The 57,559-nt window shown below is 49.6% G+C and overlaps 8 protein-coding genes and 3 non-coding genes across 20 annotated transcripts; 9 read left to right on the top strand and 2 right to left on the bottom strand.

Moving 5' to 3' along the window:
* Positions 1-1,780: 1,780 nt before the first annotated feature.
* TNFSF12 (TNF superfamily member 12) lies at positions 1,781-9,542 on the top strand. 2 transcript variants are annotated; one of them, XM_019745085.2, is made up of 7 exons: positions 1,781-2,115; positions 2,273-2,323; positions 2,844-2,919; positions 3,466-3,519; positions 3,605-3,640; positions 8,447-8,571; positions 8,773-9,542. In XM_019745085.2, exons 1-7 carry the CDS (start codon positions 1,957-1,959, stop codon positions 9,022-9,024), a joined length of 753 nt encoding a protein of 250 aa, XP_019600644.1. In that variant the 5' UTR covers positions 1,781-1,956; the 3' UTR covers positions 9,025-9,542. The 2 variants fall into 2 exon arrangements, with proteins under 2 accessions (XP_019600644.1, XP_019600645.1); XM_019745086.2 differs by having other exon boundaries at positions 1,800-2,115; positions 2,276-2,323.
* A 1,023-nt stretch (positions 9,543-10,565) lies between these two features.
* Positions 10,566-12,795, top strand: TNFSF13 (TNF superfamily member 13). 2 transcript variants are annotated; one of them, XM_019745083.2, is made up of 6 exons: positions 10,566-10,962; positions 11,304-11,382; positions 11,535-11,582; positions 11,728-11,846; positions 12,062-12,200; positions 12,455-12,795. In XM_019745083.2, exons 1-6 carry the CDS (start codon positions 10,705-10,707, stop codon positions 12,562-12,564), a joined length of 753 nt encoding a protein of 250 aa, XP_019600642.2. In that variant the 5' UTR covers positions 10,566-10,704; the 3' UTR covers positions 12,565-12,795. The 2 variants fall into 2 exon arrangements, with proteins under 2 accessions (XP_019600642.2, XP_019600641.2); XM_019745082.2 differs by lacking the exon at positions 11,535-11,582.
* Positions 12,796-13,728: 933 nt separating this feature from the next.
* On the top strand, positions 13,729-21,496 carry SENP3 (SUMO specific peptidase 3). Of its 4 annotated transcripts, XM_074320220.1 has the most exons (12): positions 13,729-14,024; positions 14,334-14,424; positions 14,869-15,585; positions 16,720-16,959; positions 17,052-17,163; positions 17,537-17,684; positions 17,814-17,861; positions 18,212-18,289; positions 19,946-20,083; positions 20,246-20,329; positions 20,449-20,499; positions 20,960-21,496. In XM_074320220.1, exons 3-12 carry the CDS (start codon positions 14,880-14,882, stop codon positions 21,068-21,070), a joined length of 1,716 nt encoding a protein of 571 aa, XP_074176321.1. In that variant the 5' UTR covers positions 13,729-14,024; positions 14,334-14,424; positions 14,869-14,879; the 3' UTR covers positions 21,071-21,496. The 4 variants fall into 4 exon arrangements, with proteins under 4 accessions (XP_074176321.1, XP_019600634.1, XP_074176319.1 ...); XM_019745075.2 differs by lacking the exon at positions 14,334-14,424 and having other exon boundaries at positions 13,781-14,024; XM_074320219.1 differs by having other exon boundaries at positions 13,888-14,024; positions 17,537-17,861; positions 20,960-21,213.
* An 807-nt stretch (positions 21,497-22,303) lies between these two features.
* On the top strand, positions 22,304-28,282 carry EIF4A1 (eukaryotic translation initiation factor 4A1). Of its 4 annotated transcripts, none has more exons than XM_074320221.1 (12): positions 22,304-22,425; positions 22,940-23,080; positions 23,754-23,802; positions 24,234-24,366; positions 24,747-24,886; positions 25,777-25,945; positions 26,289-26,398; positions 26,609-26,752; positions 26,853-26,990; positions 27,101-27,190; positions 27,437-27,516; positions 27,631-28,282. In XM_074320221.1, exons 1-12 carry the CDS (start codon positions 22,403-22,405, stop codon positions 27,773-27,775), a joined length of 1,362 nt encoding a protein of 453 aa, XP_074176322.1. In that variant the 5' UTR covers positions 22,304-22,402; the 3' UTR covers positions 27,776-28,282. The 4 variants fall into 4 exon arrangements, with proteins under 4 accessions (XP_074176322.1, XP_074176325.1, XP_074176326.1 ...); XM_074320225.1 differs by having other exon boundaries at positions 22,387-22,740; XM_074320223.1 differs by having other exon boundaries at positions 22,389-22,425; positions 22,940-23,617.
* On the top strand, positions 24,401-24,536 carry LOC141569055 (small nucleolar RNA SNORA48). Its single transcript, XR_012492449.1, has one exon. It is a non-coding gene; the product is annotated as a small nucleolar RNA SNORA48 (small nucleolar RNA).
* LOC141569067 (small nucleolar RNA SNORD10) lies at positions 26,062-26,200 on the top strand. Its single transcript, XR_012492461.1, has one exon. It is a non-coding gene; the product is annotated as a small nucleolar RNA SNORD10 (small nucleolar RNA).
* Positions 27,231-27,370, top strand: LOC141569043 (small nucleolar RNA SNORA67). The gene has a single exon (XR_012492437.1). It is a non-coding gene; the product is annotated as a small nucleolar RNA SNORA67 (small nucleolar RNA).
* Positions 28,283-28,776: 494 nt separating the features above from the next.
* Positions 28,777-30,859, top strand: CD68 (CD68 molecule). Its single transcript, XM_019745076.2, has 6 exons — positions 28,777-28,948; positions 29,023-29,450; positions 29,619-29,738; positions 29,872-29,944; positions 30,053-30,223; positions 30,518-30,859. Exons 1-6 carry the CDS (start codon positions 28,900-28,902, stop codon positions 30,649-30,651), a joined length of 975 nt encoding a protein of 324 aa, XP_019600635.2. The 5' UTR covers positions 28,777-28,899; the 3' UTR covers positions 30,652-30,859.
* Positions 30,860-32,667: 1,808 nt separating this feature from the next.
* Positions 32,668-36,709, top strand: MPDU1 (mannose-P-dolichol utilization defect 1). Of its 2 annotated transcripts, none has more exons than XM_019745081.2 (7): positions 32,668-32,875; positions 34,571-34,636; positions 34,806-34,938; positions 35,277-35,362; positions 35,493-35,596; positions 35,762-35,872; positions 36,007-36,709. In XM_019745081.2, exons 1-7 carry the CDS (start codon positions 32,773-32,775, stop codon positions 36,130-36,132), a joined length of 729 nt encoding a protein of 242 aa, XP_019600640.1. In that variant the 5' UTR covers positions 32,668-32,772; the 3' UTR covers positions 36,133-36,709. The 2 variants fall into 2 exon arrangements, with proteins under 2 accessions (XP_019600640.1, XP_019600639.1); XM_019745080.2 differs by having other exon boundaries at positions 32,672-32,875; positions 35,478-35,596.
* A 40-nt stretch (positions 36,710-36,749) lies between these two features.
* On the bottom strand, positions 36,750-38,744 carry SOX15 (SRY-box transcription factor 15). The gene is made up of 2 exons (XM_019745084.2): positions 37,724-38,744; positions 36,750-37,050 (listed from the first exon to the last, which is right to left on the bottom strand). Exons 1-2 carry the CDS (start codon positions 38,242-38,244, stop codon positions 36,882-36,884), a joined length of 690 nt encoding a protein of 229 aa, XP_019600643.2. The 5' UTR covers positions 38,245-38,744; the 3' UTR covers positions 36,750-36,881.
* Positions 38,745-39,777: 1,033 nt separating this feature from the next.
* On the bottom strand, positions 39,778-54,362 carry FXR2 (FMR1 autosomal homolog 2). The gene is made up of 17 exons (XM_019745074.2): positions 53,909-54,362; positions 47,705-47,757; positions 47,250-47,343; positions 46,764-46,835; positions 46,502-46,650; positions 46,137-46,230; positions 45,542-45,658; positions 43,508-43,678; positions 43,232-43,310; positions 42,790-42,899; positions 42,474-42,560; positions 41,941-42,163; positions 41,539-41,736; positions 41,249-41,449; positions 41,061-41,156; positions 40,808-40,908; positions 39,778-40,476 (listed from the first exon to the last, which is right to left on the bottom strand). The coding sequence occupies exons 1-17, from the start codon at positions 53,987-53,989 to the stop codon at positions 40,381-40,383; spliced, it is 2,022 nt and encodes a 673-aa protein (XP_019600633.1). The 5' UTR covers positions 53,990-54,362; the 3' UTR covers positions 39,778-40,380.
* Between the last annotated feature and the right edge of the window lie 3,197 nt (positions 54,363-57,559).

Below are 57,559 nucleotides of genomic sequence, written 5' to 3'. Positions count from 1 at the left end.
AGACTAAGTAGTTCCTGTTCCCTTGGAGCTTTCAGTTCAATCAACCAATAAATTTTTATTAAGCATCTATTATGTCCAAAGCACTGTAGTAGGTTGAGAACCAAAACCATTGTACCCTCACACAACTTACATCTATAGTAACATGACTATTCCACTGTCTTCACTGGTAGAACTATCATCCAAGAGACTTACATTTAAGATGAATGTTCAAAATTAACTCTATTGCTTATTCCAGGAACTTCCTGAAAGACCCATCAGATCTTCAATAGATCTGACAGCTTGTACCCTAAGACTGTTTGAACCCTGCACATCAAAATCTTCATTTTTCTGTGTTCATTCTAACTGATTACACTATGACCCTTAACCAATCCTGATCAACCCCTGCTCCTACCCCAGCATGGAAAAGACCTGCTTTAAACCAGACTTCAAAGTCTCCATAAATGTGGCCTTGCTCACCCTATGAGGCATTGGCAGACTGTGAAGAGGTAAGTAATAATCTTTGTCTTATCAACAGGTTGTTTTAGTGCTATTTGGGAAGCCAACATTTGACAAGGTGCTGGTAATATAGTAATGAACAATGTTGTCATAGAGTTTACATTTTAGGGACAGATAATAAGCACATAAACAAGGAACTATGTAATTTTATATTTTACAATGTAGTTGGGGAGACAGTAGCCAAACATATCATTACAAATTGTGATAACTAAGAAAGAAATAAAGGGTACCAGAATACAGAATGAGGGTGGCTAAGATCCTAATTAGAAAAGATGATCTGAAAAACTCTCAAAAGTGACTTAAGCTGGAGGTGGGGGTGGCCTCAGTGTTCCAAGTAAGGGGAATAAAGGGTTCTTGAGACTCTGAAGCACTAAAGCGGTTCAGCAGGTTCCAGAACAGAAAGGGAACCAGCAAGACAGGAGCATAGAGGGGAGAGGGCAGGGCTGAGTACAGTCATCGGGCAGGAGGCTTCCATATGCTTATTCAGAACCCCTGCTTTACCCTGTCGTTCAAGTTTTGCTCTTGCAACAGAATTGTTTTCTAATACTTCTCACTGCAAATGTGCAGAAGTGAACAGTGCAGGTTAAATGAACTTGTGAGGGCCTTAATGTTTACAACAGTATTTCCATGGCAAAAAGGATCCAGCTTTTACCAAATTCATTTATAGAGCTCTTGTAGCTCCACCTTGAGCTCACATAAGTCCTATTATTAGCTGAAATGGCCCTATGTTTCCAGAGAAGTGCCTTTGGGGATCTGGCATTTCTAGATGCTTGCTCTTCCTACCGTAACTGCAGGACGCTGAAGTTGAAATCAACCACCAACTGATTTGCTGAAAGAAGTGAAAACATAACCCATGTTAATGAAGTCCTCAGGCTCTTTTCCAATTACTTGAAGGAAAGTATTGTCTTTAGGTGCTGCTGATAAAAATCCGAATGTGCCTTGGCCTGCACCATGTTGATTGAGGGAATAATAAGACCAGCCACACACTGCCTAGTTACCTTGGTCTGGGGCCCTAAATTAATCCCCCTCGGGCAGGACTAGATCTCAGAAGTTCCAGGGATCTTGCAGCCTGACCAACCGCACGCAGGCCTGGGTGGAGTTTCTGCTCATTTCTGCTTTCGCTCCCTCTCTCCGGCCGTCCGCCTGGAGAGCCCTCGGCTACACACCCCACTCACACAAACATCGCCCCTGCTTTTATACGCCCAGGCGGTGTGAGCCTCTTCGCAGGAAATCGCTCTGCTGAAATCCGGCAGGCGCGCACCCGCTCGGTGCACAACGCTCGGCTGGGCTCCGAGTTTAATCACACAAACAGTGTCCGGCTTCCTGTCCTCATCGCCCCCTCCCGCCCCGTTTCCCTTGCCCCTCCCTCTCCCCAGCCCGAACCGCCCGCCGGCTTCCCCTCCCCCATCCCACGGGTCCCGGGATGGGGGGGCGGTGAGGCAGGCACAGCCCCCCGCCCCCATGGCCGCCCGTCGAAGCCAGAGGCGGAGGGGGCGCAGGGGGGAGCCGGGCACCGCCCTGCTGGCCCCGCTCGTGCTGGGCCTGGGCCTGGCGCTGGCCTGCCTTGGCCTCCTGCTGGCCGTAGTCAGTCTGGGGAGCCGGGCATCGTCGTCTGCCCAGGTGAGGCCCGGCTGCACACCCCTCCCTGGGCAGGTTAGGAGCAGAGTCTGCGAAGCAGCTGATGGGACCGGGTGGGCTGAGGGCAAGGGGCCAGGAAGGTGGGTGGAGGGTGAGCTGTCAGGTGGAAAAGGTCGGGGTGACGCTGCCTCCTTCCCAGCAGGAGCCTTCCCAGGGGGAACTAGTGGCAGAGGAGGACCAGGACCCTCAGGTGAGTGGGTGTGGATGCTGATTGCAGGCTGATGGGCATGGGAAGTGTGTGTGAGCTGAGGATACAGGATGTGCCCTGGCTGTGTCAGCCGTGTGTGGGTATGAGAGAGAGAGAGAGGGTAACAACTGAGTGTAATGGGTTTGTGTCACCTGAGTACAAAGTGTTTATTGGCTGTGGGTGAAGTGGGTGTGTGAGATATGGGAGCCTGCCTTGGAAGAAGGATGCTGGTTGTGTGTGCAGGGTGTGTACCCACTCTGTACTCTGACTGGGTGTTGGCATGTGTGCAGTGTGCCAATTGGTGCAAGGTCTGTGCTGGTTATGGGGTGGGGAAGTGTGGCTGGTCTCCGGAAGGGGCTGAGTGCTAAGACCCCCCCACACACACACTCCTGGCTGAGGGGCTGGGTCCCTCCCTAAGACTTCTGCGCCTGCCTGTCCTCCTGACAACCTTCTGTAGGTCTAAATTTCTGTCTTGGGAATCCCTGGCAAGAATCTGGTTTAGACCTGCCCTTAATTCCCCCAGGAACTGAATCCCCAGTCAGAAGAGATCCAGGATTCTGTGCCTTTCCTGAAACAACTTGTTCGGCCTCGCAGAAATGGTGAGTATCCCTTTATCCCAAAGTCAGGAATAATTACTGTGGCTGGTCTATGGTGGCTTCTGGGCTCATTGTTGCTTTTGTTCATCATAATAGCCCTATGAAGTGGGCAGAGCAAAAACCGTTATCCTCACTGATGGTGGAGAAACTTAGGCATAGAGAATAAAGTGGGTGTTGGTTCAGAGTCATGGTGGAGACAAGGTGGGAAAGTCAGAGGTCTGGGTCCCAGTAAGCAAAGAGACTTATGAATAGGATGACCATGTGACCATATATACAGGTTTGTAAGGGACTGTCTTGGGTTACACCTGTTATCTCAGTGTAATTATTAATAGCACTCCTTTTGCTCTCAGAAGCATCCTAGTTTGGATGATAAATTATATAGTCACTCTACTTGTGAAGGAAGATAAAGCCTGAGGTTTTTAGGCCAGAAATCTGGGCAAGAATAAGGATGCCAGAATTCTGAGAGGGGAATGGGGCTGGGGGAGTGACTTCTGACCCCCCAGACAAGTGGGGGGCTGCTTTGCCTATCTGTTTTTCCTTGATTCTTAGCACCTAGAGGCCGGAGAACACGAGCTCGCAGAGCGATTGCAGCCCACTATGAAGGTAGGTGATGGGTGAGCCATGCCCAGGGAGGAGGGGTGGCAGAGGGGCAGCACAGATCTCATCAACTTTTTCCTGTCTCTTCCAGTTCACCCACGGCCTGGACAGGATGGAGCACAGGCGGGTGAGACCCCATCCCCATCTCTGAGCTTCTCCCTGATCCCCACAGCACTGGCCTCCTGGAAAAGAGTCCCCTTAAAACCTTGACCACCCTCATCCCTGCCTTCAGCCTTGGAACCCCAGAAGCCAGTTCAGGAAAGTCCTCAGTGTTCAGTTTTCTCAGGTCCCAAACTTGGACTTTTTCTGTGACCCAGGCATGGGACCCCAGAAAGACTCCTTCCCCTCACAGAACCTAGGCAGATTCCCCCACCAAACTGCCTGCTCAGCTTCTCCTTCAGCCCTCACTCTTCTCCAAAAAGCTCCTTTGATTTTTTCCCCTCTTCTTTCCCCTCCATATTCCATGAGTCTTCATGCTCTGATCATTTTTCTGAAAATGTTTCTAGTTTTTGCTCTTTTCCTTCTCTACCCCACCCCCCACCTCAGCACCATGGCATCAGAACTTCAAACCCAGTCTTTAACCTTTTTCCCGTTCCAGACTCTCCCATCCCCTACCCTGTCCCACCTGAACCTCACTTTTATTATTCCATTGCTTCTCTGCTTGGCTTCCAGCCTCCCTGTAGTCTCAGCTTCTTTTCCCTGCATACCCTTGTGCATTCTCCACACTTGTTGGGCTGACTCCCCTTCCCAACCAATGTGCCTCTTCTGGACTTTGCACATACTCTTCTCTGGCCTGGAATGCCCTTCCATGTGACAGGCCAGGAGGCAAGGCATAAGGGTGACTTGATCTAGGGGGCTGGCAGCTCAGATGGAGAAAAGTACGTGGCTTGTAGACAGGGCTTGCCTGTGGAGTGGATGTACAGGATAAGAAAAAGGGAAGAATCAGAAATGACTTCTAGATTTTTAAGTTGGGCATCTTTGGGAATAATGGTGCCATTTGCTAAGATGGGATTACAGGGAAGAACTAGGTTGGGAGGTGTGTAAATTAATAATTAAATTTGATATCAAACAATAAACAAGTGGATAAATAATAAAAAATGAGTTTCACAAACAGATGGCTGGACACAGTAGACTAGCTCAGGCTAGGTCAGGATGAATAAAGTCAGGAGTCATTGGCATACGGATGGTATTTAAAGCTATAGGACTGGATGAGACACCAGCGGAAAAAAGGGCCCCCCAAGCAAAGCCCTGAGGCTCTTGGACATCTAGAAGTGGACATCTAGAAGAGAAGGAAAACCCAGCAGAGACTGAGAAGTAGCCAAATAGAGGGAAAGAAACCCAAGGAGGGTAGTGTCATAGAACCTAAGAGCAGACACAATTTCAAGAAGGAGGATGTGGCTGTCTGTGTTGAATGCAGCTGAGAAGTCGCATGAGAAGAGAACAGAGAAATGACTGCCGGGTTTGGCAATGTTCAAAGTCAACTGGTGACCTTGACAGGGGTGGTTTCAGTGGTATAATTAGGTTGGAAACCAGCATGAATTGGGTTAAGAGAAAACATGAAATAGGAATTGGAGATAGTGACAACCCTTTCCAGATGTTTCTCTGTGACAGGAGTAGAGAAATTGGCCAGTAGGTGGAGGTGGATGTGGATCAAGGAAAAATTCAGTCCTTTTAGTGATAAGAAATACTACGTGAATCTTTGCTAACATTTACTGATCTCATCTAATCCTCACAACAGTCCTAAAAGGAAGATATTCTGATCATTTTCCAGTTGGAAGTTACTTAACTTGTCTGAGGTCATGAGGATACTAAGTGGTAGAGCCACTGGGATTTGAGCCCAGCTAGAGTGTGCTTGTGTACTGGACAAGGTCCCTGGGAGAGGCGATTGCTGATGCAGGGATGGGGAGAGCCTGTAGGGCAATGTATGAGAGGGTGGGGGGGATGGATTCCAGAATGAAGAGAGGGACACGTCATCCCATCATCACAAGAGGGGCATTGGAGAAAGTGAGAGCAGGTCGGTTTGTAGTTTTGGTGCAGAAAGGTGAGGGAGCTGTCGCCTGCTGACTTTTAGGTGCTTTGGAGAACGAGGGAGACAGGAGGCAGTAAGTTTGAGGAGAGATGGTGCAAAATCCTTATCTTGGTGAGTGGCTTAGTGAGGGAAAGTAGGAGGATCGCCAGAAAGTAAGGAATGTCCATTTGAGGTTTGTGGTTGTGAAACAGAGTGACACCACGGTCCCAGGCATAACATGCCCTTTGGCCACAACCAGCCTTTGTTCAAGCTGGTTCCATATCTAGGAACACCCTCTCTCACTCTCTCCCCCTACTCTTCATGACCCAAACCAGACTTCCTCCTCTTTTTGTGGACCACTTATTTCAGCAGTTACCCAGACATTCATTCATTCTTTGACTCAACACACATGCACTGAAAACCTACTGTTTGGAAGGACCCAGGTAGGTGCCCACAGTGAATAACACCCAGACCTACTCTCAAGGAATTACTGTCTAGAAGGGACAAGCATATAAATTACAGTATGACAAGAACAACATTGAGAGTAGCCAGAGGTACATGGTGGCATAGAGGAAGGTAAGAAATTTTACATGGAGTCGGGGATTCCCTCCCCAAGAAGACGTGGCTTCCCTGGGCCTTGAAGCATGAATGTAAGATGGACAAGGGGTCAAGGACTTTCCAGGTAGAGGTACCACTTGTGCAAAATCCCTGAGTTTGCCAAGAGTATGATGAGGCTGGGGGACCATGAGAAGCTCCATGTAGCAGAAGGAGAAAATGCTAGAGGAGTAGGACGGGGCATGAGGTTAGAGAAGAATGTGGGAGCCAGATCACAACTGACTGAAATCTGGGAGTTATTCTGAAGTCACAGTGAGGAGAGACAGGCTCACATCTGCATTTTAGAAATATCATTCTGGAACCTCTCGTGCATGTAAGGTCTCTGACACTCTCATGTATGCGGGGTTCCATATATCTGCATATACTAAATTTGGTTATTTTTCTCTTTAAAAAAAAGAAAAGAAGAAGCATCATTCTGTGGCTCTGCTTAGGGAATAAATTGGAGCAGGCAAGACTGGAAAAAGGGAGTCCAATAAGAAAGGAGGCTGAGAAGTGAGAAGTGGCAGGGGCCAGCCTGGGAGGGAGATGGGCCAGAGCCATTTAGATGGCAGAATTCCTAGGAACAGTTAATGGGTGAAAAAAGTTGGTGAAGGGGAGGGAGGCTTAGGTACACTGTGGGAGGTAGAACTGTAAGCCGAATGTGGAATACAGACAGTAAGGGAAGTTTGGGGTGGGGCACCAAGCAAGGTTTTGGTCAAGATGAGTTTGAGGTTCCCAGGGCTATTCAGATGGCAGCAGTTGATAGGGTGAGGTGTGGTAGGGCTGAGTCTGCAGGGAAAGGCCGAGATAACCCACAGGTAGGGATGAAAATGCCCAGAGAGCTGTACATTTTCCTTGAGAAAGTAACAAGGATGGGGCCCTGGGGCTGGCCGAGGATGAAGGATGGGGAAGGCGGCTGTTGAGGCTGCTGAGACACAGCCAGTGAGGTCCAGGAGAGTGGCCTGGGGACCCAGACAGAGAGCTGTTGGCCACGTTCGCTGACTTCCCTCTAGTTTTCCACCAGTGTTTGCTGGGTGCCCCCTCAGAGCAGGCCCAGCTCCAGGTGCCAGGATACAGTGGTGAATAGGACCATTGTCCCTGTCCTATTAGGGGAGTCAGACCCCAAACCATCACGTACACAAATAAACCAGAAGATTTCCCATGTTGGTGACTACTATGAAAGAAACAGGGTGACATGGTGAGGAGTTATGAAGGCAGGGCTGGGACTGGCTATTTTAAACTGGGTGGCCAGGGATGGCCTCAGATGAGTTGAGACCTGACTGACAGAATGCGCCAGGCAGAGCAGCACATTCTGGGAAGGGGGAAGAACAGTACAAAGCCCTGCAGGGACAAGGAGCTTGGTTGATGGCAGAAATAGAAAGAAGGCCAGAGTGGGTGGAGTGTTGTGTTAGAGGGGTGTGTGAGATTAGGTTGGAGAGGTAGACAGGGTGGCTGTGGAGAAACTGGGAAGCCACTTGAGGTCCTGTTCTGTCATTTTATTATTTATCTTCTTTGCAATTTGCTATTACCCTAGCTCTAGATTTTTTTTTTTTGTAACGGGCTCACATACCGTACAATTCACCCATTGAAGGTATATAGTTAAATGGTTTTCAGTATATTCATAGTTGTGCAACCATCACTACAGTAATTTTTGAACATTTTCATCCCCTTAGAAAGAAGCCCCATACCCTTTAGCCATCATCCCCTATTTCTCTGATTTCCATCCCCCCACACCAGCTCTAAGCAACCACTAATTTATTTTCTGTCTCTCTGTATTTGTTTATTTGGACATTTCATAGAAATCAGATACTCTGTGGTCCTTTGTGACTGGCTCCTTTCACTTTGCATAATGTTTTCAAGGTTCATAGCATTTCTTTTTAAGGCTGAATAATATCCCATTATATGGATATATGACAATTTTCCGTATCATCAGTTGATGGACATGTGGGTACCATTTTATTGTTTTTAATTTTAATAATCCAAGTAATGTATGATTCAAGTAATGTATGTATACGTTCTCAAATTAAAAGAGGCAAATACTAGCAACACAAAATATAAAAACCCCCACGCTTCTCCTTCAGTCCTACTTTTCTCCCCAGAAGTGTCTAGTCACAGCTTACTCTGTGTGATTCTCGTCGTATATGTTGGATTTTTTCACATAACTTCTCATTACCCTATGGGCTCCACAGGCTGTGGCTCCTCCCTTGTCCTGGGTTATCTATATATCTTCTGGGTAAGGTGGGCCCTAAAGGTTTATAAACTCAGTTGGTGGCAGGGAGTGTGTGAGTCCTGTGAAGGGACTTTCCCCTATCTCTGAACATCCACATTCAGGTGTGGACGGGACGGTGAGTGGCTGGGAAGAGGCCAAAATCAACAGCTCCAACCCACTGCGCTATGACCGCCAGAGCGGGGGATTTATAGTCACTCGGGCTGGGCTCTACTACCTGTACTGTCAGGTAAGCCCCGCCTGGCTGCATGGGTACAGCAAGAACTGAAGGAGAAGGGTTTGGTTTAGAGGGTGGGGGCAAGCTAAAGGTGGGGGGGGGAGCTTGGGGATTTAGCTGGAGAGGATACCTGGCTCTAAGGAAATTTGCAACTGGGGGCAAGCAGAGGCCTGGACTGTGCCACCTTCCTCCCGCCCCCCCCGCCCCCCCCAGGTGCACTTTGATGAGGGGAAGGCTGTCTACCTGAAGCTGGACTTGCTGGTTGATGACACGCTGGCCCTGCGCTGCCTAGAAGAATTCTCTGCCACCGCAGCAAGTTCCCTCGGGCCCCAGCTCCGTCTCTGCCAGGTGTCTGGCCTGTTGCCTCTGCGGCCAGGGTCCTCCCTACGGATCCGCACCCTCCCCTGGACCCATCTCAAGGCTGCCCCCTTTCTCACCTACTTTGGACTCTTCCAAGTTCACTGAGGGGCCCTGATCTCACGGTGGTTTACCCAGGCTGCTGGCTCCCCACAACAACTCTCTGAGCACCCCAGTCCCCTCTGCCCCACCCTAAGCTGCTGCTCCCCTCAGACCTGCCTCTCCCTGGGTAGACTGCCAGGGCTTGTTCACGTGTTTTCCTTGCCACATAAATATTCCCATTCGTCTCTGACAACTCCCCCCACCTCTGGTTCTCCACCTCACTAGCTTCTGAACCCCTGATCTTTGATGCCCCTATGTATCTCCTGACTCCCCACTCTGGCCACAGCCCCGAGACACTGTTTACTGTACTCTGGGTGAGGATGGGTCCCCAATGCCCCTCTTCAGGCACTAAGAGGGCTGGATGCCAAAGAGACTGGGACTAGGCCAGCTGTTCCCTAATGTGAGGGCTAAGAGACCAAGACAAGTTCCTCCCTGATAATATCCTGTGGATTTTTAAAAGATATTATTTTTATTATTATTGTGACAAAATGTTGATAAGTGGATATTAAAGAGAATAAGTCATGGTTGCTCTCTTTATTGGGACTTAGGGGACCTCCTCAGGGTAGCTGAGGGCCCTGGGAAGGGGGTCTTGGGCCTTGGGGAGTGGGGTGTAAAACACCTGGAATTCCAGGGCAGTGTGCAGGTTTGGGAGTGGGGACCCACATGCCTCCAACCCCTGAGAGTGGAAAGGCAAACTGCCAGGAAAAAATTAATCCTCTGCCCAAGGTCCAGCAGAAGCAGCCTCATTTACCTAGGAGGCGGGCTTCCTCCTGCGGGGAATCCCTAGCTGGGAGATACAGGGGCCCTTCCTCTTGGCAGTCTTGGGACATTCAGCAGGTGCTGGCACTAGCCCTGGCTGGGATGTGGGGTGGGAGCAGGCCTAGAGGGGGCTTCAGGGTTAGTAAGCAGGACACTGGGACCTAGGAACATGGAAACCTGTGCCCCAGGATCCAGGGGAGGAATCCTACAGTGGTAGGGTGCTTGGGGCTGTCTCTTTCTCTCTTTGTCCAGAGCCTTATGTAAGAGCTTTTCTCTGGAAACAGGAAGTCCTGCTTGCCAAGTTCAGCACAGGGAGTAGTGCAGGCCTTATTCCAACACACCCGGCCTGGCCTTAACCCCAGAACTCAGCCAGTTTCTTTCTTCCGCGACCCTGGTTCTCCCCACTGGCCCCCTTCCGTCCTTTCCCACCTTCAGTCACTCCTAGTAAACTTCCCCAGAGATCTCTCCCTGGCTTGAGCCCAGAGGATCTTCCACCCTCACCCCTTGACCCTCGATGGTGCCCAGCTTGTCCCTCCATCCCTGCTCCTGGCACCATGCCCCATAACCAGCCAACCTTCCCTCCCCCACTTCTGGGGCCGCCCCAGGGTTCCTGTGCTCTGGCCGCTCCTCCTGGGTGTCACTGGCAGCCCCGTGCTTCCTAGAGAGACTCACACCAAATTCTCCTGAGGCTGGAAGAGGGTTCAGGGGGTCTCAAGACAACATTGGCCCCACAGCGGGTGCCAGCAGCACCAACAGTGCCCCTAGCTTGCTTTCTTCCTCCCTCCTTTTTATTCTCAAGTTCCTTTTTATTTCTCCCTTGCGTAACGCCCTTCCTCCCTTCTGCACCACTGCCTGCACTCCCACCCTCCCTGCCACCTCCTTGCCATCCACTCCTGAGACCATAGCTGTTGGCAGGGTCCCCAGCTCATGCCAGCCTCATCTCCTTCCTTGCTAGCCCCCAAAGGGCCCCCGGGAGACATGAGGGGCCAGGTCCGAGAACCGGCACTCTCAGTTGCCCTCTGGTTGAGTTGCGGGGCAGCTCTGGGGGCTGTGGCTTGTGCCATGGCTCTGCTGACCCAACAAACAGAGCTGCAAACCCTAAGGAGAGAGGTGACCCGGCTGCAGAGGACTGGAGGGCCCTCTGAGAAGGGGGAAGGGTATCCATGGCTGAGCTTCCGGGAGCAGGTGAGTGAGGGGAGAAGGGTGTCTGGGATAGAAGGATGGGTGGCAGGGTTGTCTCTGGGCCTCTTGGTTCCAGACTCCTAGTCTGCAAAGTTTCAAGTGGGTGCAAGAGAGGTCCCAGGTTTGGAGGTCAAGGGATTAGCCATTCCAGGAAAGAAATTGTTAAAGATTAATGCTTCTTGTACTTACCAGATCCTGGAATACAGCCAGCACCAAGACTCAGGTTGCTGGGGAAAGGTGCATGAGAGATGTGGGGCGTTCCTGGGATGGTGGAAGGGCTGAAAAGAAAGGCTGTCTGGGACTTTTGCATCTTACCCTAACCCTGACCTTCTTTCCATGAGCAGAGCCCTGACAGCCTGGAAGGCCAGGAGAATGGGGAGAGATCCCGGAGAAGGAGAGCCGCGCTCACCCGTAAACAGAAGAGTGAGGCCTTCAGGGTGCAGCAGGGGTGGGAGGTGATCAAGCAGCATGGGAATTTGGAGATTGTTACCCCAAGACAGGGTAAGGGTGGAGGGCTGACAACAAGGCAACTGGGGTAGGTGGGCACTGCTGAGATTTCCTCCTTCTCTCCTCAGAGAAGCACTCAGTTCTGCACCTTGTTCCCATTAACATTACCTCCAAGGGTGAGCACAATTTTAAATAATGGCTTTTGGGGAGGGACAAGATCTGGGAACTTCTGGGGCTGGCACCTGGGCCCAAGAGAATCTTAAAGGTGAGAGATACCTGAGAATGCATAGAAATCCTGATTGCCACACTCCTCACCTCCAGAGGACTCTGATGTGACAGAGGTGATGTGGGAACCAGCTCTTAAGCGTGGGAGAGGCCTGGAGGCCCAAGGATATGTTGTTCGAGTCTGGGATACTGGAGTTTATCTACTGTACAGCCAGGTAACCCCAAACAAACATTGAACCTCATGTGGGGGCCTGGAGGCCTTTTCTCCCAGAGTCTTATGCCCCAATACTGAGGTTTCCCAACCCTCGGTTCATACCAAACTTAGAAGACCCTTCTTCATTCTTTGGCTCCTTTGTCAGGGCTCCTGAGGCCTCCCAGCACTGAGCAACACTACCCTGTTTTCTTCAACATCTCCTCCCTTCCCTGCCAGGTTCTGTTTCATGATGTGACTTTCACCATGGGTCAAGTGGTGTCTCGGGAGGGCCAGGGAAGGCAGGAGACTCTATTCCGATGTATACGAAGTATGCCCTCCAACCCAGACTGGGCTTACAATAGCTGCTACAGTGCAGGTAAGAACCTGTGGGTGGTAGGGGGTGGATGCGAGAAAAACAGGACATCTCTGACCTAGGAGTAGTAGTGACAAGGGGAGAGCTATAACAGGGGGTTGGAGGCCTAGGTGTAGAGGTGGATCTGAGGAACGAAAGACAGAATACCTAGGTCCTTACAGGAAGCAGAAAAAAGGTTGAGCTGGAAAAGGGAGGGTGAAACATCAGAGTATGTCTGGCTGTGCTTCACTGAGCATCCATTTTCTCCCTTTTCTCAGGTGTCTTCCATTTACACCAAGGGGATATTCTTAGTGTCATAATCCCCCGAGCAAGGGCGAAACTTAGCCTCTCTCCACATGGAACCTTCCTGGGTTTTGTGAAACTGTGATTTTGTTGTAAAAGGTGGTTTTGGGCTTGGAAGCCCAGGGTGGGTACATACTGGAGACAGCCAAGAGCTGACTAGACAAAGCACGGCATGAGCAGGAACACAGGCCTCTTCTGGGTTTGACTGGAACCTTGGGTTTGACAGCTCATGACTCTCTCTTTTCCTCCCTATTCCCTTTCCACCACCACGACTTTGATTTCATAGATATTAAAGAGGTAGAATATCTTGCTTTTACCTTCCATCCAGCCCCAAATTCTTGGGGCTTTGGAGGGCTGGGGAGAGAATGCCAGGCATTGTCTAGACCTGCTTTGGGTCCCACTGGAATGCTTCCAGAACAGCACCACCATCTAGCGGCAGTTTGAGAGAATCATCCTGTCTGTTGGCAGAAGTCCACAAAGCCTCCTTTCACTCATGAAAACTTGCTTCCTATGCCACCTATGCTCCCTATGCTCCCTATACCTCCCTCCAGGTAACCTCTGCCTCTTCACCCCACAAGAACCCTTATCCTCATTTTTCTCTATCCATTGGGCTTCAGTTTCCACCAGTATCTCCAGAGGTGTATTTATTATAGGCCCGTCTGAAGAGGGTGCCCGACGACGACGGTCCTCTTGCATTACTCTTCGGGTCCCAAGTTTTGCCTTTCATGCTGTGCATTCCCCTGGCGAGGCAAGCCACTCCAAGCCCCTCTGGGCTGAGGCGGCTCGCCAGGGAATCTTGGCTGAATCATACGACCTTATGCTGGTTCTGCCTCACTCCTCCGAGCTCTTCTTTCTGCTCAAACCCTGCTTAAAAGTTAAATAAAAGAGAATAAATGATACCTCGGATCCATTTCCCCTACTGCCTTGCCACAGCCCCGTCCCTCTACTTGATCTCCTGCCCTCCTGGCTCTCCCCTGGGGCGCCACACCACAGCAGCTGTACGCCTGCCCCGGTGCCTAAGCCCTAGAGAGTGGCAGAGAAATACGCAGCGGAGCCTGAAGGAACACAGGACGCGCAGGCGCAAAGGGCATGTAGTGGCGGTCGCGGCGCCCAGCCCAGGTCAGCGGGTGTACGCAGGCGCAGCCCGGCGTGGAGCTAAGGGGCGGGGCGGTCCCGTGGCGTCTACGTTCACGGGTAGGCGGGACTAGGGCGCGTGGTGGCCGCGCCGGCGCTGTTCGCCGGGTGTGACGTAGTAATCGTGCGCCGCCACCGCCGGTGGGCTTGGGGCTCGCGGGAGGGGAAGGAGGAGGGGAAAGAGGGGGAGGTGGTGGAGGTGGAAGCTGAAGCAGAGCAAGAGGCGGCCGCGGCGGGGCGGCTCAGCGGCACGGCGCGCGGCCCAGAAGCGTTGGAATCCTGAATTGAGAGAGCTACGGCTGAAGACAGCAGGAGTGGCGGGGCCGCCGCCGTCGCCAGAGAGATGAGCCGGGAAGCCTGAGGCCGGAGACGCCCGCCCTCGGGCCCGTCCGTCCGGCTTCCCTTCTCCCGGTGAGGACGCCCCTTCCCCTCCCCCCAGCCCTGCCCCGGCCTTTCCCATTCCTGGACCTAATTCCCACGTAACCGGAGCCCAGGAGGCCTTCGAAGGGGCTTCTTAAGGCCCTTGGGCTCCGAGCCGTCCGAGCCTGTAGGACCATACCGTTGCTGGGACGCATTCTGGTCCCAGGGGACAGAGCAGGGGAGGGGGCTGGGCCAGCCTGGCTCGCGCTGCTCAGTTCTGTCCCACTGTCTTCATTAGGCTGCTAAAGCACCGATTCGGTACTCTTTCAGTTTCCTTTAAAATCCTTCCCTTTTCAATAGGTTCTACTTTCTGAACCATAGGCCTGGCATCCCCATTGCTCCCTGAGACGACTTGAGCATGCCCCTTTCCCTGTTCGCTCCAGGGTGATAGGTAACTCTCTTCTTACTCTAGACCACGGTTTCCCGGTGGAAGTTGTGTTCTTTGTACCACGTCAGGATTTCCGGGCCATGTCCTTTATTAGGCTGTCAATTAGGACACCCCGGTAGTATTAAAATAGAGAAGTAGAGTCTGAAAATACTGGGTTTGACCTGGGGATCTGAAAGATAAGGTCCCCAAGGCCTGCTGCTTAGCTATTCTCCCTTGCCTCTATCTGGGTAAGAGAGAGAGGATGATGGCACAGATGCTAAAAGTCCCATGGCGCACCGTGTTAACCAGGAAAATCTGAAGTTAGCAGTTTTGGTTTTTTCCCCCTTTTGCGTGTCTCTGAATCTTAGTTTATTTGCATCTGATTCCAGAAGAGGCATGCTGAGGAAGAGAGGCAGGACCTGGGGTACAGGACGTTTGGATTCTGACACTCTAACCTTTGTTTTACAGGCTACTGGAAGATGAAAGAAACTATACAAGGCACCGGGTCTTGGGGGCCTGAGCCTCCTGGACCTGGCATAGCCCCAGCTTACTCAAGCCCTAGGCGAGAGCGTCTTCGTTGGCCCCCACCCCCCAAACCCCGACTCAAATCAGGTGGAGGGTTTGGGCCAGATCCTGGGTCAGGGACCACAGTGCCAGCCAGACGCCTCCCTGCCCCTCGGCCTTCTTTTGATGCCTCAGCTAGTGAAGAGGAGGAAGAAGAAGAGGAAGATGAGGATGAAGATGAAGAAGAGGAAGTGGCAGCTTGGAGGTTGCCTCCCAGATGGGGTCAGCTGGGAGCCACCCAGCGACCTCGCCCTCCCCGTCCTACTCATCGAAAAACCTGCTCACAGCGCCGCCGCAGAGCTTTGAGAGCCTTCCAGATGCTGCTCTACTCAAAAAGCACCTCGCTGACATTCCACTGGAAGCTTTGGGGACGCCACCGGGGCCGGCGGCGGAGCCTCACACACCCCAAGAACCATCTTTCACCCCAGGAAGGGGGTGCTACACCGCAGGTGCCATCCCCCTGCTGTCGTTTTGACTCCCCCCGAGGACCACCCCCACCTCGGCTGGGTCTGCTAGGTGCTCTCATGGCTGAGGATGGGATGAGAGTGTCTCCACCAGTGCCGCCCATGGAGGAAGATGGATTAAGGTGGACTCCGAAGTCTCCTCTGGACCCTGACTCAGGTAAGGTGGGAATGGGGTAGAGGAGGGGCTGGGAAGGACCCTGATCCTGGAAGAATACGAGCCTCTTGTTATGAAAATGGGGCCTAAGGAAAGTAGGATGGCAGAGTGAGGGGGTCCAGAATAGCTGTGAAATGTCTTATGCCCCACTTTGAGCAGGAACTAAGTCAAGGAAGGTAGTCAAGGCTGGGATACAGAATACTTAAGCAGGTGTCCTATGCATGGATGAGAAAGGGAGACGTGGTTTGGGAAAGTCAGACTTGAAGTCCCTCTTCATTCGGCCTTTCAGGAGAAGGACCCTTTCATGTGCATTTCCAGAAAGTGCCATTCTCAGTGGTGGGATGAGATCTCTCTGAATAGTGGGGTACATCACCTGTCTGGTTGTGTGTGGCATTCTCACTCAGAATACTTCTCTTTTGGAGAACCCCAACAAAACAATTTTAGGCTCTCTGTGCTTTATTAATTATTCGAGTGTTTATTGAGCCTTTGCTATATGTCAGATAATATGTTAGGAGCTAGGCATATAGTGGTGACTAATATCTCTGAAATTTGCATCTGTCTGAATCCTAGCCTTTCCTTGCTTTCCTCCTGTCTATAAGTACAGTTGACCCTTAACACGAGTTTGAACTGCACGAGTCCACTTTATACATGGAGTCAGCCCTCTGAATCTGTGAGTTTCCGCGTCTGCAGATTGAACCAACCTTGAATCGAAGATAGTATTTTCAGTCTGCAGTTGGGAATCCACAAATGCGGAGGGCTGACTATATGCATTGTTCTCCGCCATTTATATGAGGGATTTGAACATACGTGGATTTTGGTATCCATGGGGTTCCTGGAACCAGTCCCCTACAGATACTGAGGGACCACTGAATTTTGGGGGGGAGTTAAAAGTTACACGTGATTTTCAAGTATGTTATTCAAGGATCAACTGGAGTAACTCTTTCTCTGTTCTTTTATAACCTCTTGGACATCCTTATCTCATGCTTTAGGGTCTCTTTATTCCTTAGACTTAACTATTGGTAGATTCAGTTTCAATTCATCCTTGTGGTCTTATAATTTGTGTACATCATTTAATTTTCCCCTTGTCCTTTCATTTAAGCCAATTTCTCATCCCCATCTTGTTTCCCTGCCCTATAGGCCTCCTCTCCTGTACTCTGCCCAATGGCTTTGGGGGACCACCTGGGCCAGAAGGGGAGCGAAGTCTGGCACCCCCTGATGCCAGCATCCTCATCAGCAATGTGTGCAGCATCGGAGACCATGTGGCCCAGGAGCTTTTTCAGGGCTCAGATTTGGGCACTGCAGAAGAGGCAGAGCGGCCTGGGGAGAAGGCTGGCCAGCATAGCCCCCTGCGAGAGGAGCATGTGACCTGTGTGCAGAGTAAGGAACCCTAAGAGGACCTAGTCTCCTTCAGCAAATGCTTAGATCAGAGTCTGGAGGTCTCACCCCACTCCTCTCCCTCTTCCACTCAGGCATCTTAGATGAATTCCTTCAAACTTATGGCAGCCTCATCCCCCTCAGCACTGATGAGGTAGTAGAGAAATTGGAGGACATTTTCCAGCAGGAGTTTTCTACACCTTCCAGGTGAGGCATGAAAGAGATGCCCTTCAGAAGAGGACTAGGACCTGGGGGATGGGGAGAGAATGCTGCTGCTTTTTCTGCCATTGGGATGTACTTGAGAAGAAGGAAGCTAGAACTGAAGTGGGGAATCTACAGGCAAGATGCTAAGTCCCTGTAAGCCAGCTGGGAGGGTCTTTATCTGAGATCCTGAAATATTATGTATACCTGAGTATTCATGTGCTTCTTTCTGGGGAGTAGGCCTTTATCAGGTCCAACAAAGGATCAATGACCCAAAAGGGGAAGGAGTAGTTTAGACTCTTATCCTAGGCAGTAGAAGGTACTTCTTTGTGTCCTAGCCCCCTTGTCTTTTGTGTGACTCCACCCTTGGCCTACTCAGGAAGGGCCTGGTGCTGCAGCTGATCCAGTCATACCAGCGGATGCCAGGCAATGCCATGGTGAGGGGCTTCCGAGTGGCCTATAAGCGGCATGTGCTGACCATGGACGACCTTGGGACCTTGTATGGACAGAACTGGCTCAATGACCAGGTGAGGAGGAGTAGAAAAATAGGCCCAAGAGGGGATTCAGGGAACAGGGTGTCTGGGGCCCTCTTCTTGGGGGAGCCCTATACCCATGCTGCACCCTCCATGGCAAGTTGCTTCCCATCTTCTCGTCAGGTGATGAACATGTATGGAGACCTGGTCATGGACACAGTCCCTGAAAAGGTAGGCCTAACCAGGTTTTTCGGTCCCTTTCATTTCTTCCATTTTACGTAAAGAGGGCCTTTGTTTACGGGGAGAGAAGGTAATCTACTAAATTCAAATCTATAATTTTTGTCCTGGTCTTAATAATTCTATTCCTTTCCCCCAGTCTTCACTGTTTTTCCCCTATAGCTAACCCCACAAATTGGGATGGGAAGCTGTCAGATGAGGTTAAAAACAATTTGTTTTTTTATCCTCGTAGAATTGGAGTGCAGGTCGTTGAAAGTAGTCCTTAGAGCCATAATGAAATGGAGAGGGCAGTTAGCAGGAAGTCTTTTAATTCTATCCAACTCTTTTTTTTATCATTGGCACAGGTGCATTTCTTCAACAGTTTCTTCTACGATAAACTCCGTACCAAGGGTTATGATGGGGTGAAAAGGTGGACCAAAAACGTGAGTTATGAATTCACATCTACTTGTGTAGCACCTTGCCTTTAAAGAATTAGAGTTCTATTTTTATAAGTTGTTTCCCCAACTCTGTTCATTCAGTCTTCCAAATATTTATTCAACATCTCGTCTGTGTGCTAGATACCATTCTAGGCACTAAGGATACAGTGTTAAATAAGGAAAATTTCTTGCCTTTATGGGGTGAGAATAAATAAGCAAGTTAAGTTCCAGCTAGTGATAAGTGCTGTGAACAAATTAAAACAGAATAATGTAATAGCATGGGAAGTGGGTACTTTAGATCAGGTGATCTGGGATGGCCTCTCTTAGCGGAGACTTGAATGTTGAAGAGTCAGCCATGTGCAATTTTGTGGGAAGAGTGTTCTAGGCAAAGGGAACGGCAAGTTACATGGGACTCAAAGTGAGAAACAACATTTGAGGAACAGAGGGCCCCTGTGGTTGGAACAGAGGGAGCAAAGAGAAAGTGATGGGAAATTTAGTTAGAGAGTAGATTATGAAAGGCATGGAGGGTTGGGTAGGTTTTACTCCATGTGTATTGAGAAGCCACATGAAAGTTTTAAGCAGGCTGGGAAGTGCCTCATGTTTTAAACTCTTATTTCAATGATAGGTTGAAAGTGGGGCAAGAGTAGAAGTAGGCAGAGTAACTTAGGAGAGTAGCACAGAAGACCACATGAGAAATTTGGACCAGAATGGTAAAGGCATAAATAGAAGTAGTTTTATCTAGGATAAGTTTTGTGGGTCGAACTAGTAGGACTTTCTGACAGATTGGATGTGGGAAATGAAGAAAAGATAGGAATCAAGGATGATGCCTCGGTTTTTGGCCTAAGTTATTGGGGAAAATAATTAGGAGCAGAGTAGGTTTAGTGAGGAAGCAAAGTTCTTTTCTCCTCTCCAAATCAAAGGCCAGGAAATTTCTACAGTAAGGTAGGACATTGGCTCCAGCATGACCTAATTGCTGTCCCCAAGTTCAGGAGCTTACACTCCCAGGGATTTGGCAGGCCTGCTTCTCCCTGTAGAGGTGGGGTGACATACACTGAAAAGAACGTGGCCTTCTGTGTATCTGTGTTTGAATTCCACCTCTGCCATGTCTTTCTTCTATGACCTTGGGCAAGTTACTTTCCTTTTTCAAGCCACAGTTACCGCATTGTTATGTTGAACATGAGAACATCCTTGAAGGATCTTTGTGAATGTTAACTGGTTGAGGTATTTACTAGGTGCTATGCATTGTTTTTAGTGGCTCACGGATATTAACTAGTTTTATCCTCATAATGAAAAGGTGACGTGTGAGTACTGTTATTTTCATTCTCTTGCAGATAAAGGAACAGGTATAGAGTTAAGTAGCTTGTCCGTGGTTATAAGCTAGTAAATGGAGGAGGTGGATTTGAACCCTAGCAGTCTGGCTTCAGAATCCTGAGCCTGGGTGCTTAGCTAGTAAGCATTTGTACCTTTAATATGTGAAAAGTACTTGGCTCATCCTTGGCTGTTGAGTGTTCTGCCACCACTTCCTCTGTCTTGCCTTCCTCCCTTACCCCAAGAATCAAGACATCCAGGGCCTCCTTGCCTGCTCCGCCATTCTTTAGATCCTCATGGCAGTAGACAGGACTCTTGTGCTGTCATACCTGACTTCTGGCACTGCCTCCTTAGGTGGACATCTTCAATAAGGAGCTACTGCTAATCCCCATCCATCTGGAGGTACATTGGTCCCTCATCTCCGTTGATGTGAGGCGACGCACCATCACCTATTTTGACTCGCAGCGCACCCTAAACCGCCGCTGCCCTAAGGTTTGACGGAAGGGGAAATGTGGGTAGAACGTAGGGAGGATGTCCAATGGAGTGGCATTCCGAGCAGAAGGGTGCACTTGGGGTCTCTGAGAAGCATCCTAGGCTTCGTGGCTGTGACCACTATGCCCTGGGTTCACTACCTCCTTTTCTCCGTCTACACAGCATATTGCCAAGTATCTACAGGCAGAGGCAGTGAAGAAAGACCGGCTGGATTTCCACCAGGGCTGGAAAGGTTATTTCAAAATGGTAAGTTTCCAGAGGGAGGGGTACGGGGTTGGTGGTGGGGATAGCAGTAGGAGGCAGAAGTTGAAGCCACACCCCTAGGCATCTCCAGGTGAAGGGCCTACCTTCTTTCTTTTCTCTAGAATGTGGCCAGGCAGAATAATGACAGTGACTGTGGTGCCTTTGTGTTACAGGTAAGCAGATGGCATTTGGGTTAAAGGGTTGGGAGGGAGATGGGAGGCTGTTCTACATCCCTCATTTGGCTCACAGTAACCTGGATGCGAGGAGTAACCTTATGTGGTAGGACACAGAAACCCTGACTTCTTGGTCCTCTCCTGGCTTCCCCATCCCACATTGGGACTGGGTCTCTGGTCCTTGGTCTCTGGCTGGGATGCACCTGCCTCCTGACCCCCAATGCAAAGTGTTTTCTCTGTTTAACAGTAGGTATTTCATGTAGCAAGTAAGAACACCGGCTTTAGAGTCAGACTTTTTTTTGAGGCCCCGGCTGTGGGACCTTGGCTTCTTTTGTTTGTGAAATGGGCATGTTCTCTGAAAGATCGAGTGAGATGTATCTCATATGAAATGTGTAGCACAGGTCCTGACTTGGGGGATACTCAGTAGGTGGTTCTCATGGCCTGCTTTGTTAACACCCAGTACTGCAAGCACCTGGCCCTGTCTCAGCCATTCAGCTTCACCCAGCAGGACATGCCCAAACTTCGTCGGCAGATCTACAAGGAGCTGTGTCACTGCAAACTCACTGTGTGAGCCTCGTATCCCAGGCCTCAAGCCCATTCATTAATGGGCAGGGGGACATGGGCGACCCTTCCCAAGAAACTCCAATTTCTTTCCTCTCCTGCCTCTTCCCACCCAATTCCCTTTGGTTTTTCATATTTAAATGTTTTAATTGATTTCTGTATTTTTTTCTTTGAGAGAAGAGTTGTTGATTTCTGATGTTCCAGGGGTGGCTATGGAAAAGCCCGTTTTTCTCTGTCTGCAGAAAAGTCAGGCCTTGCAGCCTGGAGGGGGCAGTCATTCCCCTTCCATGTGTATGGGAGGGGGCCAGGAAAAAATCTGTGCTGGGGTGGTGGGCGGGCAAAGGGATTACTGCCTGCCAGATCTTCAAACTTTTTTTTATATATATATATAAATGCCACGGTCCTGCTCTGGTCAATAAAGGATCCTTTGGAGATACATAGTGGTGGTCTTCCTTAAGGGGCCTCAAACTAATGGATATGCTCTATCTCAGGCTTTTCTCCAACAAGTGCTGTTAGCTACCTTTTTATGGGTCTTGAGACTTAAAGGGCCACCTCTCCATCCTGGCTCTGACAGTGCATCATGTCTTAGTCACCTAAAAGAACCCCCCACCCAGGGGAGCAAAGGATGGAAGGAGCGACAGTAGGTTATCCTCAAAAATAAACGAGCTTGAGGGGTACTAAAGTTGGGGAACAGGACACTTAAGGGAGCGGTCCAGGATTCATGACAGGAACCCCAAATGTTCTTAAGCCCAGAAGTTGGTTATTCCTTCCCTCCTCCCTTACTAACCTCCCACCCGCTAGGGTATATGACTCCTGATTCCATCATCCCTGGTATACTTGGAACACATCGGGGCGGTGTCAGATCTGTCTATGCTGGAGAACAAAATAAAATATGGGTCCAGTGGAGACCTGGAGCGGACGTGAAGGGAAGTGGAAGTCCCGGGAGCCCGGAAGTCCCTGGAGGCTGAAACCTCGCCCCCCTTGCATGATAGGGCCTACTAGGCCACATGACTGAGATACTATCGCCTCCGCACGTGTAGGGGTGCAGGGCCCCAAGATGGCTGCCAGACCTCGAGGCCTGACTCTTGTATGTCACTTCCGTACCGGCGAGAAGAGCGGGCACTGCAGCCAATGAGGCCGCGGGGCGGGCCTTCACCTTGATAGGCGTTCAAGTTATCCAATGGTGGCTGAGTGCCAGAGCGCCTACGAACTAACGTCACGCCGAGTTGCCGAGAGCCGGCAGGCGGGGCCGAGGCGGCCAAACCAATGCAATGGCTGGGGCGGGGTCGGGCGCTCTATAAGTTGTCGATGGGCGGGCACTCCGCCCTAGTTTCTAAGGATCATGTCTGCGAGTCAGGATTCCCGGTAAGGAAGGCATTTGCAAGAGATTGGGGCTACTTACCCTGCCGCTCCCTTTCCAGGGCCCCGCGCGGGGGGAAGCTAAGACCCATCGCCCTAGGTTCACCAGTGTTGCGGGGAAACCAAGCCGGGAGGACCGGTCCTAGGGGAAGGAAGGAGGGGGCGGATCCACCGCCGATGCTGCCACCAGGGCCTAGAGGGCGAGGACAGCCCGACTTTTGGGGCCTAGAGTGCGAAGTGCGTTAGGACGCCAGTACGCGGTGCGCGAAGCCCCGGCCCTGAGTGGCGAGACGAGGTCGCGACCTAGCGTGGGAAAGAAAGGTAGAGGTGGCTGGTCCGGTTGCCTCACTGCCGTAGGGCTCGCGCGCGCTCGGAATTCCGGAGGATTCTGGGGCGGTACCACTCGCCAAGGTGGGGGGGGGGAGCTTGGGTCCTCATGTCCAGCCATTTCGTCGCGTCGAGATACGGGTCGGGGAAGAAGAAACCGGCCGTTCAGTGTGCTGGTTTTCTTGGCGGCCAGGACTGAGCGTAACCCGGAGGAGCAGCCGCGTGAGGCGCCAGAAGCCCACCCGGCGCCCGGGTCCATTTTGCCGCACAAGCCGGTCAATTGGCAAACTGCAGATGGGCAGGTCCACTTTTCTTCGGGGGTGAGCGCCCTGAGGTATGGGAGGGCGATGCCATTTCGCGACGGGGGCGGGCTGGATGTGGATTGTTCCGTGGTGGGGGGAGACCCCGCCGGGTGGTCGAGGGAGCGAGCACATGGCGGTCTGAGATGCTCCCCTCCCCCAGTCGGCTTCGCCTCTTTAAGTGTTGTGCAATCTTCCCCCGTGCTAGCTCGGCTGGGGCTCATTGTGCGCGAGGCCGCCACCGCCCGCGGCCTCCCACATCCGGGCACCGCGAGGGGGGTAGATGGGTTGGAGGGAGTGGGGGAGGGCGCGGGCGGAATGACGTGGGGGGAAGGGGATGTCCTACCTTCGATCTGGGAGGTGAAGGGCGGGACTTCCGGCGCGCTGGGGCCACGATGGGAGGTCAGGCCCGGGACACGTGGGCCCAAAGGCAAGCACCACCTCCCGCCCTCGTTAAGTGGGGCGCTGTTCCTCCCAGCTTTTGAGTCTTGTAGGAGGGTTACCCCATCATGTCGGAGCGGCCTGACTTGAGCAGCTCCCTGGATGGGGCAAAGGCCTGACTCAAATGTAAAGTAAGGATTGTCTTCTAGGAACTGGTGGGGGGGGATGGGTCAGGGAGTGAAAACTGATGGCTGGTTGCTGGTAGGAAGAGCTTGGCTGTCAGGATTTCTAATGTGCCTCAGTCAACATTATACTTTAAACCAACAGATCCAGAGACAATGGCCCCGATGGAATGGAACCCGAAGGCGTCATCGAGGTGAGATTGGACCCCTACCATCATTGTCCTTCAACTTTGGGAAGGGCAGTGCTAGGAAAGCAGTGCCCCTGGTTTCTTGGAGTGGTGATTCAGTGACTTGAGATTAAATTAGAACCCAGGCTCCCCAATAGTGAAGCCTTCCTCATAGGAAGGCTTAAACTGTTTTATAGTGATTTGTTTAAAAGGTTTATATTCTTGTGAGGATGTATAAAATGTGTCATTCAAATTGAGTCCTGTCCTAGTACAATCTCCAGTCTCAAAGTTTACAAGTGGAATGGTCCTTACAGTGAATTTCCCAGGCCATGGAGAACCAGCTGGCTTCCTGGAGAGAGGAGAGGTTGTGGGCTCTGAAGCTTTGGTGAAGGCTTACAAGCTCCTGTTTGCTCCAGTGTAGAGGCTCACTTCTACTTTAATTTCTTTGCATTCTACAGAGTAACTGGAATGAGATTGTTGATAGCTTTGATGACATGAACCTCTCGGAGTCCCTGCTCCGTGGCATCTACGCCTATGGTTTTGAGAAGCCCTCTGCCATCCAGCAGCGAGCCATTCTTCCTTGTATCAAGGGTAAGACCCCTCTGTTTTAGAACAAGTTTGGGACTGTCCCTGGCCTGGGTAGAGTGGCACCTGGTTTGGTGGTGCTTATCTCATATCAGCCAGGGACAAAGCAACTCCTTGTTTATCCCAGCTTGGCTTTTGGTCTGTGCCCATGCCTGGTTCATGCCCTGGACACATGAATTGCTAGTTTGATTACAGTAAGGTTGAGTTAACCTCATCTGGCCTCCAGATCTGTTCTCATGGGGGTACTATGTTGTGATGGAGTGAAGGCTGAATCACTTCATGCTTGTCATGTAGCGTTATTGCTCTCATTAAGCAAGGCCTTGAATGTTCCATGATCTCAAAGTGTATTCCCTCTACCACATCAAGTTTTTTCCTGATTTGTTTAGGTTATGATGTGATCGCTCAAGCCCAATCTGGGACTGGAAAAACGGCCACTTTTGCCATATCGATTTTGCAACAGATTGAATTGGATCTAAAAGCCACACAGGCCTTGGTCCTGGCGCCTACTAGAGAGTTGGCGCAGCAGGTGAGAGAGTAGCTTCTTTCCCTTCTTGAAGGACTGATTTAGAAATAATTAGTATAATCCAAAATCAGTGCTCCCCAACCACCACCACCACATTGGAAGAACTGAGGTGTAGGGGGCAGGTGGGTTGGAGGGGAAAGAAATGAGCTAAAGAAAATCAGTTGATGATTTCTAGATCTTTTAAGACTTTCTGGGTTAATTATAAGCGTTTTTCTACCGAAACACAATATGCGTCACTTCCTTCCACCCATTTCCTCAGTCAAATGGGAAAGCTGGGTGGAGCCTGGCTGGCTGGGCAAGTTTGGTGGCTGTTTTATGAACAAAGCCACTGGCAGTGGGCAAAGAGACACCTGATTTGTGGTGTTGCTCTTAGTAAGGCGCAAAGCAGACGTCCAGTCCTTTGTTCTTACTAGCTTGATGGCTGGGTTGGTGGCCAGAGCCATTTCATGCCTGGGGCGTGTAAAATAATGCTGGACTGTTTTCCTGGGTCTTGAAGGGGGAAAGATCGATAGGACTGGTCTCATAAATAGATTATTAATTGAGGCTTGGGGTATCGTTTTAAAATGTTTAAGAGTGAATATGACATAGCTTTTGTGGTACTAGTGCAATAGGATATAGATAAACGTCATTCCACATAAAACTGGTTGCTATGAGGTTGAGTATAAGTGGGTCACATTTGGCTTTCAGAAAGTTAGGGGGTCTAGGATAGTAAGCTACATTGAAATTAGAGGGCTGTTACTGAATTAGTGTGACCTTAGGTACGTCTAACTTGTCTGTTTCTTGCCTGAAAAATGAGTTTTAATAATAGTGAATGTCAGTGTGGAAAGAATAAATACAGTTAAAATGGGATTTGACATAGTGGTAGCTAACGTGAGCACTTTTTCTGGATACAGATACAGAAGGTAGTCATGGCATTAGGAGATTACATGGGTGCCTCCTGCCATGCCTGCATTGGGGGTACTAATGTGCGTGCTGAGGTGCAGAAGCTGCAGATGGAAGCTCCGCATATCATCGTGGGTACCCCAGGCCGTGTGTTTGATATGCTTAACCGGAGATACCTGTGTGAGTATCTCAGAGTTCTAGTCCTCTGGGTCACTTCCCTCTTCTACATGCTTTCCCAGTCTTTCCACTTGACCACAATCTTCCCAGTGAGGCTAGTTTTCCCCCCTAAAAGAGTTGCTCTGTGATGAACCCCATGCGTGTCATCTGAGCCTGGCTTCCCTGTCTCGGCCCAGGTAGTGTTCTACTTCCCAGGGCTGTTGTCTGGACTGGCAGGGGGGCTCCCAGGCAAAGGATAAATCTTTGATTTCTGAGAGCACACTACCTGTCTCTTCCTGGTTCTTTATTGGGAAAATTAAGTATGTTTCCCTACTTCCTGTTGATATTTTTTTCTTTTTTTTTGTAGCTCCCAAATACATCAAGATGTTTGTATTGGATGAAGCTGATGAAATGTTAAGCCGTGGGTTCAAGGACCAGATCTATGACATATTCCAAAAGCTCAACAGCAACACCCAGGTGAGAAGTTTAGTCTTGGCTGTGTAGCTGATCCTTTGTGGACCGGCGTCGTTAGGGTAACAGAAGAGCAATGTTAAATGCCAGAGGAAGCATAAAGAATCCCAGTCTTTGCTTAAGGCTTTTTTTGTATTAGTTTCTGTTTTAGGTGGTCACCTAGGGACGGTGGCATGGAGTATCTCCTGTCCTGAGGTTGCCCTTTTTTCCCATTAGGTGGTTTTGCTGTCGGCCACAATGCCTTCCGATGTGCTTGAGGTGACCAAGAAGTTTATGAGGGATCCCATTCGGATTCTTGTCAAGAAGGAAGAGTTGACCTTGGAGGGTATCCGCCAGTTCTACATCAATGTGGAACGAGAGGTGGGGCCCAGTGCAGGAGGCGGGCCTGGTAGTAAGTCCTTGGGTATAGCCCCTGACTGATGTTTTTTTTCCACCCCCCCCCTGCACCCCTCCCCCCCAGGAGTGGAAGCTGGACACACTGTGTGACTTGTATGAAACCCTCACCATCACCCAGGCAGTCATCTTCATCAACACTCGGAGAAAGGTCGATTGGCTCACTGAGAAGATGCATGCCCGAGACTTCACTGTCTCTGCCATGGTGCGTTCTCACCCCACCCCGGTGTTACAAGCGGTATGGATGTGTCGTGTCCTACTTACAGCCAGTTCTCAGAACCAATGTGACTTACACCCTTCTATTTCCTTTTCTAGCACGGAGATATGGACCAAAAGGAACGGGATGTAATCATGAGGGAGTTCCGCTCTGGCTCCAGCAGAGTACTGATTACCACTGACCTGCTGGTGAGTGGGGGGAATTTATTTGGAGAAAACGGGAGGGATAAACCAAGGTGATTCCCTCTCCAAGGGGCCTACTAGTGCCCCTCTTCAGGAAAGTAGCAACTTGGAATAAAATCTGGCATGCCTCAGGTTTTCAGGGGAGAGTCAAATGTGAATTTCCTTTGTCTTTGGCTGCCGACATAAGTCCCAAGTTCCTTTTGGATAGATAGTGTCTCAGTTGTGCTGAAGCTGTCGTCTTTCTTGCCATAGGCCAGAGGCATTGATGTGCAGCAGGTTTCTTTAGTCATCAACTATGACCTTCCCACCAACAGGGAAAACTATATCCACAGGTGAGTATACTCACGCAACCCCTCCCTTATGCCCAATCCTGGGCTGAAACTTCTGTGTGTTTTTTTTTTTGTGTCCCGCATCCTCATGTATCCTAAGGTGTCCTTGTTTTCCAGAATCGGTCGTGGTGGACGTTTTGGCCGTAAGGGTGTGGCTATTAACATGGTGACAGAAGAAGACAAGAGGACTCTTCGAGATATTGAGACCTTCTACAACACTTCCATTGAGGAAATGCCTCTCAATGTTGCTGACCTCATCTGAGAGGGGCTGGCCTGCCACCTCATGCCAGCCAGGGTTCAGTCCTTGGGCTGAGGAGCAGGAGGGGGGAGGGATGGGAGCCAAGGGATGGACATCTTGTCATTTTTTTTTCTTTTTTTTTTCTTTGAATAAATGTCACTTTTTGAGGCAAAGAAGGAACCGTGGACATTTTAGATACCCTTTTCTTTGGGGTAGGCTCTTGCCCCAGGCGCCGTCTCTTCTCCCAGAAACACTAATCCATTTCCCTAGTCAATCTCCAAACCCCAGAGGTTCTTCCCACCCCAGCCAAATTCCTCTGAAAATGATTCAAGGGGGCTATAATATCACTCAACCTCATTTGCTGGACCAAATCAGGAGGAAGAACCCCTGAGTTAGGTGGCCCAGGGGATTGTCCCCAGGTGGGGGGAGCAGGGGAGAAAAAATGGTAGCCATTTTTACATTGTTTTGTATAGTATTTATTGATTCAGGAAACAAACACAAAATTCTGAATAAAATGACTTGGAAACTGCCTGTTTGGGCTTTTCATTTCTTTCTTCCCCTTCCCTCCCACCTGCAAAGGAGTGTACCTCCCCTCCCCCAGCTAACATTTACCCATTTGTTAACATTACTTTGGTAACCACAATGGTCATATTAAGTGGATAGAGTGACCCTTCTGTAAAGGGTTAGGCAATCACCATCACAAGTATCTCATGTGTCTCAGCTAAGAGGAAGTGACAGAGGGGGGGAAAGTGGTAACTTGATTTTCCATCTTACTGAGTTCATTTTTTCTCTAGAAACAGACTGCTGTTTCTCAACTGGTTCTATACCACCAAGTTTTGCTAAAGAAGACCAATGGGTCTGGGTCCCCAAGGATCAACTGTTCTAAAACTCCCAACTCATTCTGCCCACGTGACTTGATCCTGACCACTCCCACTTATGTGAAGCTAGGGCCAATCATCTAATGACAATTTTAATGACTAAGAGATTGGTGGCCGGGGTTGAGGTGCCTGAGTCAGGTTGGGGGGGTAAGGTTATGTTACAGGAAGTCAAGGACTTTCGTTTCCTCTTCCAAAAGAAGGCAGGGAATAGGATTAACTGAGCAAGCAGCTAGGACACAACCCACTTGGTCTCGGCGAGGCTGGTCTGCCATGAAGCTCGTTGTACTTTTCTCCGGGGCCTTGTTGGGGCTACTAGCAGGTAAGACTGAAGGGGAGAGCCCCTGGGAAGAAACCTGCCCCTGGGTTGCTAACCATTCTTTCCTCTGCTGAAAGCTCAGGAAACGGGGAATGAGTGGCCTCATAAAAAATCGGCCACTCTGCTGCCATCCTTCACGGTGACACCTACAGCTACAGAAAGCACAAGAAGCATGGAAACAACCAGCCCCAGTACTACCGGGAGCCAGAGAACCACTACCATAGGCACCACCAGCCACGAATCCACAACAGCCACTCACAGTCCCATCACCACCACCAGCCATGGCAACGCCACAGTTCATCCGACAAGCAATAGCACGGCCAGCAGCCCAGGACCCTTGACCAGTCCCCCCCACCCAGGACCACCTCCACCCTCTCCAAGTCCTAGCCCAGGCTCCAAGGCCGCTATAGGAGATTACACTTGGACTAATGGTTCCCAGCCCTGTGCCCACCTCCAAGCCCAGATTCAGATTCGAATTCTGTACCCAACCCAGGGTGGAGGACAGGTAAACCTGAAAGACAGTAAGACATGAGAAGGGGGTGAGACTGCCTGCTATGGTTCAGAAGGGAAGAAGGAAGAGAAGGGACAAGTAACGGTGGGGATGAAAGGAACAAGGCACCTTGGATGGCATAGCTGTGTAGCCTTGTGACCCTCTCATCTTTAACTTCCACAGGCCTGGGGCATCTCTGTACTGAATCCCAACAAAACCAAGGCCCAGGGGGACTGTGAGGGTGCCCATCCCCACTTGCTTCTCTCATTCCCCTATGGACAGCTCAGCTTTGGATTCCAGCAGGTACCGCACCCTCATCCCTCACTCTCATCCTCCAAGTACCCGCTCCCTACCCATCCCTTGCCACACTGCTTATTCTGTGGACATGGATACTACTCTCCCCTGCTGCCCTGAGCCTTCCTGGTCACCTCCCCAGGAGCCACTGCAGAGCACTGTCTACCTGAACTCTATGGCTGTGGAGTACAATGTGTCCTTCCCGCACGCAGCACGTGAGTAACCTTCCCTTTCTCATCACTTGCACTGGACTCCTGAAGGAGGACCAAAGCTTGGGGGGTGGGAGACATGGATGCGGAGCTCACCCTAACTCACTCTTTTAGAGTGGACGTTCTCCGTTCAGAATGCATCCCTTCGAGAACTCCAAGCCCCACTGGGCCAGAGCTTCAGTTGCAGAAATGCGAGCATCATTCTTTCACCAGCTTTCCACCTCGACCTGCTCTTCCTGAAGCTACAAGCTGTTCGGCTGCCCACTACAGGGACCTTTGGGCCAAGTAAGACCTACTCCTTCCTTCCTAGAACTCTCCCACGGCACTGAAAACCCCTACGCCGGGCCTATAAACTTCCTTCTTACATCTAAAAATGTCCTCCCTCTTCAGACTTGTCCGTTATAGGACAGCTGTCCTCCCCTGCTCTACAAGGCTGCCCATTCTCCCCTTTCATTTACGGTTATCTAAGTGACCTCCTTACCAAGCTCCTACTTCCTAATGTCCCCCCCACATTCCTTCCCCCCACCTTTGTCCCAGCCACCACCATTGTGATGCCTACTTGCCCTATCTTTCTGCCAGGTTTCTCCTGTCCCAGTGACCAATCCATCTTGCTGCCTCTCATCATCGGCCTGATTGCCCTTGGCCTTCTCGCCGTGGTGCTTGTTATCTTCTGCATCTGCCGGAGACGCCCACCCACTTACCAGCCCCTCTGAGCATTTGTCCCAACACCCAGGGCACCAGGGGATGCCCTCATTTCTGACCACTCAACTGACTCAGAGACAGTTATCTTCTTTCCCTCTCTGTAGTAAAAAACAAAAGTAGATAATGTAATTGGGAGGGATGAGGGGAGATGTTTATTAAATGTGACAGATTCCCTGCCCCCACTCCCAGTGGGAGAAGAGTAAAACCTACTCAAATTTGTCTTTGGTTTTCTTTGTCTTTACTGCCAGGATTAAAAGCCGTGAGTTTCTTGTCACAACGCTTTCTGTGCCTTCCATGGTTGAGTGTCAGGGAGCCAGCAACAGCCGGTGAGGAGGGATGCAAATGTCACTGTGTGACCAAATACCCTCAGGAGTTCATCCCCCAAAGTCTGGCACAGCTGGTGTTGAATCTGCCTTGTTTCCCTTCCTCATTCTGGGGTCCCTGGCTGCTCCAGTTCCCCGTACCCTCCAACCCAGTGGAGCCACCCATCCCGGCGGCCTTCTTCCTGACCCTGATATACAATTACAGGTGAAGCAGGCAGCAGTAGCAATGAGTGTGGGTGGGAAGGTCACACCTGTGTCATTTAGTTTCCAAAGGCTGTGCCAGTGGCTCTTTAGCAACAAAAATGCCTGTCCTGCCTACCATGTCCACGGCTGGCTGAACAGCCTGATTAAACCCTGCCGCACCTGGGATGCTCCTATCTCACCTGCAAAAGGGTTTCATCAACAATGGGACAGTGGGAACTCTGACCTCCAGATAGTCACCCTCTGCTCCTGGGACCATACCTCCAGCCTGTGTCACCCATGGGACCAACCCTGATGTCCTCAGTGGTGGTGTACTTAGTGGTAGTCAGTGGCACCCGCAGGGCAGCCTATGTCCAGATCCTACCAAAGGGCTGCCAGCCAGCCAGTCTGCACTACCTCTGACTGCCACTCCCGCCCTTTACAGGCCATGGTGCAATCACTGGGGGCCAAAATGGAGCCCTCCCAGTTGTAAGAGCCACACAAGGCTATAGAAAGCAGTCACTGGGACGTGCAGACCCACCCCACTGAGGGCAGCCTGGACGTGGCAGGGCCCCAGCAGCCCCACCACCCCCTCAGGCATCCCTATGACCTTGCAGACTGTGGCACGAGGCACCAAAGGGCTGCAAGGCAGCACAGTACTTGCAGCAGGTGCCGCGCTGCCAAAGCATGATGGCCAGGTCCACCTCCACAGGGGACTGCAGTTGGTGTCCCAGCGCTGGGTAAGAGAGGGCACAGCTCCCACCGGTTAGGGTAGTCCAAGGTGCCCTTTCCCAAGAGGAGCTGCTGGGCTCACTTAAGCCTTGCTTAAGTCCGTGTTCAGCAAGTGGTCAAAGGCGGCAGAGGAGCAGGCCCTGGCCCAGACGTGGCGCCCTCAGGCCAGTGGGGTGGGAGGGAACCCAGGGTGGCCCTGTCTGTGCTCCAGGGACGGGCTGGGCCCCAGAGGGGGCTGGGGTGGCTGTCCTCCATTGAAACTGGTCTCACCTTCCCCACTTCCTCCTCTTCTGCTTGTTTGTCCCGGCCCAGCAGTTGCTGGCACACCCATCCGCCAAATCCTAGGCATAGCAGAGGAGGGAGAAGCATGGGCCCTGCCCACAGCCTGGGACCCATGTTAGGCCGTATGGCACAAATGTCCTGTTCCCGCCCATGCCATTTCCTCTGGAGAAGCAGAGACAACAGGAGTTGGAGAGCTACAGCGCCCCCATCCAACTCCATTTTGGAGACTCACGCTTCTTCTTTCTTAACTTCGAACAATGTAAAGTCAGCTGGGAGAAGACAAGATGGCGCCTAGCAGAAGCAGAGAAAAGCCGGATAAATCTTGCTTCCAAACTGGAAGAGTAAACAAAGGCGCGAAAGATGGAACTGCGCAGGCGTACAGCTTTGGCACGCTTTAAAATTCGAACAGCAGACAGGGTGCGTCCAAAACACGGTCTCTGGACGAGACCTATCTTACGCTACGGAAGATGAGATGGCGGTAGCGTAGGAAAGAGCGGGGAACATGGGGCGGTCCAATTTAGTCGCGGGAAGACGAGAGGCGGAATGCCCTGAACGCGCATGCGCACCGTAAGTCAATGACGGTCTGGAGAGACTGGCGGAAGCTATCTTTGCAACATGGCGGCCGAGGCTGACGGGCCGATCAAACGGGTGCTGGTTCCGATTCTTTTACCTGAGAAATGCTACGACCAAATTTTCGTCCAGTGGGACTTGCTTCACGGTGAGTTTTATTCGGCATCCAGTCAAAGTTCTGCTAGTGAGCCCTCGGGCGATAAGTGGGGCGTGATGCGGCCTAAGGGACCGCGGTGACTACTGCACACTGTCCTGAGCGGAAGTTACTTCTGAGCGGGGCGGAAGTGTCTCGCGCTCCGTAGAGGGAGGACGCCATTTTTTAACGAGTGGGAGTCGCCCGGTGAAAGTAATTCTTTGTGAAATTTATGCTTTAGCGACAAATAAAAGGCCAAAAGACTCAAATTTTACAAAACAGGGTTAAAATATGAACAAAGAGTTCCAACCTTTAGGAGGTCGCTATACCTTCAGGAGCAAAGTTAAACTTGATTACAAGCCTAATGAATCCAGGCCGTCAGCGGCACCCCCAAAGGCTCCTGTTATTATGATGGCTTTCATTCCAGCCTCCACGTTTGCTCATGGTCTAATTTTGGAATAACTTGCCTATCTTCCTCTTCATACGAGGCAACTCCACAACAAGGCCCACTTTAGACATCACACCCTTTGCGAAGCTTTCCCAGTCTGCCCCCGTCAGTTCATGTTACTCCACTGTGCTCCTGGAACACTTTGTGTTAACCACATTCATGATCCTTGAGAATCTGACTGCCACTGGGCCAGGCACCTTGGGGAGAAAATGAAGGGTAGTAGAGCCAGGGATAATGGGTTCAGGAATGAATATGCAGGAGACCTGTCCTTGAAGAGAGAAGACGTGTAAAGGGATCACCTAGTTGCTCAGTGGCAGGGAATAAAGGATCTGAGGACTCTTGGGCATTGTTCAGCTTTATACAGGGAGCAGTGGCGAGAAGTCAGACCAAGGAGTTTAGAAGTAATCTTCAGAGAATAGAAGATTGAGTCAGAGGGACGGAATGGTAAAAGCTGTTTTGGAAAGTCACCTGGTCTGAATATGATTTGCAGCATCAAGGACCAGGCCTTTTTCACTTGCCTCCAGACAACACAAGGCTTTTTATTTTTTTAAGTTTTTTTTTTTTAATTGGGGAAGGGGAACAGGACTTTATTGGGGAACAGTGTGTACTTCCAGGCCTTTTTCCCAAGTCAAGTTGTTGTCCTTTCAATCTTAGTTGTGGAGGGTGCAGCTCAGCTCCAGGTCCAGTTGCCGTTGCTAGTTACAGGGGGCGCAGCCCACCATCGCTTGCAGGAGTCGAACCGGCAACCTTGTGGTTGAGAGCCCGTGCTCCAACCAACTGAGCCTTCGGGGAGGCAGCTCAGCTCAAGGTGCCGTGTTCAATCTTAGTTGCAGGGGGCACTGCCCACCATCCCTGCAGGACTCAAGGAATTGAACTGACAACCTTGTGGTTGAGAGCCCACTGGCCCATGTGGGAATTGAACCGGCAGCCTTTGGAGTTAGGAGCGTGGAGCTCTAATCGCCTGAGCCACCGGACTAGCCCAACACAAGGCTTTTTTGTTTGGGTAGTCAAAGTCTTAGCAGCGGCAGTCCACAGTAGTGCTTTAAAGTAAATTCTTTTTTCTTTAAGGAGGGCACAGCTCACAGTGGCCCATGTGGGGATCGAACTGCAATCTTGGTGTTATTAGCACCAAGCTCTAACCAACTGAGCTAACCGGCCACCCCAACACACTGCTTTAAGCCTGTAGGCCTGGACTGCTTCCTGAAAGCCCTGGCCTGGGTTCCAAAGGTCTCCTCTCTGCTTGTCCCTTTTTCTCTTCTCAGTCCCCTGCCTCAAGATTCTCCTCAGCAAAGGCCTGGGGCTGGGCATTGTAGCTGGGTCACTTCTGGGTATGTATTTTATTTTCCTTTCCTGCCGTTGGGATGGGGGTGAAGCGCTAAATGCCACAAGCTAATGGGTCCCTTAACTAGAAGTGGGGTTAACATGCTTCCCAGTAGCGGGTGTGTTCGACTCCCAAGGGATATCAGTTTCTCAAAACTGACCTCATTCTTTCTCCAGTAAAATTGCCCCAGGTGTTTAAAATCCTTGGAGCCAAGAGTGCCGAAGGGCTGAGCCTCCAGTCAGTAATGCTGGAACTAGTGGCATTGACTGGGACCATGGTCTACAGCGTCATCAACAACTTCCCCTTCAGGTGAGGGGCTTGCCCTTTATCTCCAAGGGTAAGTGCCCACAAGTCTGATGGGGTTAGTGTGAGGGAGGTAAAAGGGCAGGAAAAGCTTAAGCCCTTCTGGAAGTCTAGCCATCATCTATGGAGGTGATAAGAGGAGAAGGTGAGCATTCCACGAGTGCCCGGGATCCACAGTGAGTAGGTCAGAAGTGGGGAGTGCTGGGAGGCAGGAGGTAAGGGATCAGTAGAGCTGTGGAGGACAGGGAGTAATCAAAGAATTGTGTCCCCAGATGGACGGGCCATGGAGGCTTTCCCTGCCTTTCCAGGCCCACTTGTCTTCCTCCCAACTCTTAACTCTGCAGCTCTTGGGGTGAAGCCCTGTTCCTGATGCTCCAGACAGTCACCATCTGCTTCCTGGTCCTGCACTACAGAGGACAGACTGTGAAAGGTGCTGGGGATTTAGACCAGGCTGTGGCTCTTGGGAGCCCTGCTGGGAATTCAGGCCTAGGGAAGCCAGAGGACTCCAGAGGTTGATGAGGACTCCTTGTCTCCCTGACCCCAAGGTGTCGCTTTCCTAGCGTGTTATGCCCTGGTCCTGCTGGTGCTGCTTTCACCACTGACGCCCAAGGCTGTAGTCACCCTGCTCCAGGCCTCCAATGTGCCTGCTGTGGTGATGGGGAAGGTTGGTACTGGGAGCAAAGGAAAAAAATGTTGGGAGGGGGTGTTTGGGGAGGGTCAAAGTAGAAGCTTGGTGTGGGGTGTTGGACTAAGGGGAATGTGGGAATCTGTCATGGAAACATGGTAAGAATTCAAATGACAGAACAAAGGGTCTCAACTCCCCCTATAGCTGCTCCAGGCAGCCACCAATTACCACAACGGACACACCGGCCAGCTCTCAGCCATCACAGTCTTTTTGCTCTTTGGGGGCTCCCTGGCGCGAATCTTCACTTCCATTCAGGTGAGTGCACATTCTTCCCTCTAGAGGGCATTAAAATCTCATCTTACCTGTCCCAGTTGAGGATTCAACTGCCTCCTCTGGAAGCTTTTTTGGGGCTTGGCTGAAGAGTGACCCTAGCTCTGTCTCACATCCAGGAAACTGGAGACCTCCTCATGGCTGGAACCTTTGTGGTCGCTTCTCTCTGCAACGGCCTCATTGCCGCCCAGCTTCTCTTCTACTGGAATGCAAAGGCACCCCACAAGAAGAAAAAGGAGCAGTAGGGCTGCGTTGGCGCCTAGAATCCATTCAGCGTTTCCCTTCATCTACCCAACCTCAGGGTCCTTCCCGTCTCCACCAGTCTGCTGGTGTGACTTAATCATTCCCCGTTCCTCTGTAGCTGCAACTTGAGCCAGGGTTTGTTTTTAGTGGAAATGTATAGTTGGTGGACCCAGATCCTTAAAAAAGGATATGGGCATATTTTCAGGCTCACATTTTGACATTGTGTGCTGTCCTGTGTATACATTAACTCATTTAATCATTTGATTCCTCTGTTACTAATTTCCAGCTACTTACCTATTGTGGGCAAAAGTCTTGCCTTGTCCCCCACCCCCATCTCCCACTTCTTAAGAGGACAGCCCGGACAGTGGAAAGGACTAGGGGCTTATGCCTGCCCGGCACTGTCTCCTGGACCCCAGTGCTGGGTGGGGGGAGGAGGACGGAGAATGACTCAAGCAGGGCCCCAGGGTGGGGTGAGGAGGTTCCTGCACTGGCAGGTCCAGGCGGAAGGGAGTGGAGACCGTGCTGGTTCCTGCTGCAGAGAGGGGGAACAGATGGGGCAATAAAGACTCAGAGACATGGTTTAATTGTACAAAACCGTGTTCGTCCTACAAAACAAATGTGTTGCTCCCTCTGGCCTTGGAGGGGGAGGGGGTGGAAAGCACAGGCCTCCAACAGTGCCAAAGGAATTTGCAGTGGTTCTGAGTGAAAAAGGAGGTTGGAGCCCTTCCTGGGAGGTCCATGTCCATGGCGGTTAGAGGTGAGCTAGGGGCATCGGGGCCCCAGAAAGAGAAGGGTTGTATGGAGTGGGAGATCCTGGGGGTGGGTAAGGGTTATAAGGGGGGAGCAGCTCCCCCTGGAGCCTAGGGTTACTCTGATGGAGGGAGCACGGTGAGGGGGCCTCCGGTTTACTGTGGGAAGAGCTGCAAAGAGAGAAACCGGGGTTAGAGCGTGCTTCCCTGTGTTGGAGGTGCCAGGCAGGGTCCCCAACACCCATGTGAGGGCAGGTCTGACTAGTTCGTGGGCAGACAGGTGGAACCTACCCATCCCTGGCTATCTGGGCCCCACTGGGTACCACAGGTCCAGAACCAGAACCCAGGCTGGCTTAGAGCAGCGCAGCCTTGTTGGGGCAGGCTTAACAGTGAGCTTGTGTGCTGCGTGCCTGTTTTCCAAAATTTCCTCTTTTGGGGCAGCAGGCCAGAAAGGGGCAGAGTTGGGCTTGGCCTCTCCTTGCCCCGGAGGCTGGGAGAGGAAGCTGGGTCACACCAGGGCCAGAATGGGGGTGGGAGGAGACAGGAAATCCAGGTAGGTAACGATCAACATCCAAGGGGCTGTGGTCTTGCCCCTGCAGGGCTGCTGCTGCCAGGCTGAAATGAGAATTCCTCTAGGAAAACCCTCCTTCCCGACCCTTCACAAGGCGCTGTAGTGGAGGGGGTGGTACTCTCCAAAACCTCAACTGCAACCCACAAACTCCCAGGAGTGGCCTCTTGCTTGGGTGGGCTCGGCCCCTGCCAGCAGGATATCTGGTATCCGCCCCGCCCAAGCTTCAGGAGGGGGACAGTGTCTCCTTCCTCACCCCGCTCCCTAGTCACTCACCTGTAACCGCCAGGCAGGTAGACTGTCGAATAGTTGGGGGGCTGGTACCCAAAGCCTCTGCCTCCCTGAGTGGTCGCGTACCCGGGTCCCCAGGCCGGCCCGCCGCCGCTTCCCTGGCCGAAGTGGAGCGGCCCGGCGCCCGCGTTCTTGGTCTTGCGCCGAGGCCGGTACTTGTAGTCCGGGTAGTCGCGGAGGTGCCGGGCCCGCAGCCGTTTGGCCTCCTCTACGAAGGGCCGCTTCTCGTCCTCACCCAGCAGCTTCCACTGCGCGCCCAGGCGCTTGGATATCTCCGAGTTGTGCATCTTTGGGTTTTGCTGCGCCATCTGGCGGCGCTGAGCGGAGCTCCACACCATGAACGCGTTCATGGGCCGCTTCACCTTCTCCAAAGGAAGGCCCCCGGAGACCACAGGGCTCCCAGCGCTTTCCCGCTCCTGGGAGTTCGAGGACGAGGAGGCAGGGGCCGTGGGAGCGGAAGGTTCCAGGCTCCAGGCCTGGTCGTGTGAGGGGCCGGGTAGCGCCATGGGGGTGGAGGGAAGCCTTAAGAGGGCGCCTACACACCCCTCCAAAGCGACACGTTGATCCCCAAACCCAGTATCCTTAAAATAGAAATGTCTTCCTAGTCTGGAGTCGTTCCAGGGAAACTCGTGTCTTTGAAAAGTATATATCGTGTCCAACTTCAGCCCTTCCTTATGCTGGAGCCCCGGCTCCCTACCAAGCCGGCAGCTTTGGGCGAGTCCAGAGCAAAATCCGCTGTCTGGTACCCGGTACAAGACAGGTTGCGCTCTCCTTGCCTTGTTGCCCAGACCCAGTCCGGCTTGCCCTACCTGCGGCTGGCTCCCGGCCGGGTGCTCGGTGGAGGTGGTCAGCTTCGCGCTCAGTCTCTGGAGTGTCGCAGCTGCTGGGCGGCGCACCCCAGGTGCCACAGCACTCACACCGGGCCTCAGCGTCTGCGGCTGGCGGGTGGGCCAGGCCCAGGAACAACTTTTAACGACTGACTCCTCCCCTCTCCCTCCCAGCGGACCGCACCTACAGAAGAGCGCCAACATCCCCCTCCCTTAGGCAGACCCAGGTGTCACGTTCTTCCCAGCCCCCAACACCCCTTCAGGGTACCACGCCCCCTCCCCACCCAGGACCCAGCAATCAGGACTTCCAGCCCCCATAGCTCTGCACGTCTTCCCCTCCCTTTTTAAATGTTGCTAATTTAAAGTCAATTCCTTTGCACAATGGGATTAAGCACAGGGAATCAAACGCCCTTAGGGTCAGTTGTGCTAGGAGGAATTTGAGAGTACCCCACCCCCACCCCAAACTCTTTTCTCGTGCCCATTGCTCCTCAAACCCCTGACCTGACCCTGGGTCAAGATAGTCGGGCAGTTAAAGGAAGGCAGGCCATTTTTGTTGCCTGAGTCATCCCAGCAGGTGCTTGGGTGGTGATTCAACCCCACTCCAGGTGAGAAAACTTAAACCCTCCTAACTCCAGCCCCCAAAGGTTTCTCCACTACAAGTTTTATCTCCAAGTCTCAGTTGAGGCAGGGAGTCAGAAACCCCAGGAAAACTACCCCGGGGCTGAGGGATCAGTGATGTGGGTGCTCAAGGAAGAAACCTGGATCCAGAGCAGGGAACTAGCAGGAACGAGAGCTGCACACCTAGGTCCCAGAGGTTGTCATGAGGAAACCCTGTTCCTCCAACCCAAGGCCAAGCCCAAGCCCCAGGCCTCAGGTAATCGGATTAAGAGCTCCACTTGGCTCCCAGCTCTTAGCAGGAACAGCTCCAGCTTGGAGCAGCCCTACCTAGCCTGCTGTGACTCAGGGTATAGGAGTGGCCCAGCTCCATCTACCAGCAAACCTGGGGGAGGGGAGATGCAGCAAAGACACAAGCTACTCTCTAGACCAGGAGGGTACCTGAGCTTGGGGAACTTAGGAATGTCAGGAATTCCAAAGTAGACCATCTTTGGAACACTAAAGGAGCCAGGTATGGAGAAACAGGAAACGAGGGCCAGGGGACAGGGCAGATCAGACCTAGGAAAACAGTTGGACCAAACTGGGCACAAGAAGAGAGCCATTTGGATTTTTTTATTCTCTTTTTAAATACTGTACAGTGAAAAATAAATACGCCTTCTCATCCACCAGACAAGGTTGGTCCCCCTTCCCATGGGGACCTTGTCACCCCCCTTCATACACGCCCCTGGTTCTACTCCAAAACCTTCCCCATGCCTCCCACCCACTTATACCCTTACTATCCCCGTCTTCCACAGTGATGAGGCCCCAGAAATGGGGGGTACAGGATGGGAGGAGGGATAGCAGGGGCGCCCCCCTGAACTGTCAAATCTGGGTGGGTCAAGGAGCACCCTGCACCAACAGGTGGAGAATGGGGGTGTTCAGAGAGAGATTGGGGCATTAGAGGATAAAGGCACATCCAGTCTGATGGGAAAGGAGAGAGGCTCCCCTCACCCTGGGGGTAGGGTGGACAAGAGGGAGGGGGGTATGACCCTGTTACACACCCCTCCAATAGCTCCTGGAGGTTGGGGGGGACCCAAGCTGCTGTGCCACCCCCCGCCCCCCTAGATAAGAGCAGCTCCAGCGCAGGTCAGTCGGGCCTGTGAGGGCCATGGTGTTGGGCAGCAAGCGAGATGGAGAAGGGAGGGATGCAGGCTGGAGGTTTTATGAAACCCCATTCACCAAACTACCCAACTCCAGGGGGGCGGAGAGCTCCCCATTCTCTGAGGGGCCCTTAGGAAGCTTGCTGACAGAGTCACCCTAAGGGGAAAGTGGGAAAGAAAAATGGAGAGAAAGTGGTCAGTAGAAATTCAGGTAACGACATTCCCTACACTCCTGGCATGTGGTGACCCAAGGGTTGGTCCTCTGATCTGACTCTCTAGTCACTCTTACTGGGTTCCAGAAAATGCGAACCAAATTTCCCTCTCTCTTCTATTCAAATTGTCCATGAGTCTAAATGTAGTCTAAGCTCCATCACATAGCCTTCTTCTCTACAGTTTAGTGAGATTTCTTGGGGGAATTTTCTTTTGCCCCCTGTTCCAAAAGAACAAAAAAAGGGGAGGGTGGGATAAATGACATCTTGCCTGCCTACCTTCTGTCCTGAAAGAGCGTCCTCTGAGGGTTTAGTGCGTTCCAGAGGTGGCCGCTGGCGGCTCTGAGACTCTGCTCTGGAGATATAGTCAGCCACAGTCACTGGGGAAGGCGGGAGACCAAAAGTTTCAGAGGGAACCCAGGTATCCAGTCCAGTCCCTAGAGACCCACTGAATCCCAACCCCCAGTTTTCATAAGAGACATCCCATTCTCTCAGCTCTGAGGAAGGATGCTGGCATCCAGAGTTAGCTGACCTGGCTGGCGGTCTCCACTGACAGAACCATCAGTACGGTTACCACGGTTACGGCGGCGGCGGCTCCGATTACGACGCTGAGGTCTTGACTCATCTTCTATGGAGCAGGAAAAAACGAGTTATGTGTCCAATCTCCCATCCCTGTTCTCGCTCAGCTCTAATTTTTTAGACCCCAGGTACACCACTTACCCAGGCCATTCTCTGTCATGCTGGGCCCATCTGATTCCAGGCCTCCATCCATGATAGTCCTGTCTTCGTCAGTGCGGCGGCGACGAGAGCGGCGGCGCCTGGCACTTGCTGGGGGCGGTTCCCCAGGCTCTGAATCAATCGGGGGCTCTGGTTCAGATGTGTCCAGCAGGCTGTAGGGATTGCTGTCTGGATCCTTCAGCACTGGTTAGAGGAAGAGGAGGAACTGGGAGTCAGGTGTCCATCTTTCCTTTTGGCCTATATTCATGAACCCAGCTGTCTGGTACTGGTACCTGAGCTAATAGATGAAGAGTTGTATTTCGAGGTGGGCCGGGGAGCAGGTGGGGGTCCCCTACCCCGGCCCCCAATTGGCCGCCTCCGGCTTTCTTCCCCCCGGGTTGGGGGATCCCGGTCTCCTGGCCCAGCTCGGGTGGGCTCTTCCCTCTTCTCAGACTCAGTCTCAGAAGCTGTGGATGGCTCTGAGCTGGGGCCTGAAGAACACAATGGGGTCCAATTAGGTCACTCCTCCCATCCCAGGACCCATCATGGCCACAAAACTGGAAGACTTCTCCCTCTCACTCACAAGTCCCCCTGCCAATCATCTCTTCATCACCCTTTCCTCACACTTCCACCCAGATCTGCCTCTCCCTACAAGCCCCACTAGTACTTGCCTCCCTCTCCCATAGCTGTCTCACCATAGGCAGGACCACCTGTCCTCCGGCCCCGGCCCCGGCCCCCGTAGCTGCCCCCATAGGTTCGTGTGGTGTGCAGGGAGGAGGAGGAACTCTCATCCGTGGTATATCCAGCCTTGTCACTGCCACCGCTGCCCCGCCCACTCCCAGGAGGGCGAAAGCCCAGCCCAATCTGACGAAGCTGTTCATCAATTTGCAGCCTCTCCAAGCGAAGCTGCTCCACCTCCTGTTTGGGTAAAAGATGGAGGAAGATAACAGTAGAAAGAATAAGTATAAGGTCAATGAACAATCTCCTTTCATGCTTCTCTGCCCCGATCATCCCTACATAGCTAAACTCTCAGGAATGTAAAAAGGAAGACATTGGCTAAACAAAGAAAACTCTGGGATCCAACCCCACAGTCCCAAATTCCCACCCAGCGGTTTCTGTTCCAACAGAGAGAGAAACGGGGCACCATTACTCCTAAATTTATCCACTAGTGGTCTCAGTCCCCTTGCTACACCTTGCTCTTTCCTCTCCCGGGCTTCCACTTGGGTACCTGCAAGTAGGAGAGGTGATATTCCAGCAGAGCCTGAGCATTGCTGATATTCTCTCGGGTGCCAACAAATATGAAGGGAACCATTCCCTGGAGAGCAGAGGGAAGGACAGATGGATTAGGAGAGTAAAATGAAGCATTAATTCCAGCCTGTCTCCAATGGAAGGCCAACCAATGGTATCTCTCTGGTTCTACACCTACTAGGGGGAAACAGAAATTCCGTGCTCCACCCCCTAGAAATCCCACCCCTCAGAGAATGGCTTTGTGAACAATCCCACCTATTTCCGGACACCAATCTCTAGGCGCAGTTGCCCCATACCTCCTCCCTGGGGTTCTTCTTGTCATTATCACCTTCTACTCGAACCCTCACCACACCAGATTTATCCACAATCTCCTGGATCACTTTCCCGTTCTTTCCAATCACTTTGCCTGAATGAGTAAAGGAGGAATTAGGCCTCATTTTTTTTTTAAGGAAAAAAAGAGTCAAAAGTGTTAAGAAAAACAGTCTTCCAGCTTCTATATATAGATTTTGTTTTAATTATTTTCCTGTTTCTAGGTTCCTGCTGAGTTTCCAAAGGACAAAATATTACAATCCCTAGAAATCTATTCTTCCATTTTGTTGTCACTCCTACTACAAATTGTTTGCTTTGTCTTTATGAAACTAAAGTCCACAGGGAGGTCCCAAGCCCAGAATCACTTTGAGAATCTCACTTCTAGCCCCTAACTATATTCTCTTTTATATATACACACCCCCAACTCACCAACCAGGTTCCTGGGCACTTGCACAGAGTCCTCAGAAAACTCAAGGTAGCTTCGGGCCTGTCGGCACGCCTCGGGAGTCTAAAATTAGAGGAGTGGGGTGTTACTAAATCAGAGGACCTGGTTCTCAAACAGTGATCTTCCTGCCACTCTATCTTTGGGAAACTGTATTTGCATCAAAGTCAGGGAGGGAGATCATGACGCAGGTTTCCTTCCTACCCCACCCTCTCTTCTCTGTTTTCCCTAAGAGACCTAGATGACAGGTATCATCTGCTGACCTCCCCATAGATGCGGAAAGTGCAGGTCTCTTCACCCAACTCAATGGCGGTCACCCCAGGTACTTTTCGGGCCTGCTGGATGTTGGCACCATGAGTCCCAATTGCCAGTCCCATCAGGTCCTCTCGCACTGTGAACTCCTCTTGGAATGCTGCTGCCAACTGCTTACTGGTCTGAAAGGAAAAGGCACTATAGGAATCATGGTGGTGGAATCTCAGAACACCTGTCCCAGGTACCTGACACTGTGCATAACTTCAGTAAGAAAAAATGTTGTAAAAATAAGCTAATACCACCCTGGAGTCTGCTGACCACTAGGACCTGTGTGGAGAATTCAGTAACTTTTCATTCCACTCCTACCTTCCAAACACCATCGGCTTTGCAGGAGGGGAGAAATGAGGACAGAGTTTGGGCTGGGAGCCACCCACGTTCTGGATTTGGCTCTAATACTATCTGGTTGTGTGATCCTAAACAAAACACTCACTCTGTGCCTCAGTTCTGTCATGTGCTAAATGATTACACCTGAGCGACTCCATTCCCAGACTGCCAGGATAGGATTAAATAAGACTGGTGAGCAAGGACTTTTCACAGGTAAATGTAAGTATAAGGAATTATTATCACCTTAACCAAACTAATATCAACTCCCAAAATAAAACCCGAAAAGTTGAACAGAAAGCAAGAGGTTAAGAAAAGCACAAAAAGGAGCCTATGGAACACCATACTACTTAATTTCTTAACCAGTCCTTTGTGGGATCTCTGGGTACAAAGGCAGGAAGACAGGAAAGGTTCTACAAGAGTGAATCCTAGGTGGGAAGCACCAAATAGGAAAGATGTCTGAAAAGGGACATTCCCAGATCACAATCCATGACTTCCTACTTTCAAGATGGATGAAGTTGATTTATAGCAAGGATTTACACTAGGCAAGAAGAGAAGGCTGGAAAAAGGAACTAAGTTGGGCATTCAAAATAACTGAGTTAGAGAGGGAGGGGAGAGAACCTACAATGATTTACAAGTGTCTTCTAGAAGTTTGCCAAGGGTTTTCTTTCTTAAACTGCCTAATGGGTACAAAGGTGCTTGTTGTTATTATTTTTTATCTTTTATAGTCAATATTTTAAAAATAATTTTTAAAAAACAAAACAGTCAAGATTTCTCAAAAACAGAGACATGTCCCTATTCTTAAGACTTTGCAACTATGGTTAACTTAGCTATCTGGTACACTTTATCACATAGATCAATACAGCCAAGTCCTAAAAGAGTTGAATATTTTACCTTTTGTCACCAGGAAACCTGTTCACTGGGAAATGGAGCAGATATAGTTTGAATTATCTGGGGGTAACAGCGAATCCCTGAAGAAGTGAGAGATTACCATGATCCAGATTTTGCACGGACTCAGAGAAAAGCTTCCCAAAAATATCAGTTCACTTGATAAATGAAAATGCATGTTCAAAACACAAACACACACCCTACTTGCTTAGGATAGCATAATATCTCAGGGAATCTGACCATCCTAAGATGTCAGAACTCAAACCTCATAGAAATATTCTAGTCTAACTACCTCACTGTCACAAATGAAGAAGATAAAGCTCAGTAAAATCAAATGATTTGCCAAAGGTCAATTACCTGACAAAGTAAGACTTAGGATTCCAAGTCCAGTGGTCTTTCCAGTGTACAAATGGTTCTCAAACATATCCCAAAAAGTGGTTTGGTTCCCAGAAGTGATGTGGGGGATGCTGGTGGAAGAAAGAGCCACACCCCCTTCTGCTGCTCTGACTGCTTTATGCATTGTGCTTTCAAGTAAAATTTCACTGATCAAAGGGTCCCACGGCTCAAAATAAAGTTTGAAAACAACTATACTATAACATAATGGAGCTCTGCCATCTGGAGGAGTCTGGGATAAAATAGCATACCCAGTTATAACAACCCAGAAAGATCTTAGTCTTTTTGTTCTGTAAACATAAGAGCATGGGTGGAGGACGAGGTGGGAAGGGAGGAGGACAATCATACCAATATATTCAGTAGTAAGTGAAGCCAAAATTTACCTCTAGGTGTTTGGTAGCTTCTTCATTGCGGGACATGAGTAGCAGTTTGGTGCGCAGGCTTCGAAAATGCATATCACCCAGCAGGGACGCCCGCTTCACAGGGGCTTCTGTGGTTGACTGGGAAGAAACCAACGAAAATCATGAAAACTGACTGAATACATACTGTGAAAGAGCCAGCAACTGGGAATCAGGATGCCTGTGATTCTGGAAAAGGGTGGGAGTTAAGAAATGAAGCTAGGGAAGAAGAAAATCATTGTCAGCCTCACAAAGGCCTACTACCTGGGTGCCTAAGGGAAGTGATTTTAAGCAGCCAGCCCAGGTGAGAACTGTAGTCTATTTTTGAGAGTCTAAATATGCAAGGGAAGGTCCCAGCCCACACTGCAATATAATGACCAGGTTGAAAAAAAAAATTAAGGTCAGACGTCAGGAAGACTAAAGAAAGGTAGGGCTACCTGGGCCCATAAAGGTCAGGAGCAATAAAGTCCTCTCTGACAAATAAATGTAAGCACATTTTAGCTCCTCCCCTTCTACAACGGAGTTAAAAGGGGAAAAGGGAAAAAAAGAGCTTAGTGAAATTCAGGCAGAATAAACTCACCAGGATGAAGAGCTCACTATTTGTGATGTTGAGAAAGATGCAGTTCGCTCCCAATGCTTTCTTGAACTCTTTATGGACGTTTTCATTGGAGCAGCTGCAGAAGTAAGAGAAAGGTGCAGTTCTGCTCAGAGGGCAGACTGTAAAGTACATTCAAAGGTTCGGTGGAAAGAGAGGGACCGAGAAAAATAAGAAAAGAGGAAGAACTGCAATAAAAGAACAGGAATGAGGAGAAAGAAACTGGGAGCAAGAAAGGCTCTAGAGGGCCAAGGGAACAGAGAAGACTGAAACTGGTAGTGGGGCCTGGGGAAAGTAAGGGCAGAGATGAGCACGGTGAGGGCCCACCACTCCCAACCCCCAGTACTCACGCTTCTCTCAGGTCCTCCGGAACAGCCATGGTAACCTTGAAGAAACTGCCTTTGGTTGCAAGGGGATTGGGATTAACTGGCCGAAGCCGTTCCAGGGTGACAATCTCATTGTAAGTGGCATCACAGGCAGCATATTCAATGACATAGAACTGACAAAATGAAAAAAAAGAGAAGCTGTATATGACCTGAGCTTCTATCTCCCACCTTTCTATGACTAAAAAGTTTGTTTCAGCAGTTCCCCAAAGGCCTTCACATCACTCACATCTCCCTTCATCATCCGCACCCGGGCCAGCCACCAGCCACAAGGTTCTTGCTCATTAGCTCGAGAATAAACCTGAAAAGATGAAAATAAAAAATACTGAGGACCATACCAAAACATTAAGAATGGCGTAAACGCTGAAACACTTGGGAGGTATCCTTAAACCCAGATAAAGGAAACTAGAGGAAGGAGCTGCTAATTAAAAATCAGAGGGCACTGGATTTTAAATGCTGTTATCATAAATGGAAGAAAGGTGGACAATCCCCTGAAACTGGGAAGTCCCCTGAGAGTTTGGTTGATCACAACAGAGATGGACAGGGAACTGCTGCATTTCACTTGTCCATAGGCTACCTGGCTGGATATAGTAGCTTAGCTTGGGTAGGAAGGAGAATGAACCAACCAGTGAGGAGCCTAGGATAATGGTTATCAGGGTAAGGGAGATACAGTGAGAAAAGTGATATTTAGAAGGATGGACTCTATGGCCCTTACCTCCACCTCATCCCCTTCTGTGATCTCCTTATTATAATCAGCTGGAGGGGGTAGCCGGACATCACCGAAAGGAATTTGTCTCTCACTCTGCCAGCTGCAAAAAAAAAGTGATAGAAAACTATTCAGGCTAATGTGGTTGCCCATTTCTTCAAGGAGGATTTATTACTTGAAATCACTGGACAATTTCCATCTTCCCCAGTAATTAGAGACTAAACCCCAGGCCCTGCTCCATAGTAGTATCGTCTGTCTCTTGCTATAGTCTAAATACTGGGCCAAATGCCCCCTACACTCACCAAATTTCAGCCCTTTCCTCTCCTGGGATCCATATAAAGTTGCCCACCCAAACCCTTGGCTCTCCCCCACCCATTACATGCCTCATGAGACTCAGCCGCCCCCTCTTCTCCACTCTCCTTCTAGGACCTAGTATGCTGGATTCTCTATTCCCAAGGTCTTACTTGTTTTCAAAGAAGATGGTGACAGAGTCTTCATGGACATCCTTCACAAAGCCCTAGAATGAGTTTTAGAAAAAAGTGGGGAAAAAAAGAACAACTTACCACCACCTCAGCCATTAAGGGAAGAGACATTCAGAGGCCCTTAAACTAGAGTTTTAGATAGGGACACAAGCAATCTAAAGACAGGGCCAGAAAAGGGCTATATTGGAGAAAGCATATGAATATTGAGGTAGGGAGAAAGGAATGATATTGGCATGGAAAGAGATATGGCAAAATCCAGAAGATGAGATAGCAAGTTAAGTAGAAGGGGGCAACATGACTCGCCATCAAAACAGCCGGGAAACTGGTGGTCAACTATGGCTCCCATAGGGGCCTCCCTATCTATCTGCCTCCTGTTGTGCTGAGCAGCTTGCCAGAATTCAATTAAAATACCAACAACATTCAGCAAGGCTAAGAATATCCCATGAGACAGTGTGAGGCTATCCTGGAACACCTAGAGGACAGCAGGATCTGCCAAGAGATAGAAGGGTCTAGCTCCCCTATACAGCAAGAGACCTGAGCAAACTGGGGGTCTTGAGGCCTGGGTCCTAAGAGAAAACAGAACATTGGAAAAATTCAAAACAATGAACACAATTTATAGAAGGAAAAATTAGATTTAAAAAATGGGAGATTTCTGAAAGTTAGACTATGATACTGCTAAGCATTTGAAAAGGATAGTAAAATCTGTAGACGACCCCAATCTTGAGACCATGACAAGAGAGAACAGGGATGAACAGCTAGCTGGTCTTCCGCCTATTTCTATGTTCTCAGAAAGGAAGCCAAAATTATGTGTTCAATCCTATGCTCCCAATTTTTCTATCTTCTCTCCCAATTTTCACATACTCAAAATTAAAGATTGTTATTGATAAAGTCCCGTTTATCAGTTAGTCCTTTTATGAATGAGTTTGTGGTCTCATGTATAAGAAAACTTGCCTAATCCAAAGCCACAAAGGTTTTCTCCTGTCTTCTTCTAGAAGGCTTATAGTTTTTACTTTACATTAGTCTATGATCCATTGAGTTAAATTTTGCATATGGTGCAAGATATGATTAAAGTTCATTTTTCACCTATGGATATCCAGTTTGTGTACCATTTGTTGAAAAGACTATCCTTTCTCGACTGAATTGCCTTTCACTTCTGTCAAAAACCAGCAAGTGCAAACTAATGTAATGAAAGAAAGCGATCAGCATTTGGTGGAGGATTTCTGGGAATGATAGAAATGTTCATTATCTTGATTGTGGTGATAATCTATTACGGTATACACATTATGTACATACATATATGTGTGTGTGTGTGTGTGTATACATATATATATATATATATATATATACACACACACACCTAACAAACTGCACATTTTAAATATATATACTTCCTAGTATGTCAATTATCCTTCAATTAAGCTATTTTTTTAATTAGTTTCAGGTGCACAAAACAAAGTAATACTTAGATGTTTATCATTTATATCCCTCACACCGTGTCAACCCTCCTCCCCCCATCCACTATCCCTCTGACATCGCACACAGCTATTACATTTCCACTGTCTCTATTCCTAATGCTGTACTCCGCTTCTTGTAAGTATATACATATATACTTACATATATACATATACATATACATATACACATATATATATATAACTTGTAGCTGACATTCATTATTGTTCAGCTTCAGCTTCAGGTGTACAGTGCAGTGATCAGGCATCTACATCATCAATTAAGCTGTTTTTAAAAATTAGGGGGGGGCCGGCCCAGTGGCTCAGGTGTTAGAGCTCCGTGCTCCGAACTCCTAAGGCTACCGGTTCGATTCCCACATGGGCCAGTGGGCTCTCAATTGCCGGTTCAACTCGAGTCCCCCAAGGGACGGTGGGCAGCGCCCCCTGCAACTACGATTGAACACGGCACCTTGAGCTGAGCTGCCACTGAGCTCCCAGATGGCTCAGCTGGTTGGAGCGCGTCCTCTCAACCACAAGGTTGCCGGTTCAACTCCCGCAAGGGATCGTGGGCTGCGCCCCCTGCAACTAGAAAACTGCAACTGGAGCTGAGCTGCGCCCTCCACAACTAAGATTGAAAGGACAACAACTTGACTTGGAAAAAAGTCCTGGAAGTACATATTGTTCTCCAATAAAGTTTTGTTCCCCTTCCCCAATAAAATCTTAAAAAAAAAAAAATTAGGAATTTGAGGAGACTAATTAATAAACAGGAACTATTCCTGAGCTTCGCAGCTAAGGAAAGCTGAGCTTAGGAGAGAAAACACCAAAAATGCACATTTATGTCACTCTCATCACAGAATTGGTCAATCATAAACCCTTAACTATATTGCTGTTTCCTTATGATGGGAAAATCTAAACCTAAATTTTACTCTTGATACAAGCTATCTTTCTCTCTTCTTTCGGGATAGGATCTTGTTATGGAGCCTTACTACTGCCCAAGCCATTAGTACTCCTGGTACTGCCTGGCCTCTTACCCATGCTTTAGCTTTCTCTGCCATTCTTCTTCCCTGAAATGTTTTTTTCCACTCTTCATTCAGCTACATCAATACCCACACCTACTATTCTCCACTCAGACCTTCTGTGGTACTTTTACTCATATTTACCTGAGTCCCTCTTCCCTTTTTCAGTTCTTCTCTTAGCTCCTTTAGCGTCCTCCTCCCTCCTCCCACAATCACTAATACTGTATCCCTTCCCTCTTCTTTACCCCTTTATAAGGGTCTGTCTAGATCTCTAGAGACATTTCAACCAATCTTTTTAACTGACTTTATCCAATTCTTTATCCAAAATGTCCATCTCCAAGCTTTAGAAATAGTTTTTAAAGAGTTAGCGATTCTCAAAATATTCTAGGGATGAGATAAAAGGAAGTGGAAGAGATAGAAGAGAATCACTTGCTTGCCCCTTTCGTGAAGAGATAACTCCAAGCTCTAATCCAATTCTCTTCCAACTTGTCTGAGTTGGCCCTCAGGAAGTGGTAGGAATAAGTCCCATGGTTTTTCATGATCCCAAACAGAAATGCAGAGCTCAGATGGAGTTCTCCCTTGCATTACTCAGCAGTTCAACCAAATGTCACTTCCTCTCATTCTTCCAGGGTCTTTTTCTTTCAAATATTCTCCAAAACAAGTTTTCTCAACTTCATATTCCAACCCAGTCTCTGCTCCTTAATTCCACCCACATCACCCCAATTTTTTTCTCCAAAGTGACTACTGGTAGAGAGTGAGCTTCCAGTTCTGCTCAGTGCATGCTCATTAGGAAGAGAAGCAGGTGAGGGTAAGAACTAGTGAGTGGATCTCTGGAAAGCCAATGAGATCCAAAGGATGGCTTGATTCAGTGGCCATGGCATACCCTGGCTTTGGCTTATGGGGCCTAGGACCAGACAGAGGAAGAGAGAGCCCTAGCCTCATAGGTACTTCAGTTTCCTCACACTCTAGAAGACATTAAATTGGTCCCCACTTTCAATCTATCTTCCAATCCTGGACTCTCAATAGAGAGGAGGGAGTTCTAGGAGAAAAGCAGGAAGGGTTTGGGTAAAAATCACGTGTTGAAGCTGAGGATGCCATATTCCTTATGAAAAGAATAGGAATTAGGATACCCAGGCAAGGTCTGGAAATTTGGATAATTGTGCCCTGGAAGGTGAACAAATATTTCACTTGGCAGAGTACAACTTAAAGAATAAAATACCTTAAGTTCTGACAGAAAAGGAAGAGCTCATGGGATAGCTACAAAGTAACTTAGATCCCAAATCTGAAACATGCAGTCCTTTCATGGAAGATCAAAAATAGGACTCAATTCTGATAGGGGAGAAAGGGACCTTCCCAAATTTACAGTTCTAGAAGCAATGTAAACACTCCTTGACCCACACCAAAGTTTGCTGAGTCATGAATATTAGATCTGTAGCAAGGTCAGAATGGGTAAGCATATGACACTGAAAGCTGAAGAAAAATTAGTCTGAATTTAGGGATTTATTGTTGTTTTTAACTAAGGCTTGGGGCACAAAATGCTAAAGTGGCCAGAACAAAGAATCCACATTACCTGGTTTCTGGCTCAACTCCAAACTCTATTCTCTGATTCAAAGTATCCTGTCCCCAGTTCACTCAAGTCTATCATTGCCATAGCCCCCAGGAGAAAAAGGAAAGATTCAAAGATTTTCTGTTGGACACTTATATGTGGAAAGGGAAACATCCCCCTTCCTAGCTATGTCACACAGTTAATTTGAACGGGATACCAATCTTTCCCAGCTGTGCTTGGCTCCCATGCTTCCTAGAACAAAAGCAAACATTGTATCTTGATCTCAGACTCAATTTAAGAATCACTTCCCTTGGAACCCAGAATCTGGGCGTGGGAAGGCCCAGATGAAGGACAAGATATTGGGGGAAATGGGTTTAAAATCTTATGAGAAGGATGTTTCAAGAAAGGTAATGTAATTTTTGGGGGGAAAGAATAAAAAGAAACAAATGTACTCTATCAGAATCAGAAAGGAAATAGACTTTGCCAAAGAAAACAGAAATGCTATGGGGGCAGGCTAGAAGAAAAAGTCCCAGGAGTTAGGGAAGTATGCAGGAAAAATGACAGAAGAGATCAGCTGGGAGCTTCCTTGAGACATTGAACACGGTGGTTCCTGGGGATTACACAGGAATATAAAAATATTAGGATAAAAAGTCAGAGATTTAAATCAAGAGAATAAGATTGTAGACAGATATATAAAGAAACAGGCACTGAATATAAAGAAATCTGGTATGGGAATAAAGGCAGAAGTCGATAGGCATTTGGAGTGGGTAAAAATGACTACACTGAACTTATCAATTAAATCTGGGGCAGAAACCTTCCACTCCAAGGGCAAATATGAAATCCTTTACATAGTAAGGTATGACTTCATAGGGAAGGGATTGGAAGAAAGTCATTTCCAAGGGCATAAAGGTGAAGAGGTCTATTATGGGAGAAAGGCTTGAGGGGAAGTGAAGGAAAGGAGGCTCTTCTCACAAGTAATGTTATGAGAAGCTATCTCTGCTCTTGCTCCTCAGCGTAAAATGAAAGAGTAATACAGAAATCAGGAAAGTCTGTGAGGCAATTCCAGGCATGAAGTCCAAAGAGGTTCAAAATAACGACATTCACAAAGAAAAATTCCTGAGAGACAAGACAGGTCTGTCTCTGGTTTAACCTAAATGGGGAAGAGGGAGTCCTAGAAAATGGATTCAGAACAGATAAAGAAGGTGGTAGTAAAAGCAGTTCTAAAGAAACAAATCCTGGTCAAGGGAGGAGCTGAAATAAACAAGGATCTTTTAAAGATAGTCCCCTTCTTTAAAAAAAAAAAAAAAAAGACTATCAGATTCCCAAATTGGGAAAATTGGCCCTAAGTCGTCTAGAAGTGGAAATCCTTAAGAAAGTAAACAGGGAATCTTCATGAGCTCCCCCTTTTAGAGATCAAGAATATGAAGCTTACATTCTTCAAGATGAAGAAACTGTATGAATGACCTAACCATATCTGAAATCAAAGTAATAACAGATACAAATCCATCCCTGGGTGGAATGGTGGACCAGCTAACCTTGGGATAAATGGGTGGGGTGAGAGACTTGTGAAAAGGTGCCACCTTACGGCTAGGAGGCAACTTGACTGGTACAATCCAGAGTTCTAAGGTCAGATACCAAATGTCATAGATTTTGACAATTTCTCCTTGGGTTAGGAACAGAAATATAAGGTGAAAGGAGGGTGTCTTCCAGAGCCAGTAGGTAGGGGCCTCTCAGAGGAAGATGAAAGGATCTAACATGGGACGGCCTTCCCAAGGGGAAAACGGAAAGAATAAAGAGAATTCTCCATGTGCTTGGAAAAGATGTGATTAAGGTCTAAGATATGTCTTCTACTAGGAAACAGGAAAAGTCAGTTAATACGAAGCTGGGTAAATGGGGTCTCTGGGGGGTGGGGAACGCTGATCCAAGCACAATAATGCCCTTATGTTCATTCTCTCTGATGAGGGTAAAAGCAGGTGTAACAGAAGGGCCAAAAATAAGCGGAAAGGGGTTAACTTGCAAAGGTCTCCCCAGGAGGGCTACGGGTGGGAGCGTGGGTCTAAGGTTCTAAGGGTCGGGTCCAGGCTCCAGAAGCTCGATCCCGCCCCACTCTTCCCCGCTCTGGCTGGAGGAAGGGAGCTAAAGACGAGTGTCCCCAGTCGGCGCGCCGCCTCACCTTGTAGAAGGCCCCGTTGGAACCGCGCACCTCGACGGGCAGTCCCGGTTCCACATCCCCCCCAGAGGCCAGGCCGCCCATGGCGCCGCCACCGCTTCCGACTCCCCCGGTGGTGGCTGCAGCAGCGGTCTGAGTACGGGCCGGGCCAGCCCCCCGGCGTCTCCCCGGAGGAGGAGCCGGAGGGGGAGCCGCGGGGGGCGGGAGCCGGGCCGGCCCCACCGCGGCCCTGCCACAGCCAACGAGCAGGGGGCCGGGGCCGGGCCGCTCCCCGTCCGCCGCTGCCGCCTTGGTCTCCGCCACCGTGAGGGAAACGGCCGCCGCCGCCGCTGCCTTCGTCACCTCAGCTTCCGCCCGCCGCCGCCCTCGCTGCTGCCTCAGTCCCGGGACCCGCTGCTGCCGCTGCCGCTGCCGCTCCACAGCCTCCACCTCCCCCTGCCGCCGCTGCCTACTGCGCAGGCGCGCTAGGCACCCGCCCGCCGCGCGCGGGGCCCTGAGGGCCACGGCGCAGGCGTCGAAGCTGGCGACTCAGCTCGCGCTCAGCAGCGCATCGGGGCATCCACACTCCCTTTCGCTCTCTCACGCCCCCTCTTGGTTGCTTATTTGCGCTTGCGCAGAACAAGATTGGCGCTCTTTCTTCGCCATCCCACCATTCCACCGCTCCCATCTCTTCCTTTCCCCGCCCCACAACACTGAGAGCTACCCAATCATGGGGAGGGAGGGGCTGCGCTCACTCAGTCGGATTGGATTGCTGGGGTTCCTGGCCAGACCACACCCACTTCCCTGTGAGCTCCGCCAGGTTTGGACAAGTTAGGGATGGGCATGCGCCTGAATGACTGCTTGGTCACTTTCCCCACCTTTGTCTTTCTTGGTGCGCACGCTTCGCAGCAAAAACAGAGGGGTCGAAAAGAAAAAAAAAAAGTATCCGGTGCGCATACCCTGAACTTTACTGTCCAACCACACATACATATCGACTCTTTTAAGGATCTATAACTCTGTGCAGTAGATTTGAGACACGTTGTTGCTTTGAGAAGATTCTGATCACGCATATAATGAAGGGCTAAAGAATAATTTCAAGGCAGTACCGGAAAACAAATGGCACTTAGCTCAGCACAAAATGTGATAATTTAAATGCTGAGGAAATAAAAAATATTGTTATGGAGTAAGGATAGTAGAGGGAATATTTTGGATCCTTGAAGTAAGGTAAGAAATTTAGAAGTGAATAAAATAGCACAGAAATTAAAATCGTGTTGTGCATTTAATCATTTATCACATGTATTTAACCCTCACTGTATTCCAATCACTGTGCTAAGTGCTAGAGATATAAAGACAAGGTGTGGTCTCTGATCTCACGGAATTTGTAATATTTTGGAGAAGTGGCAGACAATTAAAGAAACAAGTTTTAGCAAATAAATTAACAAATAAGTACATAGAGTTCAATTGAAGATATGATAAAGACTATGTATATAGGGAAACCCATGGAGACAACGGTCATTGTCCTACAGAGTGATCAGGGAAGATCTCTGCAAAGAATGTGATGAAAATTGAGAGTTGAAGGATGAGTAGGAGTGAGCTAGCAGAAAAGTGCAGTAAGAGTATTCTGGAGAAAACAAGAAACACAATGGTGTAGAGGATCAGAAAAAGCATGTCCTTTAGGGAACCGCAACTAGTTCAAATAACATTGGTTTGAAGTAGGGAGCTATAGGAAACTAGATTGTAAAGGACTTGAAATCAAATTAAGAAGAATGGCTTTTACTTTATTAATAATGGAAAGTCATTGAAAGATTTTAAGCCATACGTATAATTTGATAACATTTACATTTCGTAAGTATGGAGAACAAATTGAAGAGCAAGTGCCGTTCTGATGGCAGTGAGACCTGTAAGGAGCCATTGCAGGTGAGAAAGATGCCGAGGACCTACTTGGATTAGGGGTACAAGTTGATTTGAGCCTGTTAAATTTGCTGTAGTTAACAAGAATTGGTGATGAGGGTGGGGTGGGATGAGGTCAGAAGCCAATGAAGAAGTGGGAGGATCACAAGACAACTACCAGATTTCCACTACTTTGGGTTACTGGGTGACTGGTGATGCTAATCATGGAAGAGAGAACACAGGAAACAAAAATTTGGGGTTGATGAATTGAATGAGTTTGGTCTTGCTTTTTGAGTTTGAGGGGCCTATGGACCATCCAGGAGGACATGATTTCTTATCTTCAACAAATTCCTCTTTCAGGTCCCAACTTAAATATAATTTCATTATCCTTCCACTATGCTCACACTAGATTAAGTCTCTTGCCTCACGCTGACAAAACAGCCTATACTCCTTTGTGGCACTCATCATAGTTGTAATATTAATAATTTATCCAGTATTTCTCCTCTGCCATCACACTATAAACTGCATGAGGTCAGAGATTGATTGACTGGGTTCCATGTCTTGTTTGTCCCCACCACTGTATACCCAGTACCCAGCACGGTTCCTGACACAGCAAATATTAACTGAATGAAGGAATCAATGTCCTGAAGGTCAATGGACACACAAGTATGTGACCTAGGAGAGGTCTGGGCTAGAGAGGTGGATGTGGGAATCATCAGCATATTAGTCATAGTTAAGGCTATAAGAGAAAATTAAATCTCTGAAAGAGAAGTGTAGACTGACAAATAAATTAGGTCCAAAATGGAACTTTCAACTGCACCAGTATTTAAAGGGCTGTCAAAAGAAGAGTTGCCTTCAAAAGTATCTGAGAAGGAACAGCAGTAACTAGGGTGACAGCAATGATAAAGAGACTATTAGCAGTGATTCTGATAGGAGAAGGGAGAGTTACAGAAATTAAGTGGGGCAGATTATTAAGAGTACTAGCTGTTAGACTGAAGAGTTTGGGTTTGTACTCTTAAACAATAGGAGTGATGAATTTTGTTTTAGAAATGATACTATCACCAACTTCCAAGCCTCTGGCACCAACAGTCTTCTCAGGTTTGACTTTTCCTCTTCTTTATCTGCTCTAGTTATTCATTCAGACAAAGGATGGGAGTGGGAAAAGGGGAAACAGCATTTCACACAGGGGAATGGCATGTACAGAAGGCCCAGAGAGGGCAGTACAATGCATGTAAAGTACTAAAAGATCTAACAAGATGATTAGAAGTGACTTAAAGAGGAAACATAGCTGGATGGGTTGGTTTGAGCCCAAGCTTGGAGGGCCTAAAACATATTTAGTTTAGACTGTCTGCTGACAGCAGTGGGAGCCATTACAGGATTTTCAGTCGACTTGCCTTTTAGTAAGATTACTCTAGCTGGAGTATAAATGATGTGTAACAGAATACCCCAGTTTGCCTTAGGATTTCTAAATAGAGAGACTGGGAGAAAGTCAGAAAGATGGATATATCGATTGATGGGTGGTTAGATAGATACTGAAAATGGGGATTAAATGAAAATTTACATACTGAATGTTGAGACTTGCCCCAGACTTCTTCACATAGCTCTGAGAATACCTACAGCCAGGTTTATACTCTCCACGTGGGAGTTTGGCAGAGCCTTCGGTGAGAAATCTGATCAGACAAGACAAAAGATTTAATGATACTAAAAGCAAGGGCTCCTCAAGGAAATGGCCTAGTGGATCACCCTACAGTAAAGTCCATAGTTAATATGCCACTTTACCACACA

This window comes from Rhinolophus sinicus, linkage group LG15, assembly GCF_036562045.2.
Source record: "Rhinolophus sinicus isolate RSC01 linkage group LG15, ASM3656204v1, whole genome shotgun sequence".
NCBI lineage: Eukaryota > Metazoa > Chordata > Mammalia > Chiroptera > Rhinolophidae > Rhinolophus > Rhinolophus sinicus.
This window is presented reverse-complemented; position numbering and strand designations above follow the sequence as displayed.

Excerpts from the sequence above, each read along its gene's own strand:
- TNFSF12 (XM_019745085.2), top strand. The coding sequence starts at position 1,957 with ATGGCCGCCCGTCGAAGCCAGAGGCGGAGGGGGCGCAGGGGGGAGCCG. Across the intron at positions 2,116-2,272 it reads GGGCATCGTCGTCTGCCCAG|CAGGAGCCTTCCCAGGGGGA; the intron begins GTGAGGCCCGGC and ends CCTCCTTCCCAG. Across the intron at positions 3,520-3,604 it reads GATTGCAGCCCACTATGAAG|TTCACCCACGGCCTGGACAG; the intron begins GTAGGTGATGGG and ends TGTCTCTTCCAG.
- TNFSF13 (XM_019745083.2), top strand. The coding sequence starts at position 10,705 with ATGCCAGCCTCATCTCCTTCCTTGCTAGCCCCCAAAGGGCCCCCGGGA. Across the intron at positions 11,383-11,534 it reads GCTCACCCGTAAACAGAAGA|AGAAGCACTCAGTTCTGCAC; the intron begins GTGAGGCCTTCA and ends TTCTCTCCTCAG. Across the intron at positions 11,583-11,727 it reads CATTAACATTACCTCCAAGG|AGGACTCTGATGTGACAGAG; the intron begins GTGAGCACAATT and ends CCTCACCTCCAG.
- SENP3 (XM_074320218.1), top strand. The coding sequence starts at position 14,880 with ATGAAAGAAACTATACAAGGCACCGGGTCTTGGGGGCCTGAGCCTCCT. Across the intron at positions 18,290-19,945 it reads TGAAAAGGTGGACCAAAAAC|GTGGACATCTTCAATAAGGA; the intron begins GTGAGTTATGAA and ends CTGCCTCCTTAG. Across the intron at positions 20,500-20,959 it reads GTGGTGCCTTTGTGTTACAG|TACTGCAAGCACCTGGCCCT; the intron begins GTAAGCAGATGG and ends GTTAACACCCAG.
- EIF4A1 (XM_074320221.1), top strand. The coding sequence starts at position 22,403 with ATGTCTGCGAGTCAGGATTCCCG. Across the intron at positions 23,803-24,233 it reads AACCCGAAGGCGTCATCGAG|AGTAACTGGAATGAGATTGT; the intron begins GTGAGATTGGAC and ends TGCATTCTACAG. Across the intron at positions 26,753-26,852 it reads ACATCAATGTGGAACGAGAG|GAGTGGAAGCTGGACACACT; the intron begins GTGGGGCCCAGT and ends CCTCCCCCCCAG.
- CD68 (XM_019745076.2), top strand. The coding sequence starts at position 28,900 with ATGAAGCTCGTTGTACTTTTCTCCGGGGCCTTGTTGGGGCTACTAGCA. Across the intron at positions 28,949-29,022 it reads CTTGTTGGGGCTACTAGCAG|CTCAGGAAACGGGGAATGAG; the intron begins GTAAGACTGAAG and ends CTCTGCTGAAAG. Across the intron at positions 29,451-29,618 it reads CAACCCAGGGTGGAGGACAG|GCCTGGGGCATCTCTGTACT; the intron begins GTAAACCTGAAA and ends TAACTTCCACAG.
- MPDU1 (XM_019745080.2), top strand. The coding sequence starts at position 32,773 with ATGGCGGCCGAGGCTGACGGGCCGATCAAACGGGTGCTGGTTCCGATT. Across the intron at positions 35,363-35,477 it reads CAGAGGACAGACTGTGAAAG|GTGTCGCTTTCCTAGCGTGT; the intron begins GTGCTGGGGATT and ends CCTGACCCCAAG. Across the intron at positions 35,597-35,761 it reads CTGCTGTGGTGATGGGGAAG|CTGCTCCAGGCAGCCACCAA; the intron begins GTTGGTACTGGG and ends CTCCCCCTATAG.
- SOX15 (XM_019745084.2), bottom strand. The coding sequence starts at position 38,244 with ATGGCGCTACCCGGCCCCTCACACGACCAGGCCTGGAGCCTGGAACCT. Across the intron at positions 37,051-37,723 it reads TACCTGCCTGGCGGTTACAG|CTCTTCCCACAGTAAACCGG; the intron begins GTGAGTGACTAG and ends CTCTCTTTGCAG.
- FXR2 (XM_019745074.2), bottom strand. The coding sequence starts at position 53,989 with ATGGGCGGCCTGGCCTCTGGGGGGGATGTGGAACCGGGACTGCCCGTC. Across the intron at positions 47,344-47,704 it reads ACCATCTTCTTTGAAAACAA|CTGGCAGAGTGAGAGACAAA; the intron begins GTAAGACCTTGG and ends TTTTTTTTGCAG. Across the intron at positions 41,737-41,940 it reads GACAGGTGGTCCTGCCTATG|GCCCCAGCTCAGAGCCATCC; the intron begins GTGAGACAGCTA and ends TGTGTTCTTCAG.